The sequence below is a fragment of the Salvelinus namaycush genome, chromosome 4 (assembly GCF_016432855.1).
Source record: "Salvelinus namaycush isolate Seneca chromosome 4, SaNama_1.0, whole genome shotgun sequence".
In the NCBI taxonomy this organism is placed as follows: Eukaryota; Metazoa; Chordata; class Actinopteri; order Salmoniformes; family Salmonidae; genus Salvelinus; species Salvelinus namaycush.
The window spans coordinates 24872799-24944887 of NC_052310.1; the positions used below are offsets into that span (position 1 = coordinate 24872799).

The 72089-nt window shown below is 43.0% G+C and overlaps 2 protein-coding genes across 2 annotated transcripts in view; one reads left to right on the forward strand and one right to left on the reverse strand.

The window, feature by feature from the left end:
- Positions 1-5237: 5237 nt before the first annotated feature.
- kcnj19b (potassium inwardly rectifying channel subfamily J member 19b) lies at positions 5238-35619 on the reverse strand. The gene is made up of 3 exons (XM_038990737.1): positions 34951-35619; positions 6757-6973; positions 5238-5959 (listed from the first exon to the last, which is right to left on the reverse strand). Exons 1-3 carry the CDS (start codon positions 35617-35619, stop codon positions 5238-5240), a joined length of 1608 nt encoding a protein of 535 aa, XP_038846665.1.
- Positions 35620-67257: 31638 nt separating this feature from the next.
- znf281b (zinc finger protein 281b) overlaps positions 67258-72089 on the forward strand; it is a 20991-nt gene continuing 16159 nt past the window's right edge. The window contains exon 1 of the mRNA XM_038991551.1: positions 67258-67368. The gene's annotated coding sequence lies outside the window, so the exon portion shown is untranslated. The remainder of the gene's footprint in view (positions 67369-72089) is intronic.

Consider the following 72089-nt stretch of genomic DNA (forward strand, 5'->3'; position numbering starts at 1 on the left):
GTATCCGCACTAGGTGGAAGGCGATCCGTAAATCCAGCTTGGAAAACACAGTGGCCCCCTGGAGCGGCTCGAAGGCCGAGGAGATGAGTGGTAGCGGATAACTGTTCTTAACCGTAATGTCATTGAGTCCCCGGTAGTCAATGCATGGGCGCAGGGTCTTGTCCTTTTTCTCCACGAAGAAGAACCTTGCGCTGGTGGGAGATGTTGCCGGTTCCGACAGAGAGTACAGACGTCCCCGGGGTGGCGTGGTGCTAGAAAGGTCAATCCCGCAGTCATAGAGTCCTGGTACTCCGGAATGGTGGAGAGGTCCAGGGTACCTTCCGAGCCCCCAGGAATACGTCCCGGGGCAGGTTGTGCTGACTTCAGGCAATGGGCGTGGCAGAACGGGCTCCAGCCCATGATGGCACCAGTAGACCAGTTAATGAGGGGATTACGTCGTTGGAGCCAGGAGAATCCCAATACCATGGGAATCAGAGGGGACTTGATGAGCAGCAACTGGATAGCCTTGCTGTGGTTCCCCGACACCCGTAGGTTGATGGGAGTGGTGTTGTGGGTGACTCGGCCTATAGAGTGCCCTTCCAGCGCTCTAACATCCATGGAAATGGAGAGCGTCCAAAAAGCTCTCGTCGACCCCAGAGTCAATGAGAACCCAGAGAGATTTGGACTGGTCTCCCCACAGCAGAATGGCATGAAAAGAGGTGCGAGCAGGGAAAGCAGGAACGTTCTCCATATGGCCCACCAGAGTACTTACCGGTGAGCCTGGTTTCTTTAAAAGACAAGAGGACACGAAATGACCAAGAGTCCCGCAATCCAGACAACTCTTCGTGTCAATCCTGTATTGCCGTTCCGCTGGCGACAGCCCAACTCTGCCTAGTGGTATAGGCTGAGGAAGTGGTGACTCGGCCGTTTTCGGCAGCTCTCGGGGCAGTTCGGGAAGCCTCGGATTCTTTCGGCAACTAGACCGTCGGGAGTTTCCGGGATGACTCGGAGGCAAGGTGGGATCCCTGGGCGTGCGAGCGAAATCCAAATTGCTCTCCCTCTGTCGTTCCCGTAATCGACCATCGATACGGATGGTTAAAGAGATGAGGGAATCGAGCTCCATAGGTAACACCCGGGCTGCAAGCTCGTCCTTGACCTCCTCCGAGATGCTGTGCAGGAACATATCGAACAGTGCCTCTTGATTCCAAGCACTCTCCGCTGCCAACGTGCGGAAATCCACCGCATAAACAGCTACACCGTGGGAGTCCTGACGAAGCTGGATTATCTTCCAGACGGCCTTTAGCACGGAGAACAGGGCATCAAAGACCTTCCTCACTTCTCTCACGAACCCCTCCAGACTAGCGCTATAGTTCCCACAAGACAGTAGCCCAGGTGAGAGCCCTCCCAGACATCAGCGTGATGAGGTAGGCTATCTTGGAGCGATTCGAGAAGGAAGAGGGCTGAAGCTCGAAGACGAGAGCACACTGAACTAGGAACACCCGACAGGTGATCAGCTCTCCATTGAAGTGTACCGGAGGTAAGCGAGCCTCTCAAGAAGGTTTGGACCCCCTCCACAAGGCCACGAAGCAATTCCTCGTGCATACCGATGGTGACTCCCTGGGTGGAGATGGCGTTGAGCACCTGGCCCGGGTCTGTTGGGTCAGTCATGGCCAGTTCGTACTCTCAGGTATCAAGGTAAGACCCAGATGCAGACCGTGTCGAAGTAACAATGTTTATTACAGCAATGGGGCAAAGGTACAGCAGGCAGGCTCAGGGTCAGGTCAGGCAGAGGTCAGTAATCCAGAGGTGGGGCAAAGGTACAGGACGACAGGCAGGCTCAGGGTCAGGGTCAGGCAGAGTGGTTAAACGGGTGGGTACAGGGTCAAGACAGGCAAGGCTCAAAAACCAGGAGGATGAGAAAAGAGAGATTAGGGAAAAGCAGGATCTGACACAAAAACGCTGGCTGGCTTGACAAACAAGATGAACTGGCAACAGACAAACAGAGAACACAGGTATAAATACACAGGGGATAATGGGGAAGATGGGTGACACCTGGAGGGGGGTGGAGACAATCACAAAGACAGGTGAAACAGATCAGGGTGTGACACTATCAAGTGCTTGTCAGATTGTGAATGAGTGACTGATGAAGTGGGTACAGCCTGTGCAAAAAAACAAGCAGAGCTCATGCCTTCCGCGCAACTTTTTTCAAATCATCATTAGAGTCGCATCATGTAGCCCGGGAATGTATTAAAATCAAAACATATAGCCCATTGTTTTAATCACAACTAAAGTTACATAAATAACTCTAAATTAAGCATGTAATGAGTACCTGTTTCTTTGTTAACTTCTCAATACAGAATAGCCGCATGTGCGCACTCCCTCAAATCGTTTGGAGAAAATATCCTTTCTATTTTATTCAGCTATGTTCAATTGTATTCTTCATACTATAAAATAATATAAAATAATGCCACGGAATTCTAAGAAAATCTTGTCTGCTAAATGAACTAGTGTAGCCCCCAGCCATAAGGCATAGCCAGATCAGGGCCTAACATAAGGACAACTGAGAGTTTGCTATTCTGTTCTTCTGAAATGTCTTTCTACATATCATGTTTCTTTAGACCTGTCTAATATAAATAATGGATTTATTGTGATGGTGTAAGCTATATTACATGGATTTTTTTAGACTTTTTTTTTTACATGGAAACTCCCCCTCCCGTCCCTTTTTCAGGACCCTGTCTTTCAAAGATAATTCGTAAAAATCCAAATAACTTCACAGATCTTCATTGTAAAGTGTTTAAACACTGTTTCCCATGCTTGTTCAATGAACCATAAACAATTAATGAACATGCACCTGTGGAAAGGTCTTTAAGACACTAACAGCTTTCTGACAGTAGGCAATTAAGGTCACAGTTATGAAAACTTAGGACACTAAAGAAGCCTTTCTACTGACTCAGATGTGGCCAGGGCAATAAATTGCAATGTTCATACTGTGAGACACCTAATACAGAGCTACAGGGAGACAGGACGGATAGCTGATCGTCCTCGCATTGGCAGACAACACCTGCACAGGATTGGTACATCCGAACATCACACCTGCGGGACAGGTACAGGATGGCAACAACAACTGCCCGAGTTACACCAGGAACGCACAATCCCTCCATCAGTGCTCAGACTGTCCGCAATAGGCTGAGAGAGGCTGGACTGAGGGCTTGTAGGCCTGTTGTAAGGCAGGTCCTCACCAGACGTCACCGGTAACAACGTTGCCTATGGGCACAAACCCACCATCGCTAGACCAGACTGGGCTGGCAACAGGTGCTCTTAAGTGACGAGTCGCGGTTTTGTCTCACCAGGGGTGATGGTCGGATTCGCGTTTATCGTCGAAGGAATGAGCGTTACACCGAGGCCTGTACTCTGGAGTGGGATCGATTTGGAGGTGGAGGGTCCGTCATGGTCTGGGGCATGTGTCACAGCATCATCGGACTGAGCTTGTTGTCATTGCAGGCAATCTCAATGCTGTGCGTTACAGGAAAGACATCCTCTCCCTCATGTGGTACCCTTCCTGCAGGCTCATCCTGACATGACCCTCCTGCATGACAATGCCACTAGCCATACTGCTCGTTCTGTGCGTGATTTCCTGCAAGACAGGAATGTCAGTGTTCTGCCATGGCCAGCGAAGAGCCCGGATCTCAATCCCATTGAGCACGTCTGGGACCTGTTGGATTGGAGGGTGAGGGCTAGGGCCATTCCCCCCAGAAATGTCCGGAAACTTGCAAGTGCCTTGGTGGAAGAGTGGGGTAACATCTCACTGCAAGAACGGGCAAATCTGGTGCAGTCCATGAGGAGGAGATGCACTGCAGTACTTAATGCAGCTGGTGGCCACACCAGATATTGACTGTTACATTTACCTTTGTTCAGGGACACATTATTCCATTTCTGTTAGTCACATGTCTGTGGAACTTGGTCAGTTTATGTCTCAGTTGTTGATCATTTTCAAGTTTGGAATTGTACACATAAATGTTGGTAATAATAATAATAATGTTTTTACAGTTGATTACAAGACAAAGAAAGTGACCAAAAGGCTCACAGTCTGAGTGCAAAATACTTTCATTGAAATGGAAGTTGTTGAATCTTGTTATGTTCGTACAAATATTTACACATGTTAATAAATGCATTTGACAGTGAGAGGATTTTTTTTTTTTTTTTAGTTATATGTTCCAAAGGTCTGCATCATATATGCTAAATGTGTTTATGTTAATTAACGGCCAATTACCATGAGACCAGCAGTTATTTGCTTGACAATCACTAGCTGACAAAATTTCATGACCACCACAGCCCTAAATAGGACTAAACCAAATCAAACTTGATTTAAAGTTCATTTGAAGTTTGATTTGATTCAGTCCTATTCTTTAAAAGTTACATCTCCTTCAAATGTTGATATTTGGTTGCTTTGATAACCAAACACAATTCAACATCACTAAATAGCATTACATTTGAAATCAACCAGAGCTTGAAAACCTAGGCCTATTGCAATGTCTAATTTTAGTTGAATTCTTGGTTGAATTGAAACAATAGCTGTTGCAAATGCTATATAGCCTAAATAAATACCATAATTGATGATATATGAGTGATAAAGTATGGTCACATTTAATTGGTTCTGTTAAACCTACCCTTTGGATTGACTTTGATAGCAACAGTGAATCAATTTAGCTTTTAAGTGGAGATCTCTCGACAATCTTTCTCAATCACAATAGCACATTGGTAATAGTCAGTGACAAATATCATAGCTAGGTAGAGCTGCGCTTAGTTAAAACTCTAGTTGGGAAACCAAAAGGTAGCTGTAGTTTGATCAATTCTCCAGTAGGACGTGCTACCTAGCATATAGTTTTTTTCTGATAGTGGATATAACGTTAAAGATCTGACGTTGTTTTAAAGGTACAAAGGTTTGTCTATGTTGAAATGTGGTTAGCATGATGACATAATCCTGTGGTAGAAATTTCCCGTTGATAACTTTTTCAAATCCACTGTAGATTCCACGTAGATTCCACGTCACAATATGTTGTCAAATTACATTGAATCAACATTTATTCAACCAGTTAAAATAGCCATAAACGGGCAAAAGTCATCACAGTAGTCTAATTTCCTGTTGAAAACCGCGTTACCCATTAAGCATTGCTTTCTATATCTATTTAGAGTTTTTGGGAATCTGTTTGTTTCCGGTGATTAATAGTCATTTAACGGTCAATGGTCCACGGTCAATATCAGCGGTCAGCGTTCATTCGGCGCAGTTTGTCAGGCAGGTTATCATCCGGCCACCCCCCACCCTTAGGCAAAGGGATTTGGACAGGAGTCGGATTTGGGGCCGGGATGGGGCTCAGGGCAGGGGGAAGTCTCCACTTCTCCTTCTCCCCAACTGAATGAGTCAGGGTGTCTCCAGTACCAGGACCCCCATCTAGTACCTTAAGCTGGAGCTTCTCCTCCACCTTTCCCTGGCCAAAGCCCCCAGGGATGGAGCTGGAGACCAGACGCTGGACCCCCAGGGGCAGACTCCCCTGGTCCCCCCTGCAAGAGGCCTTGTCCCCAGGCTGGGCTCCTCCAGTCTTCACCCTCGTTCGGAGGTCCTCCTTGTAAGAGCTCATATGCTGTAACTTGCTGGGCAGCCTCCCCATCGCTTGTTCCTGGGTAGCCTCTCCGTGGTCGGCAAAGTCCACTGACAGCATCCTCTCCCGGCGGCCCCGGCTCTGGCCCCCATTCCCCAGGGGAGGGGAGGTGGGGACGCCTGGTGGAGGGTTGGGGGAAGTCAGGGAGTTCTTCTCCTCGTGCTCCTTGATGCTGTAACGGGGAGTGTTGACCTCGAAGGTGTTGTGGAACTGGGAGTAGTCAACCCGGAAGAAGCCCTCCTCCAGGGACATGACAGGCAGGAAGCGGTGGCCCCACAACACCTCGTCCTCTGTGTAGGAGGTCCGTGCCTGACACGTCATACCTGGGACAAAGGGAGGAGGAGGGAGGGAGGGAAGGAGGGAGGGAGGAAGAGTAGATGGGGAAAACAGAGAACAGAGGGGAAGATAAGGAGAAAAACAGAGGTTAAAGAGAGTGAGAGGTGCATAGAAGACGAGGGGGAAAAGAAGTACACAGAGACAAGGGGAGGGAAAGACGAAGAGAGAAATAGAGGGAGAAGGAGAAGTGTCGGAGAACGACAGAGATAAAAAAGACAGGGAAAAGCTATAATTTCATCTAATATTTAAAGATAAATGTGATATTCTCTTAAATATTTGATTTGATTATACTGGGAATGGTAGTCCTCGTATTTCGCCTCAAAGGAATGGAGGAATATTTATTTATTGTTTTCAAAACAAACTACAAACAAGACTACAAAATATACATTATACAGATGAATTAAAGAGACAATCCGGGATTTGAAAAACAATGAAACCACTCTCAAAATAATAGATAGAGGTACAGTATGAATACAAGGACTGGCCATCTATTCATTAGATCAAAATGATCGTTTTAACCGTGTTTTGAGCATAGATTTTACATAGAAGTTTGAACCTATAAAGTGTTTGTTTACAATTATGTTGTTTACAAACAATGGAGAAAACAAGCTTATATTTTGGGTTCAGATGGGGTAGGCAGTTGAACTAAACCCATGAGGCATTTACTGTATATTCTTCCATCAATGGCTATATATCATTAATTTAAATATCCAGAAATGGATGTACCAATCCCAGAATGCCCCCTTAAAGAACAGATAGAATGAAAGGAAGAGTCAGCTTTTACCAGTGGTTTCCACGATGCCCTCCAGGATGACCACGATCTCAAACTCCTCGTTCATGAGCGAGCGCTGGGACAGGTCAAAGAAGGGACTCTTGGGATTGATCTCGTGGCAGATAGTCAGAGGGGACACCAGGAAGAGCTGGTCGGCCCCTGTCCCAAATCCTACGTCTAGCTCACACTGGTCCAGGGGTAGAAACTCCCCCTCCGGGGTCTGACGAGACTGGGGAAACAAATGTTTGTGGCACATGTTATGCCTGTAAGAGGGATGTTGTGTAAGAAACTGAACACTGCAATACTGTGATATGGTGGAAACTCAGTACTACTGTACAGGGATTCATCATTTTCCGAGAATCTACCATGTTTCAATAATTCATATTTATCCAGAGAGTCTCGGGAAACACCGGAAAAATCGGAATTGCCCATTTAAAGCCTTTAAAACCAAGATATGTTCACTATGCCAAGGTTCTCCCCACATAGTCCCACCTAGTCGGCTAGGCTGCGAAACTACAATATGTAGTGATTGCAGAGCAAATTAAAATGAGATTTAGTTATGATAGAGGAACTATCTTTGATCGCCAATGATATTGTTTTGAATATCCAAACAGGCAATTCATTATCATGTTCCTCAATTAATTCAGCACATTTCAGCAGTAGGCTATCCCAACACAGAGCACACTCAGGACGCACAAAGAGTAACCCGAGTATAGCATTGTCGAATCACACAAACATTGTAACGGCAGTCAAATGACAAAAGTCGTTAAGCTTGCTAGATAACCTCCTTCAACGATGACAGAAATCTCCTATATTTAGCAAAATCGAGTCAATGATTGTACAGATAGCAGATCAGCTCATGAATAACGGGAGACGAAGATTGCGAATAGTTTAAATGTCAAGGTATTATAACGGGTACCAACTCTGTTTAAAAAAAGATCAATTTCTACTCTCATACCATTTGTTGATCACACATTCTCTAACAAAGCTCAGCAAGTACGGGACGGCGCAGAGAAGCGGGGGAAATGTTATATAGGTATTTTGACATGCATAGGAGAGAGACAGGCTTTCATTAATGCGACCTTTTCTTGTGTTTCCAGTGGAATTGGCACTGCATAGGAAAATAGCCTGGGCTCTAGGACAGGAGGAGATACTATAGCATTTTCCCTCATGCCTCTGAACTGTTGACGGACTTCATGTCTGTGACAGTGACGCATAGTGAATTGTGCATAGACCTATCAAATGTGTAATTGTCTGAAGAGTCACAATGACAGCCCCGGGATCCCGATTACCCTTTTTTAATCCCTACTACTGTATATGCCTTACAGATCCTTTCAGATCTACGAGTAGCTAACATATAAAGAAGGGTCTAGAAGAGGGGGTAGGGGAAAGTGGCTAATTTTGGACTGAGTGTCTTATAAACCAAATTTTCAAAGTGCAAGACTGAATCAGATAAAGACCGATCCCCTTACTCCATTTCCTCTTCAGTGTAGCAATTACTAAGGACTTAAAACCAGCTCTGTACGCTGCATGAAGGAAGATAACTATTTTGGAAACCCAAAAATTAATCACTGTGGAAATAAAGACAATTGATTTCCGAAAATTACTTTACACGGCCCATTGTGCAAGCTTACAACTGACACATTTACTTTAGGCTTATAGCATTGGGTACTATAGTTCTCCCAAACTCTCCAGTAGCGTGCTCTAGCACAGAGAGCCTGGCCTCTTTGACGAGACTGCCGGGAGGACCACAGATGGCGAAACAGACTGCGACTCTTATTCACAGCGGTGTTGGGGACAGAAGGGTGCGACATTTCACAGGAAGGAGCCTGTAACCACGGTTCCCTCATCGCCTTGGCTTGGAGAAGCTGTTTTTTCCCCCTAGTATCTTCACATTTTAGTGCCAGGCACCTACGGTGCATTATTAAAATGTTCTACAGCCGTTGGAGGAGGCAGTGTGCAAGTTACATGTTTACGGTCAATGTTCCTGTTATGGTCCTGGGGTGAGCACTTAACCTGAACAACATGCGATGGTCGTACCCACTTTAAAAACATAAACCCTTCATAAGGCATATGATTCACAAATAAGTAATAGGCAAATGTCATGTCAATAACTGGTAATGTTTGCAGCTCCTACTCATTTCAACGACACCACGTGTGCCGGCTTTGTGAGAGTGAAAAGTTACGCTTCCAGTGTAGCAAGTTAAAAAAAAAAGTTTTATAAAAAAAAAAAAAGGAAATATATACATTTTTTATTTAACTAGACAAGTCAGTTCAGAACAAATTCTTATTTACAATGACGGCTTACCCGGGCAAACCCAGACAACGCTGGGCCAATTGTGCACCACCCTATGGGACTCCCAATCTCAGCTGGATGTGATTCAGCCTGGATTCGAACCAGGGACTGTAGTGATGCCTTTTGCACTGAGATGCAGTGCTTTAGACCGCTGCGCCACTCGGGAGCCCATCTATAGATGCTCTAGTGTAGCTCCTAAGGTTGACTATAAAGGGTGGCAAAAGGATTATACAGAATTTGGTCAAGCATCACATGTAAGGACATTTTATATAACCCATTATGTAATAGGATCTTGCTTATAAATGCTTTATAAACACTCAATAAAGCCTTGATAAGTTGTTTCATTCAATTTAAAGTGGGATCCAATGGTCTACTATACCGGAGAGACGTATGTTGAGAAGAGGGGGAGCGGAGCAGAAGAGCATGAGGTCAAAGAGAAGGATTGGTGTGTGAGAGAGAGGGGAGAGCAATAGACAACAATGAGAGACAGAACATTAGAGAGACAAGAGGGGAAGGAAAGAAAAAGGGAAGGCAAAGTCATGAGGGAGAGAATGTGAGTCAGAGATAAGAAAGAAATCAGGAGTGACGTGGGATTGAGAGTAGAGCTGTTACGGTGACCGTATTACCACTACACTGGGAGTAACAAGTCATGATGGCAGTCAAATTCCATGTGACCGTTTAGTCACGGTAATTAGGCTTCTCCAAGCTCTGATGCTGCTGATGGTCATTAGTAGCCTACAAAAATTGCTAACTGCCTGGTACTCAGCTTTCTATTGTTCCTCTAATCACTGTGGCATCAATGCAAATGTATTCGAAAATCTAATCAAACACTTCATGAGAACCCATAAGCTCATGAACATTTCTATAGGCTATGCAATTGTGTGAGAAAACAGAGTGCCGGCCTCTATTAAAAAGAGGAGGATCCCATCATCTTTCTATAGGCTCGGCCTACTTATTTATCAAATTTCCTAGTATTAAGCACATTTCTTCTCTTTACAACAGGAGTATAGCCTAATGAACCACGGGAAAAGCGTCCTCCATTCGCTATTTCAGTCCATAGATTACATGTATTTTTTCCCCTGCCCCTATTCCGACAGGTGCATGACAATGGTCCATTCTAAATCAAAACAAATTTCACACATATATTATTTACTATATGTAAAGACAAGATTAAATCAAGAATAGTCTCATGAGTGAGAATATTAGCCGATCACTTGTGAATTATATATTATCACCTGTGAATGATGCCCAGCTTGTGTGCAGTAAGGCAAGAAACGCATTTCAAATCATAGTCACGGTAATTGCATCTCATGTAGCCTAGACCATAGGCCTATATGTTTTGATAAGGTTTGTATCACAACTAAAGTGACCAAATAACTTCTTAACATTAAGCAAATTAATCAGCTTTACAACGGGTTTAGAGCCTAATTGGCATACATACACAGCACGCGAGTTTCAAGTTTGGGGAAGATAATTTTCCCCATAAAAATGCACCTTTATAATAAAAGCATTACATGCATAATTGCATTTGCGGTCACTTTTGAGAATGGTGTTTTCCCGCCAATGGAACATTCGTGCTTATAGCCTACTGCCACGTGCTCATTGCTGCGCTTACAATGTGAAGAAATAGCCTAATAGTTTATCAACATTTTAAGCTAAACTTTCTGATCTGTTGTGTCAGCCTCATTGCTTAAAAATGTTGTTTTACTTTGGGATCTGTCCCATTTCACAACTGTCCCAGACTATGTTTGGAATATTTATTTCTAACACAGAATAGAATATGTCAACTTTTGCACTATGGGGGATAGTAGGTTGACATAGGCTAGTGATTTTGCTGTTTGTTAGTCCTACTCATCTTGTTGGCTGATTAAAAGTAAATGTCTACAGTTCTTTCAGTTGTTCGGAATTGGATAAGGACGTATGCAGTTGTGTCACAGATGTGTCTGTCTTCACTTGTAGCCTGTGAGAAAGACCTGATCATGTGACGGAGAGCCATTTGAGTGAGAGGTGCTTTGGAGCATGCAGCTGGGAGAAGGGAATATAATTATTATATTCAGCCCAAGGGCACAACGGCCACTGGCCGCAAATGGGGTGTATTTTTTTAGGGGGCATTACGGCCACACAAAGGGGATGCCGCCAGGAAATTCTAGGCATTGTCAAGTGCTTGTCAAATTGTGAATGAGAGACTGTATAAATACACAGGGGATAATGGGGAAGAAGGGTGACACCTGGAGGGGGGAGGAGACAATCACAAAGACAGGTGAAACAGATCAGGGTGTGACGCTATCAAGTGCATGACAGCTTGTGAATGAGTGACTGATAAAGTGTGTACAGCCTGCACGAAATAAACAAAGCAGAGCTCACGCCTTCCGTGCAACTTTTTTCCAAAGAAATGCAGCCTCAGAATGTATTAAAATCAAAACATATAGCCCGACATTTATATCACAACTAAAGTTACATAAATAACTCTAAATTAAGCATATAGGTGTACCTGTTTCTTTGTTAACTGCTCAACAGAGAATAGCCGCATGTGCGCGCTGTTCAATTGTATTGTTCATACTATAAAATAATGTCAAATAATGCCACGGAATTCTAAGAAAATCCTTTCTTCTAAATGTAGTGTAACCCACAGCCATATGGCATAGCCAGATCAAGGCCTAACATAAGGACAAAACAGAGTATGCTATTTTGTTCTTCTGAAATAGACTACGTGTTCTAAAATTAAAATAAAAACGTATTGTGATGGTGTAGGCTATATACATGGATTTATTAGACTTTTTTAAAATGTAGATGTTTCAAAGGTCTGCACCAGTGGCTTGTAGGCTATGCGTGGAAGACAGGAGATGCTAAATGTGTTTATGTTCATTAACGGTCAGTTACCATGAGACCGGCAGTTATTTGCTTGACAATCACCGGCTGATGAAATTTCATGACCACCACAGCCCTAATTGAGAGAGGGCAAAAAGTGAGAGACAAAAGAAGACGTATGCAAAGCCACACTCTTCATAAGTCTTCCCTCTTCAAGGAAAATCCATCCTATAAAGCAACCTCTTTTGGTTACTCTACCACCAACTGAATTTTGATCTGCCAGGAGTACCCCAGAAGTACCCCCTCATGTGCATTTTACCAGTAGGCCTACGGTCTCACGAGTCTTATCAAGTACCCCCAGAGGTCCCTCCAAGGATTCCCGGAAGTAACTACTAAAAAGATGAGGGAAAACCAGACAGCTGTGGCCCTCAGATCCCTATTATACCTGTGCCATTATCATAGCAGGGAATCCAATTCAATATTTTGTTATTTCGACATTCTCAGCCATGCTTCCCATGGCTTTTCACTCCCCTACACCAGAGGGGCATTCTTTAATGGCTGTCAGTTGATCAGTTCTGTCACGGCCGTCGTCGGAAGGAGACCAAGGTGCAGCGTGGTGGGCGTCCATTTTATTTTATTATTGTAAATGTCGCCAACAAAACAAGAAACGAAGAAACAACCGTGAAGCTTAACAGGGCTATAGTGCCACTAACAAAGATAACTACCCACAAAAACCAAAGGAAAAAAGGCTGCCTAAGTATGATTCCCAATCAGAGACAACGATAGACAGCTGTCCCTGATTGAGAACCATACCCGGCCAAAACATAGAAATACAAAACATAGAAAGAAAGAAACTAGAATGCCCACACACAGTGAACAAAATTATTGCTGTATCTTCTCTGTAATGTGACCATTTATGGTGCGTTTATGGTCATAACAGGGTTTGAATGCACCTCACAGAGATGATGCGTAGTGATCTGTGACCTCCACCTCAACACTGTATATTTGAGCCCCTCTGTCACGTATACTCCCTTTCCAGCCTCTAGGTCATCAGGCTGCTGATTATTTCGCACACCAGCGCCTCATGACACTCACCTGGACTCCATCACCTCCTTGATTATCTTCCCTATATCTGTCACTCCCCTTGGTTCTTTCCTCAGGTGTTATTGACTCTGTTTTCATGTCGGTGCGTTGTTTGTTTTACGTGTTTCCTGTTTCATTTATTTATAAAAAAAACTCATTCCCTGAACTTGCTTCCCGACTCAGTGCACACGTTACACCCTGTAGATATTGTACCTCTCTAACAGTGAGTATAAACATCTTACAGGTTATGGCAAGCTGACATTGTATGTGATCTCCAATCAAAATATATTGTCTTGAGTGCCATGGTGGAAATGAATGTGGCCTTGGACAAGAACTTGCATCAGAGTCCATGCTTCAGACAAATCTAAAAAAAAAGTTTACATATCCTAAAGTTTAATCCAACTGAGTTTGAGTCAACTTGAAAGCACAAAAACAGTAAGCAGGTGATTCTGCTTACTGTTTTTGGTGTGTGTGTGTGTGTGTGTGTGTGTGTGTGTGTGTACATGTGTACGTGTGTCCATATGTCCCAGTCGGTCATCCCATCCCGCTAACACTCTAGCCAGGCCTCTGCTGTTGCTCTCTCCCCATAGTCCCATTAGTGCTAATTCAAAATGTATCCATCTCTCTCTCTCTCTCTCTCTGTCCTTCTCTTTGTCCCTCTATTCCTCCTGTGTTGAGGGCAACAACCAATGTGGCAAGTCACAATAGCATAAGCTTCTCACCCCACTGAGAAGTGCCTTTGTTAACTCCTGTTTTTCATATACACTGCTCAAAAAAATAAAGGGAACACTTAAACAACACAATGTAACTCCAAGTCAATCACACTTCTGTGAAATCAAACTGTCCACTTAGGAAGCAACACTGATTGACAATAAATTTCACATGCTGTTGTGCAAATGGAATAGACAACAGGTGGAAATTATAGGCAATTAGCAAGACACCCCCAAAAAAGGAGTGATTCTGCAGGTGGTGATCACAGACCACTTCTCAGTTCCTATGCTTCCTGGCTGATGTTTTGGTCACTTTTGAATGCTGGCGGTGCTCTCACTCTAGTGGTAGCATGAGACGGAGTTTACAACCCACACAAGAGGCTCAGGTAGTGCAGTTCATCCAGGATGGCACATCAATGCGAGCTGTGGCAAAAAGGTTTGCTGTGTCTGTCAGCGTAGTGTCCAGAGCATGGAGGCGCTACCAGGAGACAGGCCAGTACATCAGGAGACGTGGAGGAGGCCGTAGGAGGGCAACAACCCAGCAGCAGGACCGCTACCTCCGCCTTTGTGCAAGGAGGTGCACTGCCAGCGCCCTGCAAAATGACCTCCAGCAGGCCACAAATGTGCATGTGTCTGCTCAAACGGTCAGAAACAGACTCCATGAGGGTGGTATGAGGGCCCGACGTCCACAGGTGGGGGTTGTGCTTACAGCCCAACACCGTGCAGGACGTTTGGCATTTGCCAGAGAACACCAAGATTGGCAAATTCGCCACTGGCGCCCTGTGCTCTTCACAGATGAAAGCAGGTTCACACTGAGCACATGAGCACATGTGACAGACGTGACAGAGTCTGGAGACGCCGTGGAGAACGTTCTGCTGCCTGCAACATCCTCCAGCATGACCGGTTTGGCGATGGGTCAATCATGGTGTGGTGTGGCATTTCTTTGTGGGGCCGCACAGCCCTCCATGTGCTCGCCAGAGGTAGCCTGACTGCCAATAGGTACCGAGATGAGATCCTCAGACCCCTTGTGAGACCATATGCTGACACATGCACATTTGTGGCCTGCTGGTGGTCATTTTGCAGGGCTCTGGCAGTGCACCTCCTTGCACAAAGGCGGAGGTAGCGGTCCTGCTGCTGGGTTGTTGCCCTCCTACGGCCTCCTCCACGTCTCCTGATGTACTGGCCTGTCTCCTGGTAGCGCCTCCATGCTCTGGACACTACGCTGACAGACACAGCAAACCTTTTTGCCACAGCTCGCATTGATGTGCCATCCTGGATGAACTGCACTACCTGAGCCTCTTGTGTGGGTTGTAGACTCCGTCTCATGCTACCACTAGAGTGAGAGCACCGCCAGCATTCAAAAGTGACCAAAACATCAGCCAGGAAGCATAGGAACTGAGAAGTGGTCTGTGATCACCACCTGCAGAATCACTCCTTTTTTGGGGGTGTCTTGCTAATTGCCTATAATTTCCACCTGTTGTCTATTCCATTTGCACAACAGCATGTGAAATTTATTGTCAATCAGTGTTGCTTCCGAAGTGGACAGTTTGATTTCACAGAAGTGTGATTGACTTGGAGTTACATTGTGTTGTTTAAGTGTTCCCTTTATTTTTTTGAGCAGTGTATATATATATATATATATATATTTTCTTTGCTTTGGGAGTAGATTAGATTTAATATTGCAGATTGTGGGTTCTATCAATGTAATTGTTTGCATACTTTTCAATCCCCCATATATGCAGTATATATTTGTTCTAATTTTAAAAATATATATATTTTCCCTTATTATTTTCCCCTAACCTTACCTCCCCTCCCCTAATTGGAGTAAACTAATGGACAACAATACTTAAGCTTCTACTTCCAGCTTATACAGTTATTACTTTTCTTTTTTTTCTTCTCATCCCACCCTTCAGCTACCCTCAACCCCTCCCATATGTCTCTAAAAACCATCCAGTCTTGTCTTCTGCAAATATTTTCAACTGTGCTGTGACATTTCAAAAAAGTTCTGTACCTTTTAATTCTCATAGTTTCCACATATTCTAAATGAAAGATGAACACCTTTACTAAAAGTACTATTACAGTGCGTTCGGAAAGTATTCAGACCCCTTGACTTTTTCCACATTTTGTTACGTTACAGCCTAATTCTATAAATGATTCAATCGTTTTTTCCCCTCATCAATCTACACACAATACCCCATAATGACAAAGCAAAAAGAAATATGTACAAAAATTTGCAAATTTATTGAAACAAAAAAACTGAAATATCACATTTACATAGGTATTCAGACCCCAAACTCCAAGCAGGTTGTCATGTGCCTTTTACTGAGGAGCGGCTTCTGTCTGGCCACTCTACCATAAAGGCCTGATTAGTGGAGTGATACAGAGATGGTTGTCCTTCTGGAAGTTTCTCCCATTTCCACAGAGGAACTCTGGAGCTCAGTCAGAATGACCATTGGGTTCTTGGTCACCTCCCAATGCCCTTTTTTCATTTACATTTTTTTTATTTAACCTTTATTTATTTTCTTCCCCAATTGCTCAGTTTGGGAGGGCAGCCAGCTCAAGAAATAGTCTTGGTGGTTCCAAACTTCTTCCATTTAAGAATGATGGAGGCCACTGTGTTCTTGGGGACCAGACATTTTTTGGTACCCTTCCCCAGATCTGTGCCTCAACACAATCCTGTCTCGAATTCCTTCGACCTCATGGCTTGGTTTTTACTCTGACTTGCACTGTCAACTGTGGGACCTTATATAGACAGGTGTGTGCCTTTCCAAATCATGTCCAATCAATTGAATTTACCACAGGTGGACTCCAATCAAGTTGTAGATACATCTCAAGGATGATCAATGGAAACAGGATAAACCATTAGCTCAATGTTGAGTCTCATAGCAAAGGGTCTGAATATCTATGTAAGTAAGGTATTTCTGTTTTTTATTTTCAATAAATTAGCAAACATTTCTATAAACCTGTTTTTATATTGTCATTGTGTGTAGATTGATGAGGAAAAATCAATATTTAATACATTTTTGAATAAGGCTGTAACGTAACAAAATGTAGAACAATTCAAGGGGTCTGAATACTTTCCGAATGCACTGTATATTATTGATCGACTGACCATGGCTTTTCAAGTCACCCAGCACTGCAAAAAAAGAAACATACACACGTTTTTCCCAACTGTCAATCTTTTTTCACTTCATCTTTCATTGTCTCACTCTCTTTTTGAATACTGTTTGAATACATTCAGTAATCACTGATCTGTATATGACAGGACAAGAGAAAGCAAGGTTCCAGCCTACTGCTTTCATCAATCCTACCCAATCAGGAAGCTTCAGGGAAGGGAGGATAGATTTTTTTTCATGATGATTTTTTAAATGACTCAAAGAGACATTTCCATCATGAGAGGTGCGTGTACTGTAGTACTACTCCCTGTTTGTATTACATGGATCAAGCTGCCTCAAAAGTGCTACTATATACTGTACTAAACAAATATAATGTATTTGTGCTAGAGGGAGTTAGACACTCACCTTTGCACCCCAGAATCATAGGATTCCTTCTATCCTAAAGTATATGAAGATACTTCCAAGATTTGGTTTGATTCAAAATGTAATTAAAGCTCCAGGACCATTCATTAAAAGTCAATGACTAGTATCCATTTCAATATGTACTGGGTTGTCTGAGACTTTATGCACCAGTATATCATTTAATCTTTCCTGTCAGGCTATCCAATTTGTTTCATAGCCTAAATGTGCCGGGCAAATCATGCATGTCAAATACAAGAGAGGTGAAAGTACATGGTGGTGTGTGTGTGTGTGTGTGTGTGTGTGTGTGTGTGTGTGTGTGTGTGTGTGTGTGTGTGTGTGTGTGTGTGTGTGTGTGTGTGTGTGTGTGTGTGTGTGTGTGTGTGTGTGTGTGTGTGTCAGAGCGAAAATATCCAAGTCTTCTTATAGTCCTCTTGATTTTCTCACACTTTATGGTTGCCATGTTGCCATATATTATATGGCTGCGTAGATAGGATTCATGGTACGTTTTTTATTCATACAGTACATACTTTCCTAACCCAAACAATCTACAAGAGCAGAGTATTTTTTTATCTACCAGTTGGTGCTGAAATGGAGACAAATATGCATAGATGGCTTTTTTTCATTGATACCTATATTCTAAACCTGATCTCTTGACGTATTCGATTGAGTCTGTCGACAAATTTCTAATTAAAAGGTACACCATATTTCAAGGGAGGCCTTAAGATAAATGTACTGAAAACCGCATTGAATGAAAACTCCACAAGAAAATCTGTTGGCCAGCAAGTAGGAGGGTTTTCAGCAGTTGAATGAAATTTATTCAGAGCACGCAAGGTAGCCACACCTGCAAAGCCCGTTACGCACCTTCATAAGGTAAGTCTGAATACTAACAACTGAAAAGTGCGTAGGAAAGTCGAAATTTCCTCAATTGGAATCAGTCCCAAAATGAACAGCAGGTGAATTGCACGCTATTCTCATGCTTAAAAGATCAAGGTTAGAATATGCATAGAGAGAAAAGTGCATAAAAAGGAAATTACCTTCCTTTTTCACGTGCTTAACTCAGGTTGGAATCGGGGCCCATGTGAATAGGGACTTAACACATAGTGTTTTTGCATTAGTGTTTATCCACCTATTTACCCACAGTGCTGAGGGTTTACAGTGCCTTGCAAAAGTATTCATAACCGTTGAATTTCTTCCCATTTATTGTGTTACAACATGGGATTAAAATTGACTTAATTTAAAATACTCTGTATTGTCAAAGTGGAAGAATTATTTATATATATATATATATATTTTTTTTTTTTTTTAAAGATTAATAAAAATTAAATAACTAAAATATCTAGATATTCAGCTACCTGAGTCAATACATGTAAGTCTCTAAAAGCTTTATACACCTGGATTGTGCAATATTAGCTCATTATTCTTTTCATAATTCTTCAAACTCTGTCAAGATGTTGGGGATCATGGTTAGACAGCAATATTCAAGTCTTGCCATAGATTTTCAAGCAGAGTTACGTCAAAACAGAAACATTCACTGTCTTCTTTGTAAGCAACTCCAGTGTATATTTGGCCTTGTGTTATTGTCCTCCATAAAGGTGAATTCCTCTCCCAGTGTCTGTTGGAAAGCAGACTGAAGCAGGTTTTCCTCTAAGATTTTGCCTGTGCTTAGCTCCAGCCCGTTTCTTTATTTCTTTTTATCCTGAAAAACTTCCCAGTGTTTGCCGATGTCAAGCATACCCATCCTGTGAAACGTGGGAGTGGGCGGATTTCCTTGTCCTTCTCGCAAGCCGTGATTTTGGGCAGCTCCATGGTAGGAAATGTGACTGTTCCTGGTGCAAAAACAATGTCTTATCCTGGAGCTTGAGTAAATTACATTACTAAGCTGCTCCTGAATGTTCTACGCCAGGTCATGGAAACCGATTCTATCGTACTCCTTGTGGGTTTTAATGACATTATGAAGAGCTGATTGATTCTCTGCTAGACACTAATAAAAGACCCATCATATCTGGCCCTGTGCCCTCTCTGAATTATGGCATTGAACACTTTAGTAGGATTCTGGCTACGTGATTATTTCAGCTCAATGGGTGTAATTTTTGTTGACAATTTCGATACCTTTTGGAAAGAAAATATGTTTTATAAGGAGGTTGGGATCCACCTGAATAATTTGGGTTCTTGGATCCTTTCACCGCATTGTAAGACTGCATTGAGACAATGACTTATCAATGACCCAAGCCCAGTTAATCCCTACCATTGTGTCGCTAAGTGGTCATAATGCTTCAGCAATTGTACATTATACCAGGGGCGTTGGTAAACACAATTTAAGTAACCTAATGTATGTCCCTCTAACTGCCCTGAATGCCTCTGCTGATCCTACGGCTATTGTTTGCTGTAAACATGTGCCTATGAACCAGATTTATGCTGTTAGCACTGAGGCGTTGTGCCCTAGTAGGAAGTCTGTGTGCAGCTCACCCTGCACGGACATAAATAACATGAGAATGTCTACTTCTGCTAATCTTCCCAGTAAATCAATGAAAACAATCAAGCATCCCAGAAAAATTCTAAAAATAGCACACGTTAACATATGTAGTTTAAGAAACAAGGTTAATTAAATTAATAACTTGCTAGCATCAGATGACATTCATATTCTGACTATCTCTGAAACCTACTTAGATAATACATTTGATGATACAGTGTTAGCAATACATGGTTATTATATCTACAGAAAAGACAGAAATGCCATTGGTGGAGGTGTTGTTGTTAACATTCAGGACCACATTCCTGTAAAGCTTAGAGAGGATTTCATGTTAAATACTGTTGAGGTAATATGCCTCACCTAAAGCCCATTCTTGTGGGAAGCTGCTAAAGACCACCAAGTGCTAACAGTCAGTATCTGGATAATATGTGTGAAATGTTTGATAATGTATGTGATATCAACAGAGAGGAATATTTTCTGCAGTGGTGTAATGTACTTAAGTAAAAATACTTGAAAGTACTACTTAAGTCATTTTTGGGGTATCTGTACTTTAATATTTTTGACAACTTTTATTTTTACTTCACTACATTCCTAAAGAAAATGGTGTACTTTTTACTCCATACAGTTTCCCTGACAAAAGTACTTGTTACATTTTGAATGCTTAGCAGAACAGGACAATTGTCTAATTCACACACTTATCAAGAGAAAACCCTACAGCCTCTGATCTGGCGGACTCACTAAACACATGCTTTCGTTTGTAAATGATGTCTGAGTGTTGGAGTGTGACCCTGGCTATACGTGAATTTAAAAAACAAGAAAATGGTGCCGTATGGTTTGCTTAAGGAATTGGAAATTATTATACTTTTACATTTGATAGTTAAGTATATTTTAGCAATTACACTTACTTTTGATACTTAAGTATATTTTAAACCTACTACTTTTAGACTTTTACTCAAGTAGTATTGTAATGGGTGACTTTCACTTTTACTTGAGTCATTTTCTACTAAGGTATCTTTACTTTTATGACAATTGGGTACTTTTTCCACCACTGATTTTCTGGGTGATTTAAATATTGACTGGCTTTCATCAAGCTGCCCACTCCAGAAAAAGTTGAAAACTGTAACCAGTGTCTGCAACCTGGCTCAGGTTATTTACCAGGGTAGTTACAAACAGCACAGGAATGAAATCATCAACATGTATTGATCACACCTAATGCTGCAGAAATTTGCTTGAAAGCAGTCTTCAGATCCATTGGATGTAGTGATCACAATATAGTAACCATATCTAGGAAAGCCAAAGTTCTAAAGGCTGGGCCTAATATAGTGTATAAGAGGTCATACAATAGGTTTTGTGGTGATTCCTGTGTTGTTGATGTAAAGAATATTTGTTGGTGTGTAATGAGAAGCAGCCAGACGCTGCACTTGACACATTTATGAAATTGCTTCTTCCAGTTACGAAGACTGTAAAAACGGTTAAATCCCTGTTGATTGATGATGAATTGAAACATTTAAAAAAATCTGTCAGTACAACCGATTGGCAAACATACTGCAAATTGAGAAATCATGTGACTAAACTGAATCAAGAGAAGAAATTATACTACGAAACAAAGATAAATGATATAAAGAATGATGTAAAATGCTCTGGAGCACCTTAAATGACATTTTGGACTAAAAGGCAAACTCAGCTCTATCATTCATTGAATCAGATGTCTCATTAAATCACAAAACTCAATTATATTGCCAATTACTTTAGCAAACTTAGGCATGACATGCTAGCAACAAATGCTGACACTACACATTCAAGTATAACTGATCAAATTATGAAAGACAAGTATTGCAATTTTGAATTCCGTAAAGTGAGTGTGGAAGAGGTGAAAAAATGATTGTTGTCTATCAACAATGACAAGCCACCGGGGTCTAACAACTTGAAAATTACTGAGGATAATTGCAGATGATATTGCCACTCCTATTTGCCATATCTTCAATATAAGCCTATTAGAAATGTTGTGCCCTCAGGCGGGAGGGAAGCAAAAGTCATTCCGCTACCTAAGAATAGTAAAGCCCCCTTTACTGGCTCAAATAGACGACCAATCAGCCTGTTACCAACTCTGAGTAAACTTTTGGGAAAAATTGTGTTTGACCAAAAACAATGCTATTTTACAGTAAACAAATTGACAGACTTTGAGCATTCTTATAGGGAAGGACATTCAACAAGCACAGCACTTACACAAATGACTGATGATTGGCAGAGAGAAATTGATGATAAAAAGATTGTGGGGGCTGTTTTGTTATACTTCAGTGCAGCTTTTGACATTATCGATCATAGTCTGCTGCTGGAAAAACATATGTGTTATGGCTTTACACCCCCTGCTATATTGTGGATAACGAGTTACCTGTCTAACAGGACACAGAGGATGTTCTTTAATGGAAGCCTCTCCAACATAATAGAATCAGGAATCAGGAATTCTCCAGGGCAGCGGTCTAGGCCCCTTATATTTTTCAATATTTACTAACGACATGGCTGGCTTTACATTTGAGTAAAGCCAGTGTGTCTATGTATGCGGATGACTCAACACTATACAAGTCAGCTACTACAGCAACTGAAATGACTGTGAGACTTAACAAAGAACTGCAGTTAGTTTCAGAATGGGTGGCAAGGTTAAAGTTAGTCCTAAATATTTCAAAAACGAAAAGCATTGTATTTAGGACAAATCATTCACTAAACCCTAAACCTCAACTAAATCTTGTAATAAATAATGTGGAAATTGAGCAAGTTGAGGTGACTACACTGCTTGGAGTAATCCTGGATTGTAAACTGTCATGGTCAGTACAACAGTAGCTAAGATGGGGAGAAGACTGTCTATAATATAGAGCTGCTCTGCCTTCTTAACAATACTATCAACAAGGCAGGTCCTACAGGCCCTAGTTTTGTCCCACCTGGACTACTGTTCAGTCGTGTGGTCAGGTGCCACAAAGAGGGACTAAGTAGAATTACAAATGGCTCAGAACATGGCAACACGGCTGTCCCTTAAATGTTCACGGAGAGCTAACATTAATTATATGCATGTCAATCTCTCATGGCTCAAAGTGGAGGAGAGATTGACTTCATCACTACTTGTTTTTGTAAGAAGTGTTGACATTTTAAATTAAATTATTAGCACACATGTTTAAATTATTAGCACACAGCTCGGACACCCATGCATACCCCGCAAGACACGCCACCAGAGGTCTCTTCACAATCCCTAAGTCCAGAGGAGCTCAGTACTACATAGAGAAATGACTACATGGAACTCTATTCCACATCAGGTAACTGATGCAAGCAGTAGAAACAGATTTAAAATTAAAATTAAAATACACCTTATGGAACAGCGTGGACTGTGAAGAGACACACACACATAGACTGTGGTATTGTGAATTTTGGATCCCCATTTTATTTTACCTTTATTTAACTCAGCAAGTCAGTTAAGAACAAATTCTTATTTTCAATGACAGCCTAGAAACAATGGGTTAACTGCCTTGTTCACAGGAAGAACAACAAATGTTTACCTTGTCAGCTCAGGGATTTGATCTTGCAACCTTTCAGTTACTAGTCCAATGCGCTAACTGCTGGGCTACCTGCCACCCCTTGGCAGCAGCTAATAGGGATCCCTAATAAAATACAAATACAAAATACTATGATGCAGTCACCACCATGCTTGAAAATAAGAAGGTAGTTACTCAGTGATGTGCTGTGTTGGATTTGCCCCAAACATAAGGCTTTGCATTTTAACCAAAAAGTGTATTCCTTTGTTGTTGCATACAATATGCATGTTTTGGAATATTTTTATGTCTGGGTGGTTTAAAACATAAACCACAACATAATTATTAACTTGACCATGCTTAAAGATGTCGATTTGCTATTGTTACCCATCTACGAATCACTGCCCTTCTTTATGAGGCTTTCGAAAAGTTCCCTGGTCTTTGTAGTTTAATCTGTGCTTGAAATTCAATACTTGACTGAGAGACCTTACATATGTCGTATATATGGGGGAGAGAGGAAAGGGTAGTCGTTAAAAAATTATTTAACACAGAGTGAGTCCATGTAACTTATTATGTGATTTGTTAAGCCAATTTTTACTCCGGAACTAATTTAGGCTTGCTGAATACTTATGCAACGACTATATTTTAGTTTTTAATCTAATTTGTATGAATCTTTTAAAAATGTTAGAATTTTTCTTCCACTTTGATACAGTATTACAGACTATTTTAAGTAGATTGTTGACAAAAAAATTGCGATTCAAACCATTTGAATCCCACTTTGTAACACAATAAAATGTGAAGAAATCCAAGGGGTATGAATAGTTTTGCAAGCCACAGTATACCTTTTTTTTACCACTACATCTTTGACTATGATACAATTCCCAAGCAAGGGCTACTATCACTCTCCTTATACAATATAGAACTACTATTGCCCTTTTGACCGTAAACATTAATCACTACCAACATTGTCCAGTCCAGTAACAAGACAGAATCTGTGAGAGAAGTGTTGAGTGCACAAGTTCCAAACACTTCATCAAGGTTGAGTTGCCACAGCAGTTGTTGCAGGTATTGTGTTCTCTCCGATAACATACTGTAGGATTAACTTTAATGTGCCCAAGGGGGAAATTGTCTTAAACACATAGTACTGCTGTATACAAAATAGACACTGTACACATTCAACATAATACATACATTGCACGTTAACCTTACACATTGTGGACTTCTCATACAGCCACATACATACATAATACATTGCCCATTCCCTTATTCTGTCAGTGGCGTACAAACACAGCTCAGCTTTCCTTATTGCTGTTTATGTATTTGATGGAAATGGGAATGAACTAGTGCTTATACCTGTTCAGCTTACACGTAAGGACCATATAGCGCCTGCCTGAGGGGAGGAGCTAAATATTGGAGTGAAGTACATGAAGTATATGAGAGGGAACACCTGTTTGAAACCAGTCATTAGTCATGACACCTACATGAATGTTGCAGTATAATTCGTAACAAGCTTCATAACACAATTGTGTTATGACTATTTTCATAAAGGTGGTATAAATGCCTTACCCCCAATAGTAAAGTGGTGCCTAATTTCCTAGTATACCGTATACTGCATCAACTTCTATCCCAGATTATCTTCTAAATGCGTAAGTGGGCTACTAGACTTAGCTTTTTGATCCATTATTAGGTAATGCAATTTTAGGAGTCGTGTTTTACTTTCAACAATCAGCAATCCAGAGCAATAGCAGTTATGCCTTTCCCAAAGAAAGGTTCAGGAAAAACTGTTCTTACTCCATTATGGCATCAATACAATAGAGTACAATGAGTTTGTTTTAACCGTTGATCGATATGACTGATTTCTCAATGACCATCCATCTCCAGTAGCCACTGATCTCCAGTCAGTTACTACGGGGGGTTGGCTTGAGATACACGGCCCATTGAGCGCCATACTGCTGACTGGATAACAGTGGGGTTATTTGATGACCCCATATGGTGTGTTTTGCGTCAGACACAGCAGATCGTTGACAGAAATGACCGTTCTCCGCTCACGATTGGCTACACTACATACCGGGGTTCGATCCCAGGCTGTGACACAGCCGGCCGTGACCGGGAGACCCATGAGGCGGCGCACAATTGGCCCAGTGTCGTCTCAGTCAGTGGAGGGTTTGGCTGGCCGAGATTTCCTTGTCCCATCGCGCTCTAGCGACTCCTTGTGGCGGGCCGGGCTCCTTCAAGCTGATTCGGTCGCCAGCTGGACAGTGTTTCCTCCGACACATTGGTGCGGCTGGCTTCCGGGTTAAGTGAGCAGTGTGTCAAGAAGCAGTGTGGCTTGGCAGGATTGTGTTTCGGAGGACGCATGGCTCTCGACCTTCACCTCCCCTGAGTCCTTAGCGGAGTTGTAGCGATGGGACAAGACCGTAACTACCAATTGGATATCATGAAATTGGGGAGAGAAAGGGGTAAAAGTAAAAAATGTGTTATAATAATAATATATGAAATGGCCGTTCACACATCGAGAAGTGATTCCATCAACATAGCAGATCAGTGACATATATGATAGTTCACCAGTGGTGTGTATTCATGGATGCCAAGGGAAGCCAAGCGTCCCCCAAAAATTGGTCAAGAAAAAAACCCATAAAATAATGTATCTTTCGTCTCTCTGTGTTTCAAAATGTTCATTAAATTCGCAAGAGGCTGAATGTATCTCACCGGAGAAAGGATCAGAGCGAGCGAAACAGTGCCCCTCTGTCTCTGTATGTGTAGGCCATCTGATGCTGTCTGGTTCAAAAGAGTATGACATTGTTGCCGTCCGTAGTATCGAACGCAAGGAAAGCCAGCAAGCATTTAGAATCCCTTGATAAAAAAAAGTATAATAATAGCCAATCAACGTTGAGCTAAACTGAGTGAGCTCAACTGTGAATGGTCCTGGCGCACAAAAAAAAGTGTCAAGGGAAGCCAGTTTGCATTTGGTTTCATTTCAATCACATCGCATGGAAAGCATTCGAGCATATGATTTAAGATGGCGCCGGAGAAGAAGGCTGATGTTTTACGTGTCCCCAACCAATTGTGTTTTATGTTCGTTTCTTTGCGTTGTTTGTAACTTATTTTGTAACTTATTTTCTACATAATGTTGCCGCTCCGTCTCTTATAACCGAAAATAACTTCTGGACATCAGGACTGAGATTACTCACCACGGACTGGCAGAATCCTTTTTTTCCTTTAACGAGTCTGACAAGCCCGACGTGAATGGTATACTTCTCTACCGGGAACAGGCCCAGATCCCTGTGATTTGCGTGAAGAGAAGGCGGAGAAAAAGGGGCCAAAGGGCGGACTGCCTTCTGAAAATTCGTAGGTGATCGAATAAACCCCCACTTCCTTCCATTCTGCTAGCAAACGTGCAATCTTTGGAAAATAAAATAGATGACCTATGAGGAATATTAAACTACCAATGGGACATTCAAAACTGTAATATCTTATGCTTAGTAACTGGTAAGATAAGGGGCGGCGGACTATGTATTTTTGTAAACAACAGCTGGTGCACGAAATCTAAGGAAGTCTCGAGCTATTGCTCGCCTGAAGTAGAGTATCTCATGATAAGCTGTAGACCACACTATCTACCTAGAGAGTTGTCATCTGTATTTTTCGTAGCTGTTTACATACCACCACAGACTGAGGCTGGCACTAAGACCGCACTCAATGAGCTGTATTCAATCATAGGCAAACAAGAAAACGCTCACCCAGAGGCGGCACTCCTAGCAGCAGGGGACTTTAATGCAGGGAAACTTAAATACGTTTTACAACATTTCTATCAGCATGTTAAATGTGCAACCAGAAGGAAAAAAACTATGGACCACCTTTACTCCACACACAGAGATGTATACAAAGCTCTCCCTCGCACTCCATTTGGCAAATCTGACCATAATTATATCCTCCTGATTCCTGCTTACAAGCAAAAATTAAAGCAGGAAGCACCAGTGACTCGATCAATAAAAAAGTGGTCAGATGAAGCAGATAATAAACTACAGGACTGTTTTGCTAGCACCGACTGGAATAGGTTCCGGGATTCCTCCGATGGCATTGAGGAGTACACCACATCAGTCATTGGCTTCATCAATAAGTGCATCGATGACATCGTCCCCACAGTGACCGTACGTACATACCCCAACCAGAAGCCTTGGATTACAGGTAACATTGTTGCCGCTTTCAAGGATCGGGACTCTAACCCGGAAACTTATAAGAAATCCCGCTATGTCCTCCGACGAACCATCAAACATGCAAAGCGTCAATACAGGATGAAGATTGAATCGTACTACACAGGCTCTGATGCTCGTTGGATGTGGCAAGGCTTGCAAACCATTACAGACTACAAATGGAAGCACACCCGAGAGCTACCCAGTGACATGAGTCTACCAGACAAGCTAAACTACCTCTGTGCTCGCTTCGAGGCAAATAACATTGAAACATGCATGCGAGCACCAGCTGTTCTAGAAGACTGTGTGATCACGCTCTCTGAACTGATGTGAGTAAGACCTTTAAACAGGTCAAAAATCACAAGGCCGCAGGGCCAGACGGATTACCAGGACGTGTACTGCGAGCATGCATTGACCAACTGGCAAGTGTCTTCACTGACATTTTCAAACCTCTCCCTGTCCGAGTCTGTAATACATACATATTTTAAGCAGACAACCATAGTCCCTGTGCCCAAGAACACTAAGGTAACCTGCCTAAATGACTACCAACCCGTAGCACTCACATCTGTAGCCATGAAGTGCTTCGAAAGGCTGGTCATGGCTCACATCAACACCATTATCCCAGAAACCCTAGACCCACTCCAATTTGCATACCGCCCCAACAGATCCATAGATGATGCAATCTCTATTGCACTCCACACTGCCCTTTCCTACCTGGACAAAAGGAACACCTATGTGAGAATGCTATTCATTGACTACAGCTCAGCATTCAACACTATTGTTCCCTAAAATCTCATCAATAAGCTAAGGACCCGGGACTAAACACCTTCCTCTGCAACTGGATCCTGGACTTCCTGACGGGCCGTCCCAAGATGGTAAGGGTAGGTAACAACACATCCGCCACGCTGATCCACAACACAGGGGCCCCTCAGGGGTGCATGCTCAGTCCCCTCTTGTACTCCCTGTTCACTCATGACTGCACAGCCAGGCACGACTCCAACACCATCATTAAGTTTGCCGATGACACAACAGTGGAGGCCTGATCACCGACAACGATGAGACAGCCTATAGGGTGGAGGTCAGAGACCTGGCCGTGTGGTGCCAGGACAACAACCTCTCCCTCAACGTGATCAAGACAAAGGAGATGATTGTGGACTACAGGAAAAAGTGGACAGGTCACGCCCCCATTCTCATTGATGGGGCTGTAGTGGAGCAGGTTGAGAGCTTCAAGTTCCTTGGGGTCCACATCACTAACAAACTAACATGGTCCAAGCACACCAAGACAGTTGTGAAGAGGGCACGACAAAATCTATTCCCCCTCAGGAGAATGAAAAGATTTGGCATGGGTCCTCAGATCCTCAAAAGGTTAGGTTCTACAGCTGCACTATCGAGAGCATCCTGACTAGTTGCATCACTGCCTGGTATGGCAACTGCTCGGCCTCCGACCGCAAGGCACTATAGAGGGTAGTGCGAACGGCCCAGTACATCACTGGGGCCAAGCTTCCTGCCATCCAGGACCTCTATACCAGGCGGTGTAAGAGGAAGGCCCTAAAAATTGTTGAAGACTCCAGCCACCCTAGTCATAGACTGTTCTCTCTGCTACCACACGGCAAGCAGTACCGGAGTGCCAAGTCTAAGGCTTCTAAACAGCTTCAAACCCCAAGCCATAAGACTCCTGAACATCTAATCAAAGGGCTACCCAGACTATTTGCATTGCCCCCCCGCCCCCCCCTCTTTTACTCCACTACTACTCTCTGTTGTCATCTATGCATAGTCACTTTAATAACTCTATCTACATGTACATATTACCTCAACTAACCAGTGCCCCCGCACATTGACTCTGTCCCGGTACCCCCCTGTATATAGTCTCGCTATTGTTATTTTACTGCTGCTCTTTAATTACTTGTTACTTTTATTTCTTATTCTTGTCTGTATTTTTTTATTGCATTGTTAGTTAGTGGCTCGTAAGTAAGCATTTCACTGTAAGGTCTACTACACCTGTTGTATTCGGCGCATGTGACTAATAAAATTTGATTTGATTTGATACGTCATTGACAGAAACTCGTTGTGCATCTCGTTGTGTTCAAATCTCAAATTGTCCCTTTTCTAAATCAACAATGGACGGAGATAGGGATTTGGACTTCTGGTTCAACTTATTTCTCCATACTGGCTAATGATTATAATGGCGATTCTGATCCAATAAATGCATACATTGTGCCCCTGGCCTGAGAGAGTGGAAGTTCAATATGTAGCTAGATGTAGAAGGCTAACTTAACTAGCTAACATTGCCCATGAAAGAAAGTTAGGCTAGCGAGCAAGCATTTTAGCCATGTGGCCTTGGACAACAAAAAATGAAAGTGTGCACTGTATGACAAAGTGATAGACCGTTTCGTCAACATGAAAGATTTTTCACTGTATTAAATTACAGGCCACTCTTTATGTTAGCTAGCGGTTAGCTGATGTTTGCTAGCTATCTACAGTAACATCAACCAGTGTTTGCAGCTATTTGAATTCGAGTCAATGAGAGAAGATAGCAATGCAATGTAGTGTTCCTTAGCTGGCAAGGTGACAGAGGGTTCGTGTCTACCGTCTGAAAGGCACTCAGTGCACGTAACTAATGTGAGGTTGATCCAGTCAATCGCACCATAGCGATTTCGTTTTATGTTGGCAGGGTTCACACATACAATAGCTGAATTTGCAGAAGCTAGCAAGCAAACTAAAAGCAAACATTAGCTAGCAAGCTAGCTAGTTCCTATTCCATTTATGTGGCGTCGTCAAAGATGGAATCTTTGCAATCGTCAGTTTATTCCAAGATAAGCATGCAGCTGTAGTGCTTCGAAGTCCCTGTGACAAGGTTAGCGATAAACAGAACTCCAAACTGAACAGAACTACACTCTCTTCTACCATTTTCTTAAATATCTTTAATGGTCTCGTTGCAAAAAGCTAAATTGTCGCTAGGGGACTTTGAAGCACCTGTGTGCCGATCTTGGAGTAAACTAACAATAGCAAAGATTATAGCAAACACCACAGAAACTAAACTGGTGCTCGCTAGCTCTGCAAATTCAGCTATTGTGGGAAGCCAGCCAATAGAAAACAAAAACATGAACTATATTTAAATTACAAAAGGTTGCAGCATACGTTGTGTAAATGGTGATCTCATACAGCTGTCAACCCTTGTCACTGCAATCCGTTTCACATGTGCTAGCTGACCAGCTAGCTACCTTATAGATCGTGTGTGTGTGTGTGTGTGTGTGTGTGTGTGTGTGTGTGTGTGTGTGTGTGTGTGTGTAGCCAGCCAGGTAGAAAAAATAAAATAGACGGACATCAGAGCATTATTCAGTACACCAAAGCGCAAAGTTAGAACCCTAGTAGCCTAACATCTCAAAGACTAGTTGATCAAATGTTCATAAGAAAGAAGTAAAATGCTAATGGAAATGTTTCATAATGATGTCATTAGGCAGAGCAGGCAACAGATGGCACACAGACAGCAGAGCTGGAGACAGATAGGCAGGGACAGACTGGCAGAGACAGGGAGTCTCAGGTACGTTTGTTGAGTCTTTGTTTGGCAACATTATGAAAGGTTCTCTCTTTTTTAGACTTATAAAATAGGGACATAATTGAAAAATGCCATGGATACCCCCACTCTCAACTTAAAAAAATCTTAGTTCAGTCACCAGTTTAAGGCAATGGCATTGCTGTTGTGATTAATTGTGTAGTTTTGGGTACCGGTAGTTAGGAGTATGGCAAACACCTTATTTATTTTCTAGGAAACAGACTGTGAGTCAGTGAGGGTGGTGAAAGGGCAAGAGCAAGGGACAGAGACTTCAGAGGACAGTGTCACAGCAACGGCAGGACCAGCTGTCAAACTTGTTTCCAGCAGGACCAGTATAGGGGACAGTGGCACAGCATTCTCCAGTTACCTCAGTGATGGCACAAAACCATATCAGCCACACCCACAATTTATAGAACCGCAAACTCCTGCCAACAGAGTGTTGACATTTCAAGAGAAATTGTTTCACGATTTCCCCTGGCTACATTATAATTCATCAATAAAAGGAGTGTTGTGTTTTCACTGTTGCCAAGGGTTTTCAAGCCAGCCATCTTTTGGCCAAAGAGTGGATACTGCCTTCATTAGTGCAAGATTTAGGAACTGGAGAAAAAAACGTTGAAAAATTCACAGCACATCAAAACTGCCAAACCCACCTCCACTTTGTAACTGTAACAGCACACCAGCTAAATCCAATCAGTACCCAGTTATCCAGCTCGTGGGGTAAACAGCAGGACGCAAGGCATTGCTTGACAAATATTTTTTGTTCGGTGCGGCATGTAGTAAGACAAGGACAAGCCTTTAGAGGCCACACGGATGACAGTGGAAATTTATACCAGCTTTTGAAACTTAGGGCAGAAGAGGATGATCCCATTTTACTGAACTGGTTAACAGAGCGTACCACAATGTACACAGGCCCCAAAGCACAGAATGAAATTCTGAACATCATGGCCAATAGTCATTCGAGGCATTGCAGCTGAGATTAGGTCTCTTCCGATTGTACAATTTTCAGTAATTGTTGATGGTACTCAAGATGTCTCTGGTGCTGAACAGGAGAGTGTCTGCCTGCGTTATGTTGACCATGGCCTTGTCCGTCACGAGGAGTTTATTGGGCTATACATTGTGTCGGAGACAACAGGCGAGGGCATTGCGAAAGTGGCAACTGATGTGTTGTTGAGGCTCAATTTGCCCATGTCTGGCTTACATGAGCAGAGTTACGATGGTGCCTCAAACATAGCAGGAAAATACACAGGTGCACAGGAAATTGTGAGGAGGCAGCAGCCATTAGCCCTCTATGTGCATTGTGGAGCACACTGTGTAAATCTGATTACACAGGCTGGCTGCTCAGCCTCCCCACTGATCCAGGATTCCCTTTCTTGGGTCCATCAGTTCGGTGTCCTCTATGGCCAGTCAGGAAAGTTTAAGAGCATGTTTGAATCAATTGCCACGTCCAAAGATACACATCTGACCACCCTGAAACCCCTATGTCCAACAAGGTGGACTGTGCAGAATACTGCTATTAGATCTGCGCTAGGGCAGTATGAGCGGGTACTAAGCAGCCTAGAGGAGATGGCAAAAACTGCATCCAAGTCAGCTTCAACTGCCAGTGGCTTATTTGAGCACTTCAGTAAAGGCAAGACTATGTTGGGCCTCACACTTGCCTATGCTGTTCTTGGAGAGCTTGAGTGCCTAAACATTTCACTGCAGAAGAAAACTCAGACTGTCTCTGGTATGCAGGCTGCAGTCGAATGTGTGCGGTCATCTCTTAGGGGCACGAGAAATGACGAAAGCTACCTTGCACTGTATGAGAAAGCAACAACATTGATTGAATCCATTGAATCCATTGAGACACACTCAAGACTATTTGCTGGCAAAGCAGTGGATCACTATAGGGCAGAATTTTTTGACGTGTTGGATGGTGTGAGGTTCAGTTTGGCGAACGTTTTGACCAGGACAGTCTAAACGTCCTGCAAAAGTTGGAAAGAGCACTTCTCACGGGGGAGTTGGATGAGTCTCTAGATCAGTACCCTGAGCTGAACATAGATTCTCTTTCAGTGCAGTTGCCTCTCTTTCGCAACAAATACCCCTGTAGCAGCAGTGGAGAGGCAGCAGAGGTCCTCAGGAGACTTCCAGTGGAGGTGCGGGGGTTGTTTGACCAAGTTGAGGTGCTGATCAGAATTTTGTTTGTGGTGCCAGTGTCTTCGTTTGAGAGGAGTTTCAGTGCACTCCGCAGGTTAAAGACTTGGCTACGGTTTAGCATGGGCCAAGAGAGACTGAACGGCGTAGTTGTCTGTAATGTACATAAAGTCAGGCTGGACAGTCTTGAGGGAAAATATCTGCCAGCAATTTGTTGGATCCATTGAAACCCGCAAACATATGTACCGTTCTTTTGTTCAGTAGTGTGTATAGCAGTGGTTCTCAACCTTTTTTGGGTACTGGAACCCCTGCATATTTTGAGGCAAGGCGGGCAAGGTTTTGAGCGGTCCTCAGAGACCTCCACCCCCTCTATATTATATGTAAAGTTACTGGAATCCTTGTGGTACTGAATATGTTTATTACACTTTTTTATTTCACGGACCCCTTGCAATTACACCAGGGATCCCTAGGAGTCCACAAACCCCTGCTTGAGAACCCCTGGTGTGTAGTATGATATTTGTTATTTTGTTTAGTAGTTTTCAGTTTTTAGTACATGACAGTACACTTACTAATTATTTATTTTATGTTATTTTATTTAAAATTGCATGCTTTGTGTGACATACTTGTCCATAGCTGTTGTTTGAAGAGTTGAGACACTGACTGAACAATAAATAAGTATTTTTGAAGGATATTTTGGTAGATTTATTTGGGTTATTCATTGAAGTAGTTATTTCGCTTTTAGAAACGGTACTTCTTTTGATCTTTTTGTTCTTGTAAAGCTATTGTAGTGCACTCAGGCCAGTGGCACATATTTAATGACTATATAAATGTATCAGAAAAAGTTAAATAAAAAGGTCAAAAACTATGTCCATTGTATTTATGAAAACTGCACCCATACACAGTGTACTCAAGATGTCATTGCCACCTACTGGACTTTCTTGGTATAGCTGGTTGTAAATACAAATACCTGCATACATACTGGACTGATAAGGAACACTGCTATAACTATTAGTATTAGTAGTACTATAACGATTTAAACATTTGAACAAGTTGGGACAACCCTTCAGTTAACTACTAATCAATTATCCAGTAATAGTAATTATGGTTCCTCAACATACATTTAACATATTACAACATAGGCTATGTGTTACAGCAGTACTTTTGGTGTCCCCCCTCAGGAATTTCTCTTGAGAAAATGTAATGTAATTCTCCCCTCAAGTTGATATCAGATTTTCGAAGGTTGATCTCCGGTTTTGTGATGAAACCATGGTGTGGTTGAATTTATTCTGCCACTGTGTCTTATTGTATCTGCCTTAGGCCTATATATCACGGTCGCAAGGCATATGAACTAACAGGTTTCAGAGCAAACAACGCCATTATCACAACGCATAGGTTGTAATATGGCTTTTTTCTGGCTTGGCTTCCCCAGTGATTTTACCCACTCACTGCTACTGCAGTTCACACATGCACACTCACACACTCAGACCACTACACACACACAGAGAGAGACAGAGAGAGACAGAGAGAGACAGAGAGAGAGAGAGAGAGAGAGAGAGTTATATCGATATCGATTTTATTAGTTCAATTTTGAACTAATTCCACTTTTATTCCAAAACACACATTGCAGCCTAAGGCAGTAATTGTAACCTGCCAGGACATATAATTTAGTGGCCCACAGGGAATTCAGTCGATACTGGAGGATAAATTAATTTAAATTACTGAAAAGCCCTCATAGAAAACAATGGGCAAAACACAATTCATCCCTTGAATTTACTAAATAGGACTTTAACTGACCTAAAATCTGCTATACGTTTTGAGTTGTGTAACACACATTATGACGCTGCAGTCAATTTACAATAGTATTGGCATAACGTCCCAAATGGACGAGAGTAAAAGGGCGGAGACGATTGGAACATTAGAAAACATTTACCTTGATAAGTTTGCACCTGATCTGGGCCGACACCATGTGGCTGTTCCGCAGGTTCCCCACTCGGAACATGAGACACAACTTCCCGTCCCGTTGCGAGATAACGGCATCCTGGCTAAACATGAGAGTCTCAGCGCGCTTCTTCGGCTGGGACATCTTGATAAACATGCAGCCGATTAGAAATGCGTCCACTATAGAACCCAGGAGAGACTGGAAGAGAAAAAGAAGAATGCCTTCCGGACACTTTTCTGTGATGTAGCGGTAACCATAGCCGATAGTAGCCTCTGTTTCAATGAAGAACAAGAAAGCGGACGGAAAGTTGTAGACGTTCGCGACGCACGGGGTGTATGACGAGTCGTGGCCTTGTGGTTTGATGTCACCACGGATGTAGGCTATTATCCACCACATAGATGCCATAACCAGCCAGGCTACCGTGTAGGTTAATATAAATATGAGTAGGTTCCACCGCCATTTCAGGTCGACTAGCGTGGTGAAAAGATCGGAGATATATCGACTTGTCTCCCCGCCAAGGTTACCATGCTGGACGTTACAGCGGCCGTTCTTCTCCACAAACCGCTGGCGCTTTCTCTTCACGGGTGCAGAGACAGTCATGTCCCGTTTGGTGTTCACTACCTCGTAGTCCTCGCCAAATTTCCTGCGTATCGCAGACATAATGAGCGATTTGCGCTGAACCAAATACGCTTTACGCAGGCTTGGCACCACTATCCAAGAGATGCAATAATATTCACTTGCTCGTCATGAGATGATCCTGCACGTAGGTTAATTAATAGTGATAACAAAAAAGATACATCACAATCCATAGATCAGTCGAATAAATACGCATTCCAGCATTTATTGACACCCCAGTCCTCGTTGGCCAACTTTTATGTAGTCCCGGGCTTCACATCGTTGTTGTGATGTGACACTAAGACAGAAGCTCACTGAAAGATGCACATTATGTGTTCTTGAAAAACCCAAAACGGATCCAAGCCGACTGTCCTCCTTCCGCGCCGGAGACCACTCCATGCATCGCATGTTCTTCGGGCTCGCGCCACAAGCTGCTGCTGTCTGCTTGGACACGCGTTCAGTCAGATGATAGACTGAAGAACTGCGGCACTTTCTGACAGATGTAGCGGATATTGTGTTTGTCGCTGTAGTGGGAGGGAAGGAGGGAGGGTGAATTTGCCTCATTGTCCAACCCAATCAGGTATAAGCAGAGAAAGTTACAGTATAGCGCCAAGGACTTATGGTTCATATTCTCCTATTTTCCCACTGTACTATCAATATAATATTATTTACCTAGGCCTAGAGGGTTCAGTGTGTGACATTTGCACGTAACTAATTCGGACATACAACAAAACAGCTTTACTATGATACAGTAAAGCTATAATCATGTTTATTTCCAGGACCCTGACAATTTGATCCATAACTATTTAGTTCCCCCTAGTGATACGTGGTTGGAAGTGTAACTCTCAACTTGATAGGTTATAGTGAAACCTACAATTATGGAAGTAAATTGGAGACATAAGTTTACAGGCATGTAAAGGACGATTTGCACATTTAAAATATGAGTTGCACCTGTATAGCCCTAATCAGTTTTGTATTTGCAAAAAAATATTTGCTAACATGTACACACGTGGTCCCGTGTGGCTCAGTTGGTAGAGCATGGCGCTTGCAACGCCAGGGTTGTGGGTTCAATTCCCACGGGGGGACTAGGGTTCAATTCCCACGGGGGGACCAGGATGAATATGTATGAACTTTCCAATTTGTAAGTTGCTCTGGATAAGAGCGTCTGCTAAATGTAACTTATTTTGAGAATAAATACAACAACACTTGCAAACATGTAACTTGATAGGTGAATAAATGCTATAAGATTTGCACGCATGCAACTCAATTTGAGAATGAATGCAACTCATTTAGGCTTGTTACGACTGATGAATCTTCTTCTGTGAATCAAAACTACATTTGCCAATGTCGAATCTGCACACTCAAGAGTTTTGTCACTATTTTTAAAACCTGTTACGGCTAGAGGTTCCGCTAGCAGAACGTTTCGACAACATCCGGTGAAATGGAAGAGCGCAAAATAAATAAAAAAATATTAGAAATATTTAACTTTCATACATTCACAAGTGCAATACACCAAATTAAAGCTTAACTTCTTGTTAATCTAGCCCCGTGTCAGATTTCAAAAAGGCTTTATGGCGAAAGCAAACCATGCGATTATCTGAGGACAGCACCCCATCAAACAAACACATGACATGATAATTCAACCCGCCAGGCGTGACACAAAACTCAGAAATAACGATATAATTCATGCCTTACCTTTGAAGATCTTTTTCTGTTGGCACTCCAATATGTCCCATAAACATCATAAATGGTCCTTTTGTTCGATAAATTCCGTCGTTATATCTCCAAAATGTCCATTTATTTGGCGCGTTTGACTCAGAAAAACACCGGTTCCAACTCGTGCAACATGACTACAAAATATCTAATAAGTTACCTGTAATCTTGATCCAAACATTTCAAACACCTTTCCTAATACAACTTTAGGTATTTTTTAACGTAAATAATCGATAAAATTTAAGACGGGATAAACTGCGTTCAATAGCGGATAAAAACAAAGTGGAGCCAGCTTTCAGATCGCGCGCCCCAACCACAACATTACACTAGACTCGAGCCTCGTTCTGAACAGCCATACTTCTTCATTACTCAAAAGAAAAACATCAACCAATTTCTAAAGACTGTTGACATCCAGTGGAAGCGACAGGAACTGCAAGCAAGTGCCTTAGAAATCTAGATCCACATAGAAACCCATTGAAAACACTGTCACCTCAACAACAACAAAAAATCCTGGATGGTTTGCCCTCAGGGTTTCACCTGCCAAATAAGTTATGTTATACTCATAGACATAATTTTAACAATTTTAGAAACTTTAGAGTGTTGTCTATCCAAATCTACCAATTATATGCATAGCCTAGCTTCTGGGCCTGAGTAGCAGGCAGTTTACTTTGGGCACATTTTTCATCCGGACGTGAAAATACTGCCCCCTATCCCAAACAGGTTATTAAGAGCTGCTCTGCAAGCAAACTGCAGCAGAGAAAAACAAAGAGCTCTTGTGGGCAGGGCTTTTTCTTCCAACCAATCAGATGAGCTGTTGTTATTCTGGAACGTGCTTTCAAACAGGGGTCCAGGGTTCCAGTATGGAAGGACACTTTCCACTGTGTTAAACATAGATCAAATTATTTAAAATTACTGAATGATATTCACAGAATTTGAAAGCTACATGAAGGCGTTGGTGAGGGAAATGAAGGGAACAATTAAAACAAGTGTTTCCACAAAGCATAACCGCTACAAAGCTGATGTTGTTTTGAGGAGAACAGGCAAGCTCCCTGTAAAATTAAGACAAGATGGGATGGGGAAGAAGATTAGATGTTCAGTTGCTTCATCTGGCTGATGCAGTGTCAAAACGAGATGAGAGCCAACTGTTATTGAGATAAAAGGGGGAGATCTCTCAGATTCTATCTTGATTAGCTTGCTAAACGTCAATGTTGAACCAATGCAATGGTGTAAATTTGATTGGCTTGCTATATGAGCTGCTTTTCCTGAAAATGTCTATCTGCTATGGCTAGTTGCTGTTGTTCAAGTGCAATGTCCATTAAATGTTACAGCCGCAACATCATGATCATGTAGTCATGCATTTGCAGACACAGCGAGGAGGAGAAAAGCCTGCTTTGGGTGAGCTACCTAGAACAACATCAACTAGCTAGCTATAATATCAGATAGACATTTTTAGGAAAAGCATGGCTAGACATAGCTATCTGTAGTAACATTATAACTTGAAACCACCACATGCACATCCTCCGTATCTGTTACATTTCATATTATGTTTTACTATATTAGTACTGTATTGCTATCTGTTTCAAGTTGTACAAATCATCAGCATGAAGAATACTGAATTCTGTTGAATTGTGAAGTGGACTGAATTCTCATTCAAATATTGTTGTGCCTCTCTTTCAGATCTGCTAAGTACACATCTGCCTCTGCTAGCCACACAACCACTGCCTCCTGCTTGGCCCTGTCCAGGGGTGACAGTAAACAGGGCCACAGTGTCTACCAAACCCCCTTTCTCATCCCCCAGTAATTATTTGCAGTAGCTTATGTTCCGTGGGGCTAGGGCCAACTTGTCTTATCTGGACCCGTATTCACAAAGCGTCTTAGAGTAGGAGTGCTGATCTTGGATCTGTTTTTCCTTTAAGATCATAATTAATCAAATTATATTGACTAGTGGGACCTGACCCTAGATCAGCGCTCCTACTCTTGTGGCGTATTTCCATATTGGATTTACCCCAGTGCTTTACCCAAAAGGCTCAGACTTTTCGGGTTTCCATCTACTGGGCCAGCACCTGTGTCTCACTGGGCCATGGCTCCGGCGGACCTGCTCTCATTTGGAGCCAAAGCCAGGCCACTGGTACTTTTCAGCCAGCATTTACATAACTATGGCTAACTGTGAATTTTAACACCTCACAATGCAACTGTTTTGATTATGTAGAGGTTGTTGATTCTGCTCTTCACAAGTCCACTGTCAGTCCTAGCTATGGAAACACAGTTTCGCTAGTATAACATTAGGGTGTATACACTAGTGTAACACTGGTATTACAGTCGAAAAGCAACATTGGATGCTTTGAATATGTGCCCTGGTGTAATGTGGTTAAACTATGTAAAGGCAATGCTAGCAAATACTAACTGAGTGTATGTAAACTTCTGACCCACTGGGAATATGATGAAAGAAATGAAAGCTGAAATAAATAATTCTCTCTGCTATTATTCTGACATTTCACAGTCTTAAAATAAAGTGGTGATCCTAACTGACCTAAGACAGGGAATTTTTACGAGGATTAAATGTCAGGAATTGTGAAAAACTGAGTTTAAATGTATTTGGCAAAGGTGTATGTAAACTTCCGATTTCAACTGTATGCATGGCTTCACCCACCTCTGCACACAAGTGGAAGTAGCAAAGTAGGATGGTGGACTCGGAGTGGGTGATAAGGAAAATTATTAACACCTGGAACAGGAGTCCAAACATGTAGTACATATGGTGAAATTTTTGTTGTTGTTGAAAATACTCAACAATCAAGCAAATTCAGTTTCCTTGCTCAGTGGCTGAGTGACCTTAGTTCAAATAAATTATTAAGTATTTACTTATTAGTTAGATTGTAAATGTTAATTACACATTAATAATCAATTAATTACTTGTTATTTTCTTTTGGAATCATTATACAAGCACCACTAGGCAAATTCATGCTCCTGGTTGAGAACCTTGTTCTTACCAGATGTTGTTGAGGATGAAAATTAGCTGGATGAAGATGCAACCAAAGGGCATGATGCACCCCTTGACGATGCCGGGCATGGGCTGGGTGAAGAAGGAATGTTCATGGATCTGCCTGGAGCACAGAGAGTAGCATAGAAACTCATCAAGACACTGTTAGACCTTTGTAAGTGTGCTATGTTTTCTATGATTGTTATACCAGTGTGAAATAGATTGCAAACACAGAAGGGAAATGTACACAATGTAAGATGACCCGAAATTGCTATTCATACAGACAGTGTGATTGATAGCTGAAACTCACAGGCCTCTGCCCAATAAGTTGAGGTGCACGGAGATGCCAAACCACAAAGCGAAGATGGCCACTAGTGTGTCGAAAGGGATAACTGCCACGAAGCCTTCCAACCACAGGATCAGGTTAATCATGAGAGAGAGGGAGAGAAAATGGGTGGGGGAGGGGCGGGACAGTGAATATCTCACTGGGGAGAATGCCTAATATACATATTACATCAGGGCCCATATTCACAAAGCATCCAATGCTGCTTTTCAACTATACACCCTTATGTTATACTAGGGAAATTTTGTTTCCATAGCTAGGACTGACAGTGAAGACTTGTGAAGAGCAGAATCAACAACCTCTGCATAATCAAAACAGTTTCTTTGTGAGAAGGTGTTAAAGTTCACAGTTAGCATTGTTATGTAAATGCAAGCTGAAAAGTACCAGTGGCCTGGCTTTGGCCCCAAGTGAGAGCAGGTCTGCTGGAGCCATGGGAGCATGCCTAAGGCCACACATTACACAGGGCCCATATTCACAATGCATCCAATGCTGCTTATCGACTGTAGCACCATTGTTACACTAGTGTATACACCCTTATGTTATACTAGGGAAATTGTATTTTCATAGCTAGGACTGATAGTGAGGACTTGAAAAGAGCAGAATCAACAACCGCTGCATAATCAAAACAGTTGCTTTGTGAGAAGGTGTTAAAGTTCACAGTTAGCTATAGTTATGTAAATGCCAGCTGAAAAGTACCAGTGGCCTGGCTTTGGCCCCAAGTTACTGGGGGACTGAGACAGGGGGGTTGGGAGACACTGTGACCCCATTCAATGTCACCCCTAGACAGACCAAGCAGGAGGGAGCTTACCCAACCACTCTAAGGTAGTGGTTGTGTGGCTAGCAGAGGCAGAGCTGTGATCTGAAAGAGACACACAACAATATTTGAATGAGAATTCAGTCCACTTGACAATAGCAGATAGCAATACAGTACAAATATATTAAAACATATTGACTGATGGCACCGACAGAGAAACTATTATTTCGTTTTTTTAATGTATTATTTCTAACATTGTTACCCCAGGAAATCTTAAGTCTTATTACATACATCCAGGAAGAACTTTTGGACATAAGAGCGACGTCAACTTACCTACATTACGACCAGGAATATGACTTTCCCGAAGTGGATCCTCTGTTTGGACCACCACCCAGGACAATGGATCTAATCCCAGAAGCGCCGCAGAAGGGGCAGACGGAGCGGCCTCCTGGTCAGACTCCGTAGACATACACATCGCCCATCGCTCCTGAGTATACTACTCGCCAATGTCCAGTCTCTTGACAACAAGGTAGACATAATTCGAGCAAGGGTTGCCTTCCAGAGAGACACCAGAGATTGTAACATTCTCTGTTTCACGGAAACATGGCTCTCTCGGGTTATGTTGTCGGAATCGGTTAAGTCACCAGGCTTCTCCATGCATCGCGCCGACAGAGATAAACCCCTCTCTGGGAAGAGGAAGGGCGGGGGTATATGTTTTGTGATTAACGACTCATGGTGTAATCATAACAACATACAGGAACTCAAGTCCTTCTGCTCACCGACCTAGAATTCCTTACAATCAAATGCCGGCCATATTACCTCCCAAGAGAATTCTCGCCAGTTATCGTCACAGCTGTGTACATTCCCCCTCAAGCAGACACCAAGACGGCTCTCGAGGAACTTCACTGGACTCTATTGAAACTGGAAACCACATATCCTGAGGCTGCATTTATTGTAGCTGGGGATTTTAACAAAGCAAATTTGAGAACAAGGCTACCTAAATTCTATAGGCATATTGATTGCACTACGCGCAGGGTAATACACTCGATCACAGCTACTGTAACTTCCGCGATGCATACAAAGCCTTCCCCCGCCCTCCCTTCGGCAAATCCAACCACGACACCATCTTGCTCCTACCGTTTTATAGGCAGAAACTCAAACAGGATGTACCAGTGACTAGAACCATTCAACGCTGGTCTGACCAATCGGAATCCACGCTTCAAGATTGTTTTGATCACGCGGACTAGGATATGTTCCGGTCAGCCTCAAAGAACAACATCGATCTATACGCTGACTTGGTGTGTGAGTTTATAAGGAAGTGCATTGGAGATATTGTACCCACTGTGACTATTAAAACCTACCCTAACCAGAACCCGTAGATGGATAGCGGAATTCGCACAAAACTGAAAGCGCGAACCACCACATTTCACCATGGAAAGAGGTCTGGGAATAGGGCTGAATATAAACAGTGTAGTTTTTCCCTCCGCAAGTCAATCAAACAAGCGAAATGCCGGTACAGGAACAAAGTGGACTCGCAATTCAACGGCTCAGACATGAAACGTATGTGGCAGGGTCTACAGGAAATCACGGACTACAAAAAGAAAACCAGCCATGTCACGAACACTGACGTCACGCTTCCAGACAAACTAAACACCTTCCTTGGCCGCTTTGAGGATAATACATCGCCACCGTCGCGGCCCGCTAACAAGGACTACGTCCCCCCCTCTTCTTCTCCGTGGCCGATGTGAGTAAAATATTTAAACGTGTTAACCCTCGCAGGGCTGCTGGCCCAGACGGCATCCCTAGCCGTGTCCTCAGAGCATACGCAGACCAGCTGGCTTGTGTGTTTACAGACATATTCAATCGCTCCCTATCACAGTCTGCTGTCCTAACATGCCTCGAGATAGCCACCATTGTTCCTGTACCCAAGAAGGCAAAGATAACTGAACTAAATGACTACCGGCCCGTAGCATTCACTTCTGTCATCATGAAGTGCTTTGAGAGACTAGTCAAGGATCATATCACCTCAACCTTACCGGCCACCCTAGACCCACTTCAGTTTGCATACCACCCCAACAGGTCCACATACAATTCAATCGCCATCACACTGGACACTGCCCTATCCCATCTGGGCAAGAGGAACACCTATGTAAGAATGCTGTTCATTGACTACAGCTCAGCATTCAACACCATAGTACCCTCCAAGCTCAACATCAAGCTGGAGGCCCGGGGTCTCAACCCCGACCTGTGCAATTGGATCCTAGACTTCCTGATGGGCTGCCCAAGGTAGTGATGGTAGGAAACAGCATCTCCACTTCGCTGACCCTCAACACTGGGGCCCCACAAGGGTGCGTGCTCAGCCCCCTCCTGTACTCCCTGTTCACCCACGATTGCGTGGCCATGCACGCTTCCATCTCAACCATCAAGTTTGCAGACGACACAACAGTAGTGGGCTTGATTACCAACAGCGACGAGACAGCCTACAGGGAGGAGGTGAGGACACTCGGAGTGTGATGTCAGGAAAACAACCTCTCACTCAACGTCAACAAAACAAAGGAGATGATTGTGGACTTCAGGAAACAGCAGAGGGAGCACCCCCTATCCACATCGAAGGGACAGCAGTGAAGAAGGTGGAAAGTTTTAAATTCCTCTGTGTACACATCACAGACAAACTGAAATTGTCCACCCACACAGAGTGCGATGAAGAAGGTGCAAATGATGTCATGGCTTTAAAAGCCATGCGTACTATTAGGCTAATTGACATAATTTGAGTCAATTGGAGGTGTATTGGAGGTCAATTGGAGGTGTACCTGTGGATGTATTTCAAGGCCTACCTTCAAACTCAGTGCCTCTTTGCTTGTAGACCTCCACAAGTCTGGTTCATCCTTGAGAGCAATTTCCAAATGCCTGAGGTACCACGTTAATCTGTACAAACAATAGTACGCAAGTTTAAACACCTTGGGACCATGCAGCCGTAATACTGCTCAGGAAGAAGACGCGTTCTGTCTCTTAGAGATGAACGTACTTTGGTGTGAAAAGTGCAAATCAACCCCAGAACAACAGCAAAGAAGACGCACTCTTCATCGCACTCTGTGCTCCAAAACTGCCATAAAAGAAGTCAGACCGAGGTTTGCAACTGCACATGGGGACAAAGATCGTACTTTTTGGAGAAATGTCCTCTGGTCTGATGAAACAAAAACCGTCGTTAACAACCATCGTTATGTTTGGAGGAAAAAGGGGGAGGCTTGCAAGCCGAAGAACACCATCCCAACCGTGACGCACGGGGGTGGCAGCATCATGTTGTGGGGGTGCTTTGCTGCAAGAGGGACTGGTGCACTTCACAAAATAGATGGCATCATGAGGGAGAAAAATTATGTTTATATATTGAAGCAACATCTCAAGACATCAGTCAGGAAGTTAAATCTTGGTCGCAAATGGGTCTTCCAAATGGACAATGACCCCAAGCATACTTCCAAAGTTGTGGCAAAATGGCTTAAGGACAACAAAGTCAAGGTATTGGAGTGGCCACCACAATGCCCTGACCACAATCCTGTAGAAAATTTGTGGGCAGAACTGAAAAAGCGTGTGCAAGCAAGGAGACCTTCAAACTTGACTCAGTTACATCAGCTCTGTCAGGAGGAATGGGCCAAAATTCACCCAACTTATTGTGGGAAGCTTGTGGAAGGCTACCCGAAACGTTTGGCCCAAGTTAAACAATGTAAAGGCAATGCTACCAAATACTAATTGAGTGTATGTAAACTTCTGACCCACTGGGAATGTGATGAAAGAAATAAAAGCTGAAATAAATCATTCTCTCTACTATTATTCTGACATTTGACATTCTTAAAATAAAGTGGTAATCCTAACTGACCTAAGCCAGTGTCACGACTTCCGCTGAAGTCGGTTCCTCTCCTTGTTCGGGCGGCGTTCGGCGGTCGACGTCACCGGTCTTCTAGCCATCGCCAATCCACCTTTCATTTTCCATTTGTTTTGTCTTGTTTTCCCGCACACCTGGTTTACATTCCCTCATTACTTGATATGCATATAACCCTCTGTTCCCCCCATGTCTGTGTGTGGAATTGTTTGTTGTAAAGTGTATGTGCACTTCAGACTGGTTTGCGACAGGTTATTTCAACCCGTATTTTGTTGTTCGGGGTGCAGTTTGTTTTGCCGCATTAAACTGCTCCGGTTGTTACCCATTTCTGCTCTCCTGCGCCTGACTTCCCTGAAGCCAGTTACGCACCTCTTACAGCCAGGGAATTTTTACTAGGATTAAATGTCAGGAATTGTGAAGAAAAAAAAGTTTATATGTATTTGGTTGAGGTGCATGTAGACTTCTGACTTCAACTGTATATACTGTATTTTATACCATCTATTGCACCTTGCCTATGCCTCTCGGCCATCGCTCATCCATATATTTATATGTACATATTCTCATTCACCCCTTTAGATTTGTGTTTATTAGGTAGTTGTTGGGGAATTAGATTACTTATTAGATATTACTGCACTGTCGGGAACGAGAAGCACAAGCATTTCACTACACTCGCATTAACATCTGCTAACCATGTGTATGTGACCAATACAATTTGATTTGATTTGATAATATGGAATGTAACAAAGATACAGATGATGATCATGTGGTGGTTTCAAGTAATAATGTTACTACAGATAGCTATGTCTAGCCATGCTTTTCCTGAAAATGTCTATCTGATATTATAGCTAGCTAGTTGATGTTGTTCTAGGTAGCTCACCCAAAGCAGGCTTTTCTCCTCCTCGCTGGTCTGCAGATGCATGACTACATGATCATGATGTTGTATCTGTAACATTTAAAAAACATTGCACTAGCGCAACAACTAGCTTGCTGTATCAGATAGACATTTTCAGGAAAAACAGCTCATATAGCAAGCCAATAAAATATATATCCTTGCATTGGTTCGACATTGACATCTGGCAAGCTAATCAAGATATAATCTGAGAGATCTCACCTTTTTATCTCTATAGCAGTTATCTCGTCTGGGCACTACATCAGCCAGATGAAGCAATTGAACATCTAATCTTCTTCCCCATCCCATCTTGTCTTGATTCTACAGGGAACTCGCCTGTTCTCCTCAAAACATTATTAGCAAGCTTGCTAACTTCAGCCATCTTGAGCAGAGATCTCAGCTTTCTAACTAGCAAAGCCAACCAACTACTTTACACACCAAATATACAGAGAGCAAGCAATTCTTTTCTAAACTAATGTTAGTCTTAACCAAATTACAAGTACATAGCGAGACCTATTGCTCTGTTACACAACGTAAGAACCACTAGATACAGGCTAACCAGAAAGTTCTAATGCTAGCTCGTTAACCAGCCATGTAATTTCAATTGAAAAGAGGCTAGCTAGCTAGCTAGCATCAGCTTTGTAACGGTTTTGAAACACTATTTTTATTCTTCCCGTCATTTTCCTCACAAACACCTTGCTGTAGTTTTGTAATTTTAACTAATTTGATCCATATTTAGCTTAGTCGAAAGCATGCTTCCAGACCGGAACCTTGGACCCCTGTTTGAAAGCACATTCCAGAAGGACAATACCTCAGCTGATTGGTCAGAAGAAAAAGCCCTACCCACCAGAGCTGTCCTATTTTTCTCTGATTCTTCTTCTTCTTCTTTGGTATTGTCATGGAAATTTTACACATGTGACACTCGAAGTCAATCTTAAATGAATAATTGTTTATTACCAGCAAGCTGGAGAAGTCACAATCAAATTTGGATGCATAAAGTACCGGTCGGAAGTCAGCTCTCCCGGGGCCGTCCCGTTAGATTTCTTATACACTGGTTACAGACACGTTACATAGTTCAGAGGGTTGGTTCCGGCACCGTCTTCTATCTTAACCTACAGAACATGTTCTGGACATTCTGCCAGATGGTCGTCGCTCCCCCCTCATATCTTCACCTAGCACAGGCAGGAACCAAGGATTATTTATGACACAAAAGACAAGATGAACATTTTCAAGGCTGTCTCTCCACAATGTAAAGGTAAGCATTAAATATTTGCTTCTATCAAAAGGTTCTATACTTCTATTATAGTAAGGGAAATCAACATGTAAAACCAGACACTTCATAATTTCAAACCCTTCATTCTGGGTGATACAATCTAATTAGTATGGTAATACTATCATCATAATAAAGGTTATACTTATATTAATGGGAGTGCATTTATCAAAAATACACACACATGCACAGCATGTTAAATAACACAATTAGGCAAACTAAGCAAAAAACACGGTGCAGCCCATTTGGCAATTTGGGATCCCCAACTTCCAAACAGTGATTCCAACCAAGTTGCAGGCTTCCACTGGTTGTGGGGAATTATTCTTAGCAACAGTGGCAATGTATTCGGCGAGATCAGTCATATTAGAAGAGTGATCTGGGACAAAAGTACAACATTCATCACCAATGATTGCACAAGTGCCCCCTTGACCACCCGAAAGATAGTCAAGAGTCTCTCTGTTTTGCACAGCCAATTTACGCAATTCTTTTAGCATTGCCAATTTCCTCTACGTCTCACGAGGTCTCCCGAATTTGGTCTAGGGCACATTGTTGGTCATAGTCTTAAAATGATTTTTTTCATATCAATGCTATAGTAAAGTTCACCACTTAACCGGACTCAACCCAGGGGCCAGCAGGCTTCCTCTTCCACGATGACCATCTACTTCTGGGCAGCTACTCCGGGCTGGCGTTGGTCCCTTTCTCTCAGGATTCCTTCTACTTTGCCTCCGGCCACAAATACATTTGCACATAAATCATTCCATCTAACCCATAACACATGAATTGCTCCACTTAGCAAGTTTTTAGTATGTTTTTAACTATATAAGTCAATTAGTCAGTTACAAAAAATGTGTCAGTTTCCAACAATCCCTCATCTGGAACAATGATCACTCACATGTTCCACACGACCTAGAAACCATGTTGACTTTCACAGGGAAGAGAGAGAACACGTTATAACAGTTTCACACCAACCTTGATAAGAATGAGATTGGGGCAAGGTTAGCCAAAGCTACAATCTAGTGGCTCTCCTCCCATTTTAGTAGCATCGTTTTGTCTCTCGAAGCCTCACCTTTCCAAATCATAATTAGAACTATTGATAAGTTATCCAACCCAAATTTAGAATGACAGTCCTTAGTGCTTCACTTAGGTCAGTTAGGATCACCACTTTTATTTTAAGAATGTGAAATGTCAGAATAATAGTAGAGAGAATGATTTATTTCAGCGTTTATTTCTTTCATCACATTCCCAGTGTGTCAGAAGTTTACATACACTCAGTTATTATTTGGTAGCATTGCCTTTAAATTGTTTAACTTGGGTCAAATGTTTCGGGTAGCCTTCCACAAGCTTCCCACAATAAGTTGGGTGAATTTTGGCCCATTCCTCCTGACAGAGCTGGTGTAACTGAGTCAAGTTTGTAGGCCTCCTTGCTCGCACACGCTTTTTCATTTCTGCCCACAAATTTTCTATAGGATTGTGGTCAGGGCATTATGATGGCCACTGCAATATCCTGACTTTGCTGTCCTTAAGCCATTTTGCCACAACTTTGGAAGTATGCTTGGGGTCATTTTCCATTTGGAAGACCCATTTGTGACCAAGCTCTAACTTCCTGACTGATGTCTTGAGATGTTGCTTCAATATATCCACATAATTTTCCTACCTCATGATGCCATCTATTTTGTAAAGTGCACCAGTTCCTCTTGCAGCAAAGCACCCCCACAACATGATGCTGCCACCCCCGTGCTTCACGGTTGGGATGGTGTTCTTTGGCTTGCAAGCCTCCCCCTTTTTCCTCCAAACATAACGGTGGTCATTATGGCCAAACAGTTTTATTTTTGTTTTATCAGACCAGAGGACATTTCTCCAAAAAGCACGATCTTTGTCCCCATGTGCAGTTGCAAACAGTAGTCTGGCTTTTTTATGGCGGTTTTGGATCAGTGGCGTCTTCCTTGCTGAGAGACCTTTCAGGTTATGTCGATTTAGGACTTGTGCTTCTACACCTGCATTGCTTGCTGTTTGGGGTTTTAGGCTGGGTTTCTGTACAGCACTTTGAGATATTAGCTGATGTACGAAGGGCTATATAAATAAATTTGATTTGATTTGATTTGTTTACTGTGGATATAGATACTTTCGTACCTGTTTCCTCCAGCATCTTCACAATGTCCTTTGCTGTTGTTCTGGGATTGATTTGCACAATCCACACCAAAGTACGTTCATCTCCAGAGCGGTATGACGGCTTTACATGTAATCCGTTACTCCCCAACCCTGCCCATTTGTGGTAATGACAGATTGGTGTCTCAATGCATTTCTAGTCTAAATTACTATAATGTTTGCAGTTTGCAGACCTCCACAATCAACCTGATACCCGAAATAAACAATTTCGGACAAACATATATTAATTACGGGCATGGTTGACCACCGCCCTCCTTCACTGCACTCAACCTTCTGGCGTTTTGCCATTTTCTTCTTCAGATAATAGTTCGTCCTCCCAATGGCACATGTTCAAAGTGGATGGCCCTTGATAATCTCTCAATTTTTCTCACCTGAGCAGCCACTTTCCTTTATGGTCCATTATGTCTTGTCCATTTTCTTACCAGTACACCAGCAGGATGAGAGAAGTTTGGACTGATCACTCTCCATGTTCACTCCACGTGCTCATGTCGCACTCCTGAGAGAAAAGGCATGAGAGAAAAGGCAGTTGATAGCTTCGGATGTTATGTACAGTTTTCTGGCTCGGACTCAGGTCTCACCATAGAAGGACCATAGTGAACGCCATTGTCGCCATTTCTTCAGTCGGTTAGAGTGGGTGAGGTTCACATTGTTCCTGGTCAAATGATCCCTTCCATGCATCTAGATACCATCTGTGGCAACCTTCACCATAACCTCAAGAGAGGACAGTTTAGTTTAGGGCATTTCTGATTCAGGAAATCCATATAAATTATTCACTGTATGACAAATTATTACTATAGCCAGGATTCTTAATATAGATTTCTAAAACAAATGTCAAAGAGAATCACAACACACAGTTGAAACAATGTTTTTATTCAAATTGGCTTATACTCCCCTATCATCTAGGCGATCTTACCTCAGAGATATAGAATCAGGGAGTTAGAGGGCTAATCCTTAGGGAAACATGCCAACCCTCCAGCAGACCCAATCTGGTGAGATTTGTCTTAAAGATAGACAAAAACAAAAGACACAACAGCAATACACGTCTTCATATTTCACTTCATATATCACCTAAAGTGGGAAAACTTCAATCCATTTGGAGTAACTGTCAACCATTACCAACATACAGTGCGTTCGGAAATTATTCAGACCTTCTAAAATGGATTGAATGTGTCACGATCGTCTTGAGGATAATGAGTGGACCAAGGCGCAGCGTGTGAAAAATACATCTATTTTATTTGAGACGAGTGAAACACGAAAACGAACACTTTTACAAAACAAAACAAAACAACAAACGACCGTGAAGCTACAAACGTTAGTGCATACATCAGCTACAAACGTTATACATAGACAATTACCCACAAAACCCAATGCCTATGGCTTCCTTAAATATGGCTCTCAATCAGAGACAATGAACCACAGCTGCCTCTAATTGAGAACCAATCTAGGCAGCCATAGACATACAAACACCTAGACAAGACACTGACCAATTTAACATACAAACCCCTAGACAATCCAAAAACACATACATTCCCCATGTCACACCCTGACCTAACTAAAATAATAAAGAAAACAAAGAATACTAAGGCCAGGGCATGACAGTACCCCCCCCCCAAAGGTGCGGACTCCGGCCGCAAAACCTAACACAGAAGGGGAGGGTCCGGGGTGGGCCTTCCTATGGCGGCGGCTCGGGTGCGGGACGTGACCCCCACTCCACCATTGTCAATACCAGCTTTGGTGTCTCTGGTAGATCCTGGCTGACTGGCGGCTCTGGAAGATCCTGGCTGGCTGGCGGCTCTGGCAGATCCTGGCTGGCTGGCGGCTCTGGCAGATCCTGGCTGGCGACTCTGGCTGCTCATGGCTGGCTGGCGACTCTGGCTGCTCATGGCTGGCTGGCGACTCTGGCTGCTCATGGCTGGCTGGCGACTCTGGCTGCTCATGGCTGGCTGGCGACTCTGGCTGCTCATGGCTGGCTGGCGACTCTGGCTGCTCATGGCTGGCTGGCGACTCTGGCTGCTCATGGCTGGCTGGCGACTCTGGCTGCTCATGGCTGGCTGGCGGCTCTGGCTGATCCTGGCTGACTGGCGGCTCTGGAAGATCCTGGCTGGTTGGCGGCTCTGCCAGATCCTGGCTGACTGGCGGCTCTAGCGGCTCCTGACTGACGAACGGCTCTGACGGCTCGGGACAGACGGGCGGCTCTAATGGCTCGGGACAGACGGATGGCTCAGACGGCGCTGGGCAGACGGATGGCTCAGACGGCGCTGGGCAGACGGATGGCTCAGACGGCGCTGGGCAGACGGATGGCTCAGACGGCGCTGGGCAGACAGATGGCTCAGACGGCGCTGGGCAGACGAGCAGTGCAGGCGGCGTTGGGGAGACGTCCGACTCTGAGCTGCTGAGGCGCACAGTAGGCCTGGTGCGTGGTGCCGGAACTGGTGGTACCGGGCCGAGGGCACGCACCTCAGGGCGAGTGCGGGGAGAAGGAACAGTGCGTACAGGGCTCCGGAGACGCACAGGAGGCTTGGTGCGTGGTACCGGAACTGGAGGTACCGGGCTGGGGACACGCACCTGAAGGCTAGTGCGGGGAGAAGGAACAGGGCATACTGGACCCTGGAGACGCACATTAGGCCTAGTGCGTGGTGCCGGCACTGGTGGTACCGGGCTGGGGACACGCATCTCAGGGCTAGTGTGGGGAGCAGCAACAGGATGCACAGGACTCTGGAGACGCACAGGAGGCTTGGTGCGTGGTGTCGGCACTGGTGGTAATAGGCTGGAGACACGCACCACAGGGCTAGTGCGTGGAGGAGGAACAGGACTCTGGAGACGCACAGGAAGCCTGGTGCGTGGTGTAGGCACTGGTGGTACTGGGCTGGGGCGGGGAGGTGGCACCGGATATACCGGACCGTGCAGGCGTACTGGCTCCCTTGAGCACTGAGCCTGCCCAACCTTACCTGGTTGTATGCTCCCCGTAGCCCGACCAGTGCGGGGAGGTGGAATAACCCGCACTGGGCTGTGCACTCGTACAGGAGACACCGTGCGCTCTACCGCATAACACGGTGTCTGCCCGTACTTTCGCGCTCCACGGTAAGCTCGGAGAGTTGGCGCAGGTCTCCTACCTGACTTCGCCACACTCCCTTTAAGCCCCCCCCCCAAGACTGACTCACAGGCTTCCTACCGCATCGTCGTGCTGCCTCCATTCGCCGGTATCCCTCCTCGCACTGTTCCAGAGAATCCCAGGCGGGCTCCGGCATTCGCCCTGGGTCGATCGCCCACCTGTCGATCTCCTCCCACGTAGTATAGTCCAGATCCTGCTCCCATTGCCATAAATCCTGTGTATGTTCCTGCTGCCGCTTGACACGCTGCTTGGTCCCGGTTAGGTGGGTAATTCTGTCACGATCGTCTTGAGGATAATGAGTGGACCAAGGCGCAGCGTGTGAAAAATACATCTCTTTTATTTGAGACGAGTGAAACACGAAACGAACACTTATAACAAAACAAAACAAAACAACAAACGACCGTGAAGCTACAAACGTAAGTGCGATAACAAAAGCTACAAACGTTCTACATAGACAATTACCCACAAACGCATAATGCCTATAGCTGCCTTAAATATGGCTCCCAATCAGAGACAAATGAAAGACAGCTGTCTCTGATTGAGAACCACTCAGGCAACCATAGACATACCTAGACACATTCACTATACACAACCCCATACACTAAACCCAACACCCCCTTTACCATATAACCACCCAAGACGAGACAAAACACAAACATTCCCCATGTCACACCCTGACCTAACTAAAATAATAAAGAAAACAAAGAATACTAAGGCCAGGGCGTGACAGAATGTTTTTTCTTTCTAATCAATATACACACAATACCCCATAATGACAAAGCAAACAGTTTTTAGAAATTTTTGCAAAAGTATAAAATATAAAACACTGAAATATAACATTTACATAAGTATTCAGACCCTTTACAACAGGCCTGGGTAATTCCAGTCCTCGAGGACCTGATTGGTGTCAAACATCCCTAGCAAACACAGCTGATTTAAACTAATTGCATTCTAAACTGAAGATTATGATTAGTTAATTATTGGAGTCAGGTGTGTTAGCTGGGGCTGGGGAAAAAGTGTGACACCGATCAGGCCCCCGGGGACTGGAGTTGCCCAGGCCTGCTTTACACAGAACTTTGGTGAAGCACCGTTGGCAGCAATTACAGCTTCAAGTTTTCTTGGGTATGAGACTACAAGCTTGGCACACCTGTATTTGGGGAGTTTCTACCATTCATCTCTGCAGATCCTCTCAAGCTCTGTCAGGTTGGATGGGGAGTGTCGCTGCACAGCTATTTTCAGTTCTCTCCAGAGATGTTCGATCGGGTTCAAGACCGGGCTCTGTCTGGGCCACTCAAGAACATTCAGAGACTTGTCCCGAAGCCACTCCTGCGTTGTTTTGGCTGTGTGCTTAGGGTCATTGTCCTGTTCAAAAGTGAATCTTCGCCCCAGTCTGAGGTCCTGAGCATTCTGGAGGAGGTTTTCATCAAGAATCTCCCTGTACTTTTCTTTGTTCATCTTTCCCTCGATCCTGACTAGTCTCTCAGTATCTGCACCTGAAAAACATCCCCACAGCATGATACAGCCACCACCATGCTTCACCGTAGGGATGGTGCCAGGTATCCTCTAGACATGACACTGGCATTAGTACCAAAGAGTTCAATCTTGGTTTCTTTAGACCAGAGAATCTTGTATCTCATGGTCTGAGAGTACTTTAGGTGCCTTTTGGCAAACTCCAAGTGGGCTGTCATGTGCCTTTTACTGAGGAGTGGCTTCTGCCTGGCCACTCTACCATAAAGGCCTGATTGGTGGAGTGCTGCAGAGATGGTTGTCCTTCTGGGAGGTTCTCCCAACTCCACAGAGGAACTCTGGAGCTCTGTCAGAGTGGCCATCGGGTACTTGGTCACCTCCCTGACCAAGGCCCTTCTCCCCCTATTGCTCAGTTTGGGAGGGCAGCCAGCCCTAGGAAGAGTCTTGTTGGTTCCTAACTTCTTGCATTTAAAAATGATGGACGCTACAGTGTTCTTGTGGACCTTCAATGCCGCAGAAATGTTTTGGTACCCTTCCCCAGACCTGTGCCTCGACATAATCCTGTCTCAGAGCTTAACGGACAATTCTTTCGACCTCATGGCTTGGTTTTTGCTTTGACATACAGTGTCAACTGTGGGATCTTATATAGACAGGTGTGTGCTTTTCCAAGTCATTTCCAATCAATTGAATTTACCACAGGTGGACCCCAGTCAAGTTGTAGAAACATCTCAAGGATGATCAATGGAAACAGGATGCACCTGAGCTTAAATTTGAGTCTCAAAGCAAAAGGTCTGAATACTTATGTAAATAAGGTATTTCTGTTTTTTATTGTAATACATTTGCAAACATTTCTAAAAACCTGTTTTCACTTTGTCATTATGGGTTATTGTTTGTAGATTGATGAGGAAAACAATTAATTTAATACATTTGGAATAAGGTAGAGGTAGAGACTATGAAGTCACCTTCCGGACAATCACTGGTACGGCTGATTAACTGTCCTAAATAAAGTATCTAGAAAAGCAAATTTAAGTGGCACAATTCTACTACTCTATTCAAAGGATCGTATTCTACTACTCTCATCACCACTGAGAACCATCGACACGGCTGGCTAGCCTATCTTCAAATAAGCATCTTCCAGAGAGAGTGGAAGTAGAGTGAGCTCTGTAGTTCTGTTCAGGACTACACGACAGGTCGCCGGATACCGGGCGACAGCAGAGGAGAGCAACAGTACGAGACAAGTCGGGACCTCTTTTGAACAATCAGAGCCTTACAAGCATGCCGCAAACTGGCCCAACAATCTTTCCAAGAAAGCCTGGTTCCGACAGAAATCCACGAAGAACCAAGACATTTACACGTAAATACATTCATGATTTCTTATTCCAAATGGGTGGCGGTTCGTGTGCAAAGTATATGATTACTGTAAGAGTAGTTTCTAAATGTATCAAAGTATTATGTCTCTGTCTCTCTCTCTCGCCCTCTCCATGTCTTTTGTAACAAGCCGCCAAATTGTGTCAATCCGCTAGGGACCTGTTTCTAATGTATTAAGTGTGTATGTTTATCCTGTGTTATCATTTAGTTAGCTAGTAAATAAATAATTAAACCAATTTGTGTAGTACTGAATCGTAAGTACTCATTCAAGGGTTTTTATTTATTTTTTACTATTTTCTACATTGTAGAATAATAGTGAAGACATCAAAACTATTAAATAACACATAAGGAATCACGTAGTAATCAAAAAAGTATAGTACATGTCTGTCGGGAGCTCTCCCGGGGCAGTCCTGTTAGATCTCTTACATACTGGTTACAGACACATTACATAGGCATAGTTCATAGGGTTGGTTCCGACATGTGTCTGGCACCGTCTCCTATCTTAACTTATAGAACATATTCATGGCGTTCTGCCAGATGGTCCTAAGGAGTGGGTCATGTCACCCCCCCCCCCCCCCCCCCCCCCCCCTATATCTTTACCAAGCACAGGTAGGAACCACAGATTATTTATGACACTTAGACAATATAAAAAATTTCAAGGTTGTCTCTTCACATGATAAAATTTCCTTCACAGTGTCATGGCTTTGCACATTGTTTCTGCATGCCGCTACCTACTGTGTGGTAGTGTGTGGTCGATCACGTTACATTTTGTCATACAAAAATAAAAAAGCACCACCAACTAACCCTACACTTATGTACCAATATTTCATCAAATAAAAAATCACCACCCCATTCCACTACTTTGACCCTAACTGATCCTACACCAGGCAGACGGCCTGGGAGGATGGGACTCTTTGATTTAACACACCATGTAACTCTCCTGCAGTAAAACCTTGTACACCCAAGTACTTCTCTGCTGCTGCCACCACAACATTCTCTGTGATTTACGTTCCATTGCTGCGGTACATTTGATAACAATGGCAATGAATGCTAAGAAGCCAATCTAACTGAAGCACAAATTCATATCATTCTGTATTGGCCTACTGCTCACCCTTGACCCATTATCCTCTACTCTCTTCACTGTCTCAGCATATGACACCCTCTGTTCCACTCTGACCCTCACAACCCCAACCTGTCTCTCTCGCATCGGACACTTATGATCCCCAACAACATGGGCACCCCCACAATTGACACAAACAGTTTTTCCCACTAATACTACACATTCCTATGTCCCATGCCCTCCTGCACACTTCTCACATCTCAGAATCTCTCATCCTACACTCTGCTGCTACACGTACATGACCATAAGCGTGGCATCTGAAATCCCTTCGTGGGTTTGGCACAAAAGTTCTCACGGGATAACTGACATATCCTAACAAGACTTTATCAGGTAAAGACTCTGCTTCAAAACTCAAAAGGACAGACAATGTCTTGTCAGTTTCACCACGCTCGCCACTGGGTATGCGTCGCACCAAACGGCCTGTGTCACTTTCAAAGGCATCCTGCTCCTGAGAGCAAAACAATTCACAGGTCTTGTCCCTAGGCGAGTGACGCGAAGCACCCGCTCCCTCTGGACGAAATAATCAATAAAAATCCACTTTGAGCTACCTTCACATAATACAAAATTCACTTTTAAGTGTTTTGTTTACAGAATAGTAGCTGTTTTCATCAGAAGAGAAATGTATGCAATATTTTTTATTTAACCTTTATTTTGACAGGGAGTCAATGCTGAGACCAAGGTCTCTTTTCCAGATGAGCCCTGTATACCACCACAATACAATAAACACATTAAACTACACATTCATGAACACAATAAAAATACACGTTATTATACACAATAATAAACGAAAAGCAAAACACAATCATAAAAAACAGACGCAATAAAAATGTCCCCTAACAACCGTTTGAAATGCTCTAGACGCACCAATTCCTCACATTTTAAAATGTATTGTAGATCATTCCACACATAAGGTGCAAGGAAATTAAAGGCTGTCACGCCCTGACCATAGAGAGCCTTTGTTTCTCTATGGTGTAGTAGGTCAGGGCGTGACTGGGGGGTATTCTAGTTTATTATTTCTATGTGGGGTTCTAGGTTATTATTCCTATGTTGGTGATTTGTATGATTCCCAACTAGAGGCAGCTGGTAATCGTTGTCTCTAATTGGGCATCATATTTAAGTAGTTATTGTTCCCACCTGTGTTTGTGGGATATTATTTTGTGTACCACGTAGTCACGGTTTGTTGTTAGTGTATTGATTTATTGTTTTTGCTAAGTTTCACTTTATAATAAATATGTGGAACTCTACATCCGCTGTGCCTTGGTCCATCTCTCCTCACGTTCGTGACAAAGGCTGATTTGCCCAACTCTCTAGACACCAAAGGAGTGTTCAGAGTTAACCAACCCTGTGAACAGGTTTGATAACTTATCATTTTAAATCTTAAAAGTGATGTTAGGTAAGTCGGAAGTTTGTGGAGCAGGGCTTCGTAAATAAATAACATGACGATTTGATCTACGGGATTTCAAAGAGGTCCAGCCAACCTTTTGGTAAAGAATACAGTGATAAATAATACAACTGTCTCCTGTGATAAAACAAAGGGCACTATGAAAAATGACATTCAAGGGTTTAAGAGTAGAAGCAGCTGCACTTTGATAAATAGTATCACCATAATCAAGAACAGGTAGAAAGGTTGACTGCGTAATCTGCATCCTGCTGACTAGAGAGACAAGATCTGTTTCTGTAAAAGTGTGTTCACTGTTTCCATCAATCAGTCAATACTATTGCACAAAATTGTAAATCACCCCATCAGTGTCAAACCATGTACAATATAGGGAAAGATCTCTAGGCAATGGGGACTCTTTGTTGTTTTTTTTAACAATATTGCAGACACGCGGAGATGCAGAGAATGAAGTTGGGTTACTTCTAAGTGACTTTGGTTTACTCCTAAGTCATCCTCTCCAACATTGTGACCTTCCATTACAAAGGTGTCATGCCGATAGACGGGTTGATTGTTTAGCAACAAACCGAGGTGTGCGCCACAATGGGGCAAAACAGATGGGTTTGACTTAGATTGTTGACAACATGTAAGCTATATTTAGTCTCCAATGTTTATTGAAAACATAAATGAGCACTTGTCTCTCCAATACATTGTTACAGTTGTAAGTTAGCTCGCTAGAGAATTTTACCCATATTGCCATTGACATTAAATCAGTCGAAACACCTCAAAACAAGATATGGTATCAATAACAAGATGAAGTGACCCACTTACGATTCCCCACATGGGAGTTTCTTGTCGTCCTTGCTAACAATCTGTCCATTCAGAATCACAACAACACGCTGACCTCTGCCCCATGGATGCGCACACATCGTTTTCGTGACGTTGTTAGCTGACCCATCTTTAGAGGGCACAGGGTGCCTCCTCAGATTTGTCCTGTTTAAAAAATGAATTGTTTTCTCTGCAATATTAATAACCACTTAGTAATTTTAGCTAGCCCAGATAGGTTCCCCATTTCCCAACCTCATAACTAGGTACCAAGAAGCCATTTCAGGCAGAGTGAGTAGAAAGGCCTCTTGAGTGTTCTAAGTTTTCATAACTGTGACCTTAATTGCCTACCGTCTGTAAGCTGTTAGTGTCTTAACAACCGTTCAACAGGTGCATGTTCATCAATTGTTTATGGTTCATTGAACAAGCATGGAAAACAGTGTTTAAACTCTTTACAATGAAGATCTGTGTAGTTGGATTTGTACAAATTATCTTTGAAAGACAGGGTCCTGAAAAAGGGACTTTTTTTTGCTGACTTATGTGCTGCCTTTTTTATATTTAACTAGGCAAGTCAGTTAAGAACAAATTCTTACAATGACAGCCTACCCTCGCCAAAGTTGGGCCAATTGTGCACCACCCTACAGGACTCCCAATGACAGGCGGATGTGATGCAGCCTGTATTTGAACCAGGGACTACAGTGACACCTCTTGCACTGACTTAGACCGCTGCGCCACTCGGGAGCCCTATGAAGCAAGGATTTCAGCAAGCATTTGATACTTTTTCCCTGTGCTAGGCAATCATTTACCATATTTCTTCATCTATAATGATCCATTAATGAAGAAATTAATATAATCTACTCAGGACATTGAAAGGGAAAGCACACTTGCACTCTTCATCAAAAGGGGACTGGTGCTCCTCCCTGAACTTCAGTTCCCCTCCTTTGTCCAGGCACATCAGCAACTTGTTTGGGTCATTTGGGCCGGACATCTTTCCTCTCCCTGAAGATTTAAAGGTCTGCAGCATCAAATAAGATTCTGACAGCAATCCTGCAGACCTCCAGAGACAACTCAATGTCAGAGAGGATGACCAGCCTTAGAAGTCCTCTTTTGATGGAGACTGAAGTGTGCATTCCCTGATAATATCCTGAGCCACATCTTCAGCCAAGATGTTTTGAGTTACCACTCATTGTCGGCTTGATGTTTCAGTGTAAGCAAAAACCATTTCTACTGATATATTATTTAAGTAGAGTTGCGCCACAATTTCTTCCTTCAGTGTGTTCTTCTTGGCTTTAAATTGGGCCAGGTCTCCCCAGGGGCAGTGCAAGCTATTTGGAATTTGATTTGGGGCCCTCTCCCTATCTTGCAACAACACACCAACCTCCTCCCCTTGGTTTACACATTGGACTCAGAACTCTTGCAGTTGGGACTCTATGCGCAGTATGGAATCTGCTGTTGGCCTCCCCAACCATCTATCTATTTTAGGACTAGCCTCACTGATGGACTGATTTACAGTCTCAGTTGAAATATTCTTACTAACACAGGCCATATGGAACCAGTCTACAGTAGTATTTGAATGCCACTTTGGGGCTTTTTTTGGCTTCCTCAGCAACCAAGGCAATGAATGGAGATGAATGGCCGCATCGTGGGCACCAAGCCACTATACATGACCCCAGCCCAGAGCCAGTGCAGACACAGTGACATCCATGAGCAAGCCTCAGTACAAGTAGGCTACGTACAGTGCATTCGGAAGGTATTCAGACCCCTTCACTTTTTTTTGTTACGTTACAGCCTTATTCTAAAATTGATTAAATTGTTTGATGAGTAAAACAATCTAAACACAATTCCCAATAATGACAAACCAAAAACTGTTTTGAATTTCTTGCAAATGTATTAAAAATTAAAACTGAAATATGACATTTACATAAGTATTCAGATCCTTTACTCAGTACTTTATCGAAGCACCTTTGGCAGTGATTACACCCTGGAGTCTTCTAGGGTATGATGCTACAAGCGTGGCACACCTGTATTTGGGGGGTTTCTCACATTCTTCTCTGCAGATCCTCTCAAGCTCTGTCAGGTTGGATGTGGAGCATCGCTGCACAGCCAGGCATTCATAAACTTCCTCACCCGTGGAAAAAAGCATCAAAACATTATTTCCCCATGCTTCTTGCCTAGCATAGATAGAGTTCAAGTCCAGGCTCTGGCTGGGCAACTCAAAGACATTCAGAGACTCGTCCCGAAGCCACTCGTGCATTGTCTTGGCTGTGTGCCTTGGGTCGTTGTCCTGTTGGAAAGCGAACCTTAGCCCCAGTCAGAGGTCCTGAGCTCTCTGGAGCAGATTTGCATCAAGGATCTCTCTGTACTTTGCTCCGTTCATCTTTCCCTTGATCCTGACTAGTCTCCTAGTCCCTGCCGCTGAAAAACATCCCCACAGCATGATGCTGCCATCACCATGCTTCACTGTAGGGATGGTATTGGCCAGGTGATGAGCAGTGCCTGGTTTCCTCCAGACGTGACGTTTGGCATTCAGGCCAAAGGGTTCAATCTTGATTTCATCAGACCAGAGCATCTTGATTCTTATGGTCTGAGAGTCCTTTAGGTGCCTTTAGGCAAACACCAAGCGAGTTGTCATGTGCTTTTTCCTGAGGAGTGGCTTTCACCTGGCCACTCTACCATAAAGACCTGATTGGTGGAGTGCTGCAGAGATTGTTGTCCTTCTGGAAGGTTCTCCCATCTCCACAGAGGAACTCTAGAGCTCTGTCAGAGTGACCATCGCTGTGTCAGTGACCATCGCTGACCAAGGCCCTTCTCCCTCATTTGCTCAGTTTGGCCAGGCGGCCAGCTCCAGGAAGCGTCTTGGTGGTTTCAAACTTCTTCCATTTAAGAATGATGGAGGCCACTGTGTTATTGGGGACCTTCAATGCTGTAGAAATGTTTTGGTACACATCACCAGATCTGTGCCTCAACACAATCCTATCTCGGAGCTCTATGGACAATTCCTTCGACCTCATGGCTTGGTTTTTGCTCTGACATGCACTGTCAACTGTGGGACCTTATATAGACAGGTGTGTGCTTTTCCAAATAATGTCCAATCAATTGAATTTACCACAGGTGGACTCCAATCAAGTTGTAGAAACATCTAAAAAAATGTATCAATGGAAACAGGATGCACCTGAGCTCAATTTCAATTCTCATAGCAAAGGGTCTGATTACTTACATAAATAAGGTATTTCTGTATAATTCTAAAAATAAAATAGCAAACGTTCATAACATGTTTTCGCTTTGTCATTATGGGGTGTTGTGTGTTTATTTGTTTATTTAATACATTTTAGAATAAGGTTGTAAAGTAACAAAATGTGGAAAAAGGGAAGGGGTCTGAATACTTTCCAAATGCACTGTATGTATGATAGAATGAAATGTGCCTTATTAAACTTTTACTGCAGTGGGCTAAATCAGGGTCACAGAGTGTTCCTTGGTAGTCTTAAACAAGTCTACCTTAACACAAAAGTATACACCTCACACACATGGTTATGGTCTTATAAAAAATAAGACACCAGTATCATGTCAGATATAGACTTGAAATATATTCAATTTTGAGTTTGTATCCCCGTATTACACTTTGTATACATCACAGAAGACTTGAATATAACACAACCATTTGAGAAAACACTGGATTATATTAAATATTAATAACATTCCACCCATGTGGCCACTGGAGGGCGATTTGGTAATTTGACTGCAGGAAGGGGCTACATAAATGCATTTGTATGTCACGATCGTTTGTAGAAACGGACCAAGGCGCAGCGAATGTTGAGTTCCACATAATTTATTAATAGTGAAACTTAACAAAAACAATAAATAAACAACGAGCGGTGACTACAGAGGTGCTACATACACTTACTCTGTGTTTATCACAGGTGGGGAAAAACAGCTACTTAAATATGATCCCCAATTAGAGAACGATTACCAGCTGCCTCTAATTGGGAATCATACACAATCACCAACATAGAAAAACAAACCTAGAACCCCACATAGAAATAATAAACTAGACTAACACCCCAGTCACGCCCTGACCTACTCTACCATAGAAAATAAGGACTCGCTATGGTCAGGATGTGACAGTACCCCCCCCCCCCCCCCCCCCAAAGGGCAAAACCTGAAAACAAAAGGGAGGGTTAGGGGGGGTGTCTAGTGTCGGTGGTGGCTCTGGTGCAGCACGAAGAACCCTCTCATCCCACTGATCCGCCAGCATCGGGGGTGGCTCTGGTAGTGGCCAAAGAACCCGCTCATCCTGTAGATCCAGCCATGGACTCAGGCTGAACACTGTGCCTGGACTGGACCTAGATGCCGAGGAAGGCTCCTGCCATGGAGCGGGACTGGACACCGGCCCTGGCCTGGACATCGGTGCAGAGGAGGGCTCCTGCCATGGAGGTTCCGGACCGTTGACCGCCGCAGGAGGTTCCGGACCGTTGACCGTCGCAGGAGGTTCCGGACCGTTGACCGTCGCAGGAGGTTCCGGACCGTTGACCGTCGCAGGAGGTTCCGGACCGTTGACCGTCGCAGGAGGTTCCGGACCGTTGACCGTCGCAGGAGGTTCCGGACCGTGGACCGTCGCCGGAAGCTCCGGACCAGGAACCGTCGCCGGAAGCTCCGGCCTGGGGATCGTCGCAGGAAGCCTGGTGCGTGGGGCCAGTACAGGTGGCACCGGACTGGTGACACATACCTCAGGGCGAGTGCGGGGAGCAGGCACAGGACGCACCTGACTGGGAAGACGCACTGGAGGCCTAGTGCGTGGGGCCGGCACAGGTGGCGCCAGACTGGTGACACGCACTTCAGGGCGAGTGCGGGGAGCAGGCACAGGACGTACCGGACTGGGGAGGCATACTGGAGACCTGGTGCGTATAGCCGGCATCAATGGTACCAGTTCGATGACGCACCTCACACGGCAAGTGCGAGGAGCTGGCACAGGATGTACTGGGCTGTGAAGGTGCACTGGAGACCTGGTGCGTATAGCCGGCATCAATTGTACCGGAACTTTAACACACTTCTCAGGACGAGTACGGGGAGCTGACTCAGGTGGCATTAAACTAATTACACGCTCCTTAGGGCAACTGTCGTGCATCTTCCACCAACTTAACAACTCTCTCCGCTCTTTATCCTCCAATACCTCCATCCACTCTCTGACGGTCTCTGACTCTCTCCTTTCACTCTCCTCCAGTTTATCCCTCTTCTCCCAGACTGGCTCTGGTTCACTCCTCGGCTCCGCCGACCACTCCATGTCCCCCCCCCCAAAAAAAATGTTGGGGCTGTCCTTTGGGCTTTCTCTGTGGCCGCGAACCCCGGTGTCGTCGCTGTCCTCCCTTTTCTCCTTGCGTCTCCCGCCAAGGAAGGCGATCCTGTCCTGCCAGGATTTCTTCCCATGTCCAGGATCCCTTCCCGTCCAGAATCTCATCCCAAGTCCATGTTACCCTCTTATCCTGGGCATGCTGCTTGGTCCTGTTGTGATGGGTTATTCTGTCACGATCGTTTGTAGAAACGGACCAAGGCGCAGCGAATGTTGAGTTCCACATAATTTATTAATAGTGAAACTTAACATAAACAATAAACGAACAACGAACCGTGACTACACAGGTGCTACATACACTTACTCAAAATACAATATCCCATAAACACAGGTTTGAAAAACAGCTACTTAAATATGATCCCCAATTAGAGACAACCAGCCGCCTCTAATAGGGAATCATACACAATCACCTACAAAAACAAACCTAGAACCCCACGTAGAAATAATAAACTAGACTAACCCCCCAGTCACGCCCTGACCTACTCTACCATAGAAAATAAGGACTCTCTATGGTCAGGACGTGACATTGTACAGCATAAAGTGATGTTTAGCTGATTGTTAGTTTTTATAGATGATATTATTTAAATAAATAGGTCTGTTATCTTTTCTACATATTTTGTCTGGTTTTTACTCATTTTAAGTTTTTATTCAGAAATGGTATTGGGGAAAAAAGCGGACATTTTTTTTTTACACTGTTTGGACTTGGCGACCCGAAACGGCCCACCCATTGATTTCAATGGCAGAAAAATCCCTGGCTCTTTTGATGTCAAGAAATTCCTATAGAGGTAGAGCACAGCAAGGTGGATGAGGCAGTAGCTGTGCTTCAAGCTCACCAGGCTAAAGCTGCTACACAGAAATCTGTCCACAACACAGCTGGAGCTTGAACCCAAGGAAGGGACCACGATCCTTGAAACTTGCTTCATTGAAATAAAAATGTCAGAAAACATTTTTACATTGAAAAACATCTGGAAACATTGCAATATTGATAAAGAAGCACTTCTTTACTTTTGAATGAAATTAATACATACATTTATTCATACAGTATTATACAGTACCATTAAGCAATATGATAATCATTCACCTGAGTGCGATAATACATGTACGATATGTGTCCTCTCAGGCTTTTTTCTGGATCAAAAAGTGGCTTGGATGGTGGGTGTGGCAGGGGGCACGGTTGAACCGTCTGCACGGACAAAATGTGGATACAGTTTTAGAGGTCCCGCCCTCGGCGGTGTAGAGTAATTTTGGCATTTTTAAGCCAATGTCCTTCAATTCTACAAATTTCTCCTTGGAAGTTGAGAGACATTTTTGCCATTTTATAACTCATTTCCTGCAATTCAACATATTCTGCCATGGAGCTGAGAAAAACTGTCTAGCTTTTACTTAGTAGTTAGCTCTCAGTGATTATATTATTTAGAAAAATATAGCTCCATTATCTTTTCTACATACTATATATCTGGTTTTACTCGTTTATGTTTACACTGAAAGCGTTTTTTCAATCTGAAATTTTATTGGGGAAAAAGTTATATATTTTTTAATATTACACTCTTTGGACTTGGCAACCGGAAACAGCCCGTTCAAGGATTTCAATGGCAGAAAAATCCCTGGCTCTTTTGATGTCAAGAAATTCCTATAAAAGGAGCGCACAGGTAAATCATCATTGCACTGTAGGTTAAACAAATGCAGATGGGCTTCTGATGATAGAAGTCACAACATTCTGAATATTGAGTTAATGTGGTCTTTTGCAGTGGTCTTTTGCATCATTATTTCATTACAAATGTAACTGAAGCAAGCTTTGTTGTCCTTGTGAATCATTTCTCATATCTTCCCCCATCCAGGAGTACAACATTACAAAGCAACCCAATACCCAGGAGCCTCTAATGGCCTCTGTGTTGGCTGCTGCTCTTCCTCCTCAGGAACAGAAGCAAATACTGGGTGAGAATCTCTTCACCCTCATACAGAACATGCACCCCTGCCAGTCTAAGACGATCACAGACATGCTGCTGGAGTTAGAAAACTCTGAGTTGCTCCACATGCTGAAGTTCCCAGAGTCCCTGTGGTCCAAGGTGGATGAGGAAGTGGCTGTGCTTCAAGCTCACCAGACTAAAGCTGCTACACAGAAATCTGTCCCCAACACAGCTGGAGCTTGAACCCAAAGGAGGGACCCCAATCCTTGAAATTTTCTTAACTTGCTTCACTGTAACATTTTTACATTGAAAAACATTGCAATATTGATAAAGAACGACTTATTTACTTTTTGAATGAAATGAACACTTACAGTATGTGATTGACCAGAAAATTTTAACAAAAATGTGTGTGTGTGTGTGTGTGTGTGTGTGTGTGTGTGTTTGTGTGTGTGTGTGTGTGTGTGAGAGAGATGGGCAGACACCTACCCTATCATCACATTTGTTTCAAATAATGATGCAAAAGACCACTGCAAAAGACCACATTAACTCAATATTCAGAATGTTGTGACTTCTATCATCAGAAGCCCATCTGCATTTGTTTAACCTACAGTGCAATGATGATTTACCTTACAGAATTACAATTTAACCACAATAAAATAAAACAAAATATAGTGGATAATATTCCAGTCAACAATATCGACCTGACAGTGGAAAAGGATGTCGCGACCTTAGGTCACACTAGCCATCTCTAGGGTACTGCAAGTCTGCAGTAACTCTCTTGCCTGTCTCCAGTCGTCACTAGCTTCTATAGCCACAAAGTCATAAACCCAGCCCATTTATACAATATATATTCTTAAAATTGTATTTTAAACCTAACCCTAACCTTATTCCTAACACAAACCTTAAATTAATTTTAGTTTTTTTGCCAATTTGGGATTTGCGGCTGTGGAATCTGACTTTGTGGCTATCAAAGCTAGTGGAAAGCTCATTGCTTTCCGGGTTCCTTGAGAAGTCCCTACCTCATTGAAGTTTGAATGTTAAAGTTAAGGGTTAGGGTTTTTGATTCATGGTATGGACGTCCCAAGGACCCCAGATAGCGCTGACTAGGGGAAACCCCTGTCTCCTCCCCTCGCAGGACCCGTCCGCTCGCTAGACCCATAATTCCCCGCGCCAAGACAAGATGGAAGAAAGCAGGGGCCCCAAGACAACAATGTTTTGGCTATAAAACGTAAAAAGAACGAGAAAGGGAAGAAAATACGAACGTTTAATGCAAATAGCGGTCATGTATAGGTAAATATACATTTCCATTTATTTTGGAGTATTTGTTGAAATTTGTCGAGTTATGTGGAAATGTCAAACGAAAATCGTTTCAACCAGCGAGAGATGCATTCAAAGCCGAGCATCATTGTTTCTCTGTTGCATGGATCATAGTAATGCGGGGTCTCAGTTTGAGCTGCTAGCTCTTTCTAGCTGGTATGCACTAATTTGGCTCATAGCATCCGTAGTTACTATTTGCAGAATGCGGTGCAATTTAACTTTAGATCCCAAACAATACATAATGTATTACTAAATGCAGCGATAATTGCTAGCTATAATTAGCTACGGTTATAACTAGCTAGTTACTGTAGTTTGATAAATATACTCGGAACGCCAGAGATGACCAGAATGTATTTCTCGAGCCTGGTCCCAACCAAGGGCAACAAACCAATCTTCTTTCATAAATGGGTAAATATTATGTGCTCCTCGCGCACCGTGAGCTAATGTCAGTATTTTAGTTTTTATTAAGGTCGTGCGACCTGTAAAGCCATTGAATCCCAGGGTAATGTACTGTAATGTTTTGTCAGTTTGAGATTAACGTTACTTGGATTTAGCTAGCACAACTAGCTAACGTTAACCATTATTATTGAGCCGTCGCCATCTAGGTTCTATTTTCAAACTGTATGAGTCGATTTGTTGTCCCGTGTTATTGTGTTTTAATAGTATTGCATTTATGTGACAGAAGTGTGTTTTGTATCAGCAAAGCTGGCGAGGACATCTAGGTAGGTAGCTAACGTAATTCGTTTCATTGTAGCCAGCTAGCTAGTTAGCTATGCATCACAAAAGCCCATCCGCTTTCCATGTAATTCGATGTCGCGTAGCCAAATGGTAGGCTAGACTAAACAATACCGTTCAGGATCCAGCTGGAATAGTCAGCCAAAGAGCAGTTTTAACGTTATACTACATTATGTTACTAAATTCAAGGTGAAATATGGTTTGTTTTAGACTAGTGGACCGTGTAATTTGATGTGTTTATCACAGGCAGTGACTAAAGCCTGTGGTTCTTATAAATTGTCAAGGGCAGCAAATTCAAGGTGTTCACATCCCGGGTAATACATTTTTATAAATTGTCAACCAGACAGTGTAATTTGAAAGGGAAAACATAAACGTGCACATTTTACATTGCAGCAACGATTTTTGTTTGGCTGCATGTGATATACAAAATGTCGCACGTAACACGTGATTTGGATAATGTTTCAGAAGTAGCTAGCCTACATTTGATTGGTGATGGCTGGCTACACTATTCTTCACGGACCTAATGTTATGGTGATGTCTAATTGGTATTGGGCGAGCACAAGGTCATTTGAGAGGGTTAGAATCTTGGGCAATATTTTATTATGAATCATTTAGGACCACAATAAGTAAGAGATCATCAACAAGGGGCTGCTAGCGCATCGAGAATAACAACTTCCATGTCGTTCATTATTTTCTACGCATAGAGCCCTGAGTTGATTATTAAGCAATAATGCACGAGGGGGTGTGGTATATTGGCCATACACCACAAACCTCCTAGATGCCTTATTGCTATTATAAACTGATTACCAACTTAATTAGAGCAGTAAACATTTATGTCTTGTTAAACCCGTGGTATAGTGCCTGATATACCACGGCTTTCAGCCAATCAGCATTCAGGGCTCGAACCTCCCAGTTTATACCATTGGTATAATTGTTAATTTGCCTGTGGAAATGTGTTCAACATCCACTCAAGTAGTTAGCAAGTTTACAAGATAGCTATAGTAGTTGCCTAGGTAACCAAACAGACTCGCTAGTTTAGCTAACCAAACCATCAGCTTGCTATTATGAAAATCGAATTCAGCAATGCCAATAATGTTTTTAATTCGACTTTTGATATCAAAAGCAGGTCAGAAATAGAACAAGTAAGCATTAACTATAGCCTTTGAATTCTACTGTGAGGATATACCATAATGCATGCTCTATAAAAGCCCTTCCAGCCAATCAGAAATAGGCTTAGGAGGTGTACCTCATAGTGTTTGGAAATAGCCACAGGATGGGTTTTCAATAACATCAATACTGTGAAGTTTTTCAATAAATGATACTATTTGTTGCTACTTTAAGTAAATACCTGCAGGCAACTTGTGCAATGCGTTAGAGGAAGCAGATTGCGTTCTTATTTCACCTGTCTCGTTATTTCACATTTTTAATTACTTAGTTACTTACTTAGTTCCCAAGCACAGTTGAGCCAGTCACGTGTTTGTTTGTAATTATGAACTGGGTGGTTCGAGCCCTGAATGCTGCTCTTATTACGTTGGTAACCAGTTTATAATAGCAATAAGGCACCTCAGGGGTTTGTGGTATATGGCCAATATACCACGGCTAAGGGCTGTATCTAGGCACTCCGCGTTGGGTCTAATGTTGATTGGTTAAAACCGCATTCCAGCCGATGTCTTTTTCACAACTTACTACCGGCTAAATCTATGATGTTAAAATGCCTATTTACTGTGTTCCATCTGACTGCGCAATCCACTCTCATCAGCCCAGCCAGGCATTTTAAAAACTTTTTCTCCACTATATAAAAAGCATATAAACAGTATCTCACATTTTTTTTAGATTAACGTTTATTTTTCAACAGCTACGATTTTTTTATAAACCTTGCTGTCTGTGTCTGACATTTGTAACATTGTTTCAATATTCAAATTTGATCTCCAGCTGTCCCATAGTAATGAACGTGTCGGGACGAGACAGGCAGGCAGCGTTTCTGACAGTCGAAACCATGAATCAGCTGGCATAATTTTTATGGGTGTATACAAAGAAATGTAAATTGGAAAAAGTGCAGCTAGTTTGCAGTCATTCCAGCTTCAGTTTGAAGTGATTGTGTTCACTGTGTTGTTGACTAGCTCCTCTGAACACCGGTTTTCTGACGAGAGAACACATTTTATATGCCAGGCATAATCGCGCCACATTTGACTGTATCTTGTGGAAGAGTGAACTAGTATGAATAAATTCATCAAAATAGCGGTTTGTGAAAATATGTCAATCATTATTTGAATATGTTAACCCGTTGTATAAAAGTGATAATGCTATTGATGCTGACGTTTGGAAGATAAATTGGCACAGTTTTCCAGCCCTCGGCTTCGTCTCGGGCCTAGGACCCGTGCCAATATATCCTCCAAACACCGGCTTCTCGGGCATTATCACTTAAATAGCACAACAGGAGAAAGCCGGAGCAGATGAGTCCAGCTGTGTATTGACAGGGGTCAAGATTTATATTGAAAGTAGTGTTTTATTGCTTCATTAGGGTGATCAGGGACGTGCAACTATCGTTTTCCATCACAAATACATTAGTGCAACACATTCAACATAAAATATCTTCCATTTTCATCAGATGACAACAGAAGTACAACACTATTTGGCTGGCAGCCACACAAGTAAATGAGCTTACAACAAAGAAATATGATGACCATGCATAGTTTTTTAATGTTTACGCCTGTTATAGAAATAATGTAGCCAGCTACATTTCCTAATGTTTTGCTAAAAGTTAATCTTGCGTTTTACCAGAGAAAAATAGGCTACACTGAAAGTACTGGAGCAAAGAAGCTATTCATCAGTTGGAGCGCTGTCTGCTGATAGAATGGCCGTTCATGAACTCTCATCCGAGTATAGAAGTGCATCTGGAGCACAGAAATGGTCTAATGCCGAGCAGAAATTACAATGAAGCATTTTAGGTCTGTGTTTACGAAACGCAGCAAGATATTTGTTGTGCGTTTTAATCTTTTTTTCCTGCGTGAAAAACACAGAATTATGCGTAGACACGACCCCTGGGTTTTTGCTATCTAAAAGTGGCTGAATTAATAAGGTGACGGGGAAGCATATTGTGTTAGCTATCTGCCGTGTTTGAGAAGGTAAGCCCTTTTGGATGAGTTATTTGTACAGCTGCCATTGCTATCTTGATTTCCTTGTATTTTTCTCCTCTCTGTTCTCAGCCCGTCTGCTCCTCCCCCCTCTTCTTAGAGCAGGCAGGTCAGTTGCCCTAGCGACTCCAGACTCCACACATCTTGTAGACATGCTGCTGGAGCGCCAGTGCTGCAATTCGCCAAAACTTTGTTAATTTGCACAAAGTCTCGTTCACATTCTCCTGTAATGTCCAAACTCAACAACAATGACATTCGGTAGCTCCTGTCTAGATATGTAGAACTTTATGAGCTTGATTACTCGTCTTGGCATATTGTTTGCGCTCGTTAGCATATTTAGCTAGCAGCCTCCATTGAGCTTCGCCATATATAGACGCCCAATGGACTTTTTCGCGTTTTTTTGGCGCCCACTAAACCGCTTATACCCGAAATCCCGGTGTGAGAGAAGGACGGTATGATGATATGAAAATCTGGATACTGTCCAACCCCAATCAGACTGCAACATAGGGACCGGAGAAACTCTAGTTCATCACTCACCACTTTAGGCTATCAAATGCTCCTAAAAGACACATCTTTGCTGTAACATCAATACTAGCTAGCTAAGTTTTTTCCTCGGTGGATCTGCATTTACAATGTAGTGTGGTTGTTGGTTTAGCTTTCTGTAACTTTGTAGCAAGTATGGTCTGCATGTGTAGGTGCATATTGCGTCAGGATTGCAAGGTGTCCCGTTATCTTTTACAACTGTCCCGTTATCTGGTTTTAATGTGCATTTCAGAATGCCCTTCTAACCAATCAGAAATGGGTATTCTACAATGCTGTAGTATA

What these genes read in the sequence shown, in the direction of transcription:
- kcnj19b (XM_038990737.1), bottom strand. Translation starts at nt 35,619, where the DNA reads ATGTCTGCGATACGCAGGAAATTTGGCGAGGACTACGAGGTAGTGAAC. An exon ending in TCAGGTGCAAACTTATCAAG is followed by an intron (nt 6,974 to 34,950) that starts GTAAATGTTTTC and finishes TTGTTTCCCCAG; the next exon opens with TCTCGTCAGACCCCGGAGGG. An exon ending in GGGCATCGTGGAAACCACTG is followed by an intron (nt 5,960 to 6,756) that starts GTAAAAGCTGAC and finishes CCTTTGTCCCAG; the next exon opens with GTATGACGTGTCAGGCACGG.